This window comes from Nicotiana sylvestris, chromosome 9, assembly GCF_000393655.2.
Source record: "Nicotiana sylvestris chromosome 9, ASM39365v2, whole genome shotgun sequence".
In the NCBI taxonomy this organism is placed as follows: Eukaryota; Viridiplantae; Streptophyta; class Magnoliopsida; order Solanales; family Solanaceae; genus Nicotiana; species Nicotiana sylvestris.
The window spans coordinates 161968685-162040377 of record NC_091065.1 but is presented as its reverse complement, the minus strand read 5'-3'; the positions used below and the strand labels follow the sequence as shown (position 1 = coordinate 162040377).

The 71693-nt window shown below is 39.7% G+C and overlaps 3 protein-coding genes across 4 annotated transcripts; 1 reads left to right on the top strand and 2 right to left on the bottom strand.

Moving 5' to 3' along the window:
• Window positions 1–40068: 40068 nt before the first annotated feature.
• Window positions 40069–40383, bottom strand: LOC138878523 (secreted RxLR effector protein 78-like). The gene has a single exon (XM_070158210.1). It carries the CDS (start codon window positions 40381–40383, stop codon window positions 40069–40071), a length of 315 nt encoding a protein of 104 aa, XP_070014311.1.
• A 332-nt stretch (window positions 40384–40715) lies between these two features.
• Window positions 40716–41138, bottom strand: LOC138878522 (uncharacterized). The gene has a single exon (XM_070158209.1). It carries the CDS (start codon window positions 41136–41138, stop codon window positions 40716–40718), a length of 423 nt encoding a protein of 140 aa, XP_070014310.1.
• A 3876-nt stretch (window positions 41139–45014) lies between these two features.
• On the top strand, window positions 45015–49849 carry LOC104247610 (uncharacterized). Of its 2 annotated transcripts, none has more exons than XM_009803666.2 (3): window positions 45015–45451; window positions 46472–47028; window positions 48761–49849. In XM_009803666.2, exons 1-3 carry the CDS (start codon window positions 45409–45411, stop codon window positions 49598–49600), a joined length of 1440 nt encoding a protein of 479 aa, XP_009801968.1. In that variant the 5' UTR covers window positions 45015–45408; the 3' UTR covers window positions 49601–49849. The 2 variants fall into 2 exon arrangements, with proteins under 2 accessions (XP_009801968.1, XP_009801978.1); XM_009803676.2 differs by having other exon boundaries at window positions 45016–45451; window positions 46532–47028.
• The last annotated feature ends 21844 nt before the right edge of the window (window positions 49850–71693 follow it).

Here is a 71693-nt window from a genome sequence, read left to right as displayed (position 1 = left end):
GTAGCAATTAAGTTTGTTTTACCAGAACAAAAAAATCTTTAAAAAAATGTACGTTGCATTTTTAGCATTTAATGTCCAAATTGTGTGATTTTATCGTAATTGTTATTTAATTGTGTGTTAATTATTATTAAGAATTAATTTGCACTTTTATAAATTAATTTAGCTCTATAGGATAATTTAGGATTTTTAGAATTTAATTTTAGTTTAAGAAAAAATAAAAGAAGAAAAAAAGAAGCATTGGAAATAAGAAGAAAATCGGATTGGGCCACCTTTAATTTAAATCAACCAGGCCCAAACCAAATAACCCCCACCGGGTCGGCCCGACCCAGTCCGCCCCATAACCCAAACGAACCCTACCCCCCCTTTTCTATTTTTTATCTCCTAACCAAAAGAGAACCCTAAAACCACCCGCCCCCCTTTCCCTTCATCTTCTCCAAACCACCCCCCTGTCCTCTCACCTCCATGGCAGCTACTGCCCCTTCTCCTTCTTCTTCCAACTACCCTCCCATGGCTACCTTCATCTCCTTCTTCATCGTCCTCCAGCTGACCACCAACGGCCTCCTCACATCCACCATGTCCATGGCTGCCCTCCCCATCGTCCCCTTCACCCTTCGTCCCAAACGACCATGGCTGCCTTCTCCTTCGTCTGCATCGACGACCAACACCCCAGCCAGCCCCAACTCGCTTCTGAGCAACCACCAAGCCGGCGACAAAACGTTGTTGCTTCTTCTTCTTCTTCATCTTCGCTGCCTCGTCGACCTCCAGCAAACCTCACAGTCCGTCGAGCTCCAACCAGCCACCATAGTTGCTGCTTCGTCTTCAACTGCCTTCCCCCTCGCCACCAACAGCTCGTCCAAACAACCAACTTCATCTCCTTCGTCATTTCCTTCAGACGCCGGAAAAACCTTACGTCCAACTATGAGCGACCACCATCGCCTCTGCAACGTCCAGCTTCATCCGCGAATGTCGGCAACCAGTGACCCCATCGTTATGCTTCCAACTCTATCTCCAGGCAGTACGTCGAGGTCATGCATCCGAGGTCATGATCAGTCATACGTCGAGGCAGTACGTCGAGTTTCCGTTCAAACCCGGACTTCAAACTAGTAGGTTTTCGTTCTCTTTTCTTTTAGTTTTCGTTCAGCAAATTCATCTTCCGCTCCTTTTCTTCTTTCTATGATTGTGTTTGTGTTCTGATGGTTTGGTTTGAATTCGAACCCAGGTCTTTGTTTGTGTTAGAGATAATTCGTGTTTATTTTTGTTTGAAGTTCGTTAGTTTTTCATCAAGTGATTTAATGTCGAGTGTTTATGTGCTGGTCTTTAGTTTTGGATTTAGTTTGAATCATTCATCTTTGTTATGATGTTGTTTTATTTAGTTTGAGTTCAACTGATGTTGAGTTTAGTGATTTAAATCTACTTGTTTGTCCTGTTAAGTTTGTTGATATGAATCTGACTTTGTTAGTAATTCATGAATGTTGTTGATTAGGAGTTTATTATGCAGAGTTGGATTATTAGTTGGAAATTGATTAGATGAATTGGTTATAGCTGCTATAGTTTGGTTGATTGATTTAGGAGGATTAGATATAGCTGATAGGGTAGAATGGTAATTTCAGTAGTTTCAGGGGCATTTTCGGGATTTTAAGTTTTAAAAAATGATTAATTTGAGTGTTTTGTCCACTAAGTACTAATAATATTAAATTAATACATTATTTAATACATAGTGGGGGACAAGACATGTGGTAGTGGGAATTAATACATTGTTTAATATAGTGGGGGACAAAGCATGCGGTAGTGGGGCAGTAAGGGAATTAAATAAAGAAAAGATATGTGGTAGTGTGAACTAATATATTTGTTTAATATAGTGGGAGACAAAACATTAAGTAGTGGGATTCAAAAGGGGGATGGGGAGTAGATGGTGGGATTAATTTAAATGCTTCAAGTTTGGCTATAAATAAGAAGAGGTTGACACAAGTTAAAGGGGGGAGAGGAAGACATTCTGGAAATCTGGAGAGGGGTTGAACATTTTTCTGAAAATCTTAAGAGAGTGCTGGAGAGTTTAAAAAGAGCAAACAAAAACAAAGTAGTCTACGAGTTTGGTTTTTGGGTTTAATACACGCGTGGTTGAGTCTGTTTGTGGTGATGTTGGTTGTTGCAGTTTAGTCTTTTACAAACTTTTGGGGTTGTTCTATTGAGTTTGTTTGGTTTTCTTCAAATTTTCCCGGGCCTCGAATCTGGTTTGAATTGTTGTTGTTGGGTTGATGTTGTCTTGCCGTGTTATTACTGTTGCTGACTGCTCCTTCATCTTCTTGTATTGCCATTTCCAGGTACACAGCTGTAACCTTGGTCATTTGTAAGCCGAAAACATAAGCATGAATATACATGAAGATTTGAAGGTTTAAGTTTGATCTAACTTTTCTACTGATTTGTATATTAGGATATCTCATTCATTAATATCATGCAAATGCCTGCAGAATGCATAAACTGGATTGTTGAACCTATTTCTACAAACATGTGAATAATGTTAGTAACTAATATTCTCGAATGTTAGTGATTGATGTTAGCCTAATGTCGGTTGTTTAAGCATTGACGCATTTCTTCGACAAGTCATAAAAAGAGTAAAAAAAATGGCTTTGTATTACACATAGTCAATTCCAATAGTTCAAGTCATCTAATAATGTTAGTTTAAATTAATCAAAGAATAGTTGGTTTGTTTTGATATTACCGGGTGTCAATCTCGTGTTCTATTCATAATCTCAACTTTAGTGTTATTAACTAATAGAATGAGGAACGAAATAATCTCCTTTTGTATAAGCTCGATTACAATTTCCCATTTGCATTTGTCTTAGACTAATAACTAATAAGTCACGTCCTTTTTTTTAAGCATGTAATTAATTTGGAGATTTTCTTTTAGAGACAAACTTAATAAAAATGTAGTCACTTTAGGATTGTCCCTTTTAAAAATGAATGAGACGAGCCTCGACAAACAAGAATACACAAATTGCGGGGCCCTTAACGGATAGTTATTTCGAATGCTTAGATTTCGAGACAAGTCGCATAGCGAACTTTACGACTTTTCTCAAAATAACAACGCGTTAGTTTTTAGGTGCGTATTTAATAATGTTATTTTCCTAAACTCGGGTGCACATTTATGTGACTCAAATCCAAATCTCAACGAAGTCGGAACGTATCAAAAATTGCGGGTACATTTATGTGGCGCAATTCGAGATGCATTCTCACGACGTTGCAATTTCTTTGAATAAATAATAACAAAGCAGTAAATAGTTAAAATTTGCACGTAGGTTCATAATTGTATAAAATGAGATAATCAAGCCGAATATGACAGTTGAGCGACCGTGCTAGAACCACGGAACTCGGGAATGCCTAACACCTTCTCCCGGGTTAACAGAATTCCTTATCCGGATTTCTGGTGCGCAGACTGTTAAACAGAGTCATTCTTTTCCTCGATTCGGGATTAAAACCGGTGACTTGGGACACCATAAATCTCCCAAGTGGCGACTCTGAAATAAATAAATAAATCCCGTTTCGATTGTCCTTTAATTGGAAAAAACTCCCTTCCGCGCCCATTTGCGGCGGCGCGGGTGAAAAAGGAGGTGTGACAGCTCTGGCGACTCTGCTGGGGAACGAACCCAGAATCTCTGGTTCAGGGTTCAGAATTCGAGCTTAGATGAATTGTTATATTTGGCTTTATTTATTATTTGATCTTATTACATAATTTGGCCTTATGTGCAAAATGATGCTTTTGTTTTTTACCGCTTTGATATTATTTGAACTGTACATATAAATTGTGCTGAAACCTTCTCTTCTCACCTCCGGGGATGTGCTTACTGGTTGAGACTCCCTATTCTGTTAGTGTCATACCCTGAAATAAAAGAGGCTCGGAAAGTTTCTAAGCCGGCTGGCCTTTTGGTTCCCGGAAAGGAGCTCCTTCCTCAACTCGAGTTGTCCGCTCGGGTACACTGTCTAGAACATATACCCAGGTTGAACCTAGAATAACTTGACTTCATGCCGGATCCCTAGTAGGAACGTTTATTTGCATCATGTTGCATTTGACTTAGGGGACTCAACACAGGGGTTGTGTCCGTCTAGGACAAGCAACCTGAAATGAAAAAAGATCATCCTGCTGCATCCTGTTTGTTTTGCACATTTATTTGCTTCAGATCTGCATGCTGACCGGCTTCTGAAATCGGGAATTTTTGAAAAATTGTGAAAAAGAGAAAAAGAAAAATAGCAGTGTAGGGAGGTAACTACTTATTTTTAGAAAAATAAAACCAATGTCCAAGTAGTGTCAAAACCCTGCCGAAATTTTGAAAAATGAAAAAAATTGTCTTTTTTAGTTTGATTTATTTGAAAAACAAAAGAAAGGAGTCTTGTTTACAAGTTTAGTTTATGTTCGGCGAACTACGCGAGTCTGATTCTCATCGGATGTGAGATACGTAGGCAAACCTCATCGGTTCCGGCCTCCAATTTCCAAAAAAAAAAAATCTTTTACTTCCTTCTTTAGAAAAGTTTTTCTTTGCGACCCCAACTTTTAAAAATACAAAAAAAAAATATTTTCTTTTAGTGGCTTCTCACAATCAAAAAATACAAAAATATTTTCATTCTTCTTTCGAAAATTGAAAAGAAATTTCAAAATTCGGAAATATTTTTTAGAAGCATTTCTTTCATAAATTCAAAATAAAATTCCAAAAATATTTTCTTTCTTCTTTAAAAGTTTTTCTTTCAAAATTCCAGGAAAAGAAAATTCAAGAAAAAAAAATCTTTCTTCTTTAGAAGTCTTTCTTTGCAAAAATGCTGAAGAAAAATCAAAATCCAAAAAATATTTTCTTTCTTCTTTATATGTCTTTCTTTCGAAAAGTTCAAAATCCAAAAAAAAAGTTGGTTTATTTACTTTATTCCAGATCTTTCCGAACTACGCAAGATCTGATTCATGTTCCCACATGATACGTAGGCAACCCACATCAGGTTTGATCACCATTAAAAAGAAGTAAAAAAATGCAGAAATGAAAAATATTGATAATAATAGGACCGACTGAGTTCATTCTAACATGTTTTGAATTGTGAAGAAAGCTGAGGTGGTCGGTTTGTGGTAAGATGGAAACACCAGATCCAAGGAAAATGATAACTGACATCGAAGTTGTTGTAAGTGCTCAAGAGACTCAGGGTCAGAGGGTTCAACAAGAGTCTACTATGCTGGAGAAAAATAAAATACTGAAACAGCAAATGACCGAAATGTGTCGAGCATGGGCCAGTGGTCAAGGACAACCTCGTCATGAGTCACAATTTGCGACACAACAAGAGCAGTACCACTCTCATGAGTACCACTTGTACTCGTTTGATCTTCCTGCAAAGATTGAGAAGCCTGCCCGAAAGGCGGTACAGGAAGAAATGACCTAAAGAGTGAAAAGCTTAGAACAATGGTTGACAAATATGCAAGGGTCGGCAGGTCAAAAGAGTGTTGCCTTCAAAGATCTATGTATGTTCCATGATGTCCACTTGCCGCCTGGTTTCAAGACTCCCAAATTTGAAAAGTACGATGGACATGGAGATCCCATAGCCCACCTGAAAAGGTATTGCAATCAACTGAGAGGTGCGGGAAGAAATGAAGAATTGTTGATGGCTTATTTTGTGGAAAGCCTTACGGGAGTAGCCTCCGAATGGTTTATGGATCAAGACACGTCTCGCTGGTATGTCTGGGATGACATGGCACAGGCCTTTGTCAGACAGTTCCAATACAACATCGACATTCCCCCAGACCGCATTTCCCTTTCAAACCTGAAGAAGAAACCAAGTGAAAGTTTCAGGGAATATGCCATAAAATGGAGAGAGCAAACAACTCGAGTTAAGCCATACATGGATGACCACTGTAAGCACGTGATTTTTGCTTCGCGAAAGTTACTCCAAAAAGAAAAAGAAAATCAAAAATATATGTTAAAATGGTGTGTTAATTGTTATAGGTGTTAACCAATATGTGTGTAAGTTTATTTTAATTTTTACAATTTTTTTTAGGAATTGTTAGTTTAAAGGGAAAGGGAAAATCGGATTGGGCCCCAAAATGAGGCCCAAAGCCAAAGCAAAGACCCAGTCCAAACCAGGCCTGCCCAGGCACGTCCCCAAAACGACGCCGCATAGGGCGTTTGATCTGAGCCATCCGTCCAGGCCAATCCAACAGCTCAGGACCCCTTTCAGCAACCCGTTTTCAAACCCGACCCAATAACCGATTTAACCCAACCCCTCACTTAAACTAAACGACCCCGTTTCCATACCAAACGACCCCGTCCTGTCAATCACCAATGAATCCAAGCCGTTGAGATCATCTGATCTAACGGCCCAAATCAAATGCCCCATTACGTATATAAACCTCCCATCACACCCCACGCCCCCCCAAACCAAACCCCACCCTTCCCCACTGTACACCATCGTCCCAAACACAGCCCCTTCCCGTTCCAAACCCTAGCCGCCCCCATACACTCTCACCCTAAACCCGGCGGCCCCAACGCCGGTGACCACCAAAACAACACCCCTGATGCACCTCACCACCCTGAACACGAATCCACCAACCATATACCTCGAATCACACTCCGTCGTCTCGAATCTTGATTTGAAGATTCGAGACCAAACCCCGATCTACACCAAACCAACCCAAAAACACACTTGACAACCCCCTGACCTCCCTCGTGACCAAACCAAGCTTGGTTTGGTCCGAATCTACCCACGAGGCCTAAAATCCCAGATCTGAAGATTCAAACCCTAGAACATAAGAACCTGGGGAATCCGACCTGTTTCATAAAGGAGCTTGGGGTCTAATAGACTTCAATAAGGGTGTTCTCGGTTGAGAACACCCTGATTAAAGTTTGTTCGGCCTCAAAGGGCCAAATCTGATTCGGACCTGGGTCGACTTTTGTTAAAGTTTTCAGTAAGTTTTTCTTATCTTTTATGTTTTATTTGAATACTGCTTGAGGATTGCCAGCATGTGTCGTTGTGATTGCTTGTTATTTTTTGATATTTTCTTTCAATTTCTTCCATCCTCGTAAAGACCTTTTATTTGGTCGTTTGTTCTTTTGTGTATATGTGAATACGTCTTGTGATATACATGCTCGATTAGATTAGTCGTCGCATAGATAACTCATATAGCCTCCCAGTGTCGTGCAAAGTTGTCTGAAACCCTTTGGGACCCTATTCGTGTTGTTTATTTAATCTACTGATTATTCCTTGTTATAATTAGTATAGTCGACTCGATAAACGTCGTCGATTAGTTTCCTATGACTGAATGTTCAAATATTCTAATTCATACAATTTCACGTAAGTGAATGAACCTGTTCGTTGTTAATTGATTGCTTGACATTACTTGAAAGTGGTTTGTAACTGCATTATAAACAAATAAAAGATCCAGGCTAGGGCAGCTAGAAATTGAACTTTCAAAAGTTCGAATTCCCTGCTGCAGAAGCAGGGCAAGACAGTGATAACCAGGGATTAACAGGGGTAATTTGGGTGTTAAAAAGAACAGAAATAATTAGTTTAAGTGAGCTGACAAATAGGGTACTGAATTAGGATTAAATTAATGCCAATGGGGAACAAGACATAAGAGTATGAGAATTAAATGAATACTTAACTAAACCCATAACCCTTGATTAGAGTAATAAGACAGAGCATGGGGGTTGATTAAGGATTCCGAGAAAGATGCCTTTAGGCATGGGGAGTTAAGGGGTATGGGCAGACTGCGACTTGCAGGAATCCAGGCAGTTGGACTGACCTGGGGTTTAGCTTATAAATAAGCTGTTTTAGAACATAAAAGGGGCTGGACTTTTAGTCTTCAGAAATAGAAAGAAATATAAAGAAATTTTCAGAATATTGTAACCAAACACTGTCTGAAAACTGCTTAGGAGTTCAAGTTGGCCAAGCTGTCTTTGCTAATTGTTTGTGGGTTATTTGCCGAGCTGTTTGTGTTTTGTCGAACTGCTGGTGCCGTTACATTGAGTACTCTGGCTTTCTGTTTGTTTCATCATTCTGTGTCTGAGATTGTTTGATTGTTGCTTGACCAACTATTGGGTTTCCCTTGTTGTTGAGACAACTGCTGTTTATCTGTGGACTATTGGTGGCGTTTGTTGCTGCTTGTTTGCTGTTGATTGTTGATTGATGCTTACCTGCTGTTGCTGTGTTGTTGTATACTACTCAACTGATCATTCTCATTCTTCTTTTGCTTTGCTATACCAGGTACACGATTAATAGTGTCAATGTAACTTGAAAGCTGAGCATGAATACAAAAGAGAAGATCTGAAGATGTTTATTTCATACATAGACTGTTATATTGAACATCATGTAATGTATAATAATCTACATTCTTGCTTGGATCATGTAAGGTAGCCTGCATGCCCGATAGATAGCAATGTATGGTGATTGAATGTTAGTTTGTATAAGTAGGCTGATAGATAAAAGTATTCTCAATGCAGTAGGGTGTATCTTAGACTTTATTTAATTATGTTTAGCATGTCCTTAACTGCATCAAACTATCCATGTTAGTTGATTTCATTTCCTTTTGATAAATTGCCTCCTTATAATTGGCAAATCATTGCCTTTAAAATAAATAATACAAGCTTGCATTTCTCAACCTCACGAAGGTTGGGCCCAAGTCGAACGAACCAAGCAGGCTTCCGTCGGAAAAGCAGTGGCCCAGGCCCTGCCGATACTGTGTGGGCTGGGTTTGGGCCCATAATATTCGGGACGCGGCCTGTGTATGTGGCCGTGATTCTGATCGTGTAAAAGCATTCTGAATCCTGCTATAAATAACCTGCAAGCATGTAATTGAGTAGGATCGTTTTACTTTCAATTAGTAGAAACAAATGCGACAAGATAACATAGCCGCTATAGGATATCCTTTAAAAATAAAGACGAGATGAGCCTCGACAAATAAAAAATGCACAAGCTGCGGGGCCTTCCAAATGTATATCTTAAAATATTTAGAATTCGGGACATGCCGTTTAGCGAATTTCACGGCCTTTTCCAACATAACAATACGCTAGTTGCTTTAGGCGCGTATTTAATAATATTATCTCCTTAAACTCGGGTGCACATTTATGTGACCCAAGTCCAAATCTCAACGGAATCAAAATGTGTCTCTAATCACGGGTATATTGATTATGGCGTGGTCCGAGATGCATTTCCATGACGTTGCAAATTCTTTTAATAATAAATGAGACGAGCCTCGACAAACAAAAATGCACAAGCTACGGGGCCCTCCAAATGTATATATCAAAATACTTAGAATTCAGGACATGCCGTTTTAGCGAATTTCACGGCCTTTTCCCAACATAACAATACGCTAGTTGCTTTAGGCGCGTATTTAATAACGTTATCTTCCTAAACTCGGGTGCACATTTATGTGACCCAAATCCCAATCTCAACAGAGTTGAAACATAGCTCTAACCACGGGTACATTGATTGTAACGTGGTTCGAGGTGTGTTTTCCACGATATTGCAATTCTTGATAAAAATAACATTAAATGATAAAAGCGGTTAAAAGATAAAATTGGCATATAAGTTCACATTTGCATAAAAGCAGATAATCAAGCCGAATATAACAGTTGAGCGACCGTGCTAGAACCACGGAACTCGGGAATGCCTAACACCTTCTCCCGGGTTAACAGAATTCCTTATCCGGATTTCTGGCACGCAGACTGTAATATAGAGTCATCCTTTTCCTCGATTCGGGATTAAATTTGGTGACTTGGGACACCCTAAATCTCCCAAGTGGCGACTCTGAAATAAATAAATCAATCTCGTTTCGATTGTCCTTTAATTGGAAAAAAACTCCCTTGCACCCTCTCGGGTACGTAAAAAGGAGGTGTGACAGCTCTGGCGACTCTACTGGGGACAAAACCCAGAACCACTGGTTCAGGGTTAGAATTCGAGCTTAGATAAATTGTTATATTTGGTTTTATCTGATTTTCACATATTTGAGCCTAATGTGCTAAATGTTGCTTTTACCACTTCGATATTATTTGAACTGTATATAAATTGTGCCGAAACCTCTCTCTTTTTACCTCCGGGGAGAAGCTCGCTGGTCGAGGCTCCCTATTCTGTTAGTGTCAATACCCGAAATAAGAAAGATGATGGATAAGTTACGAAGCCGGACGGCCTTTTGGTTCCCGGTAAGTTGCCCCCTCCTCGACTCGAGTTGTCCGCTCGGGTACACAGTCTAGAACATATACCCAGGTTATAAACCTAGTATAACGAAACTCCATGCCGGATCCTAGTAGGAACGCTTATTTGCATCACGTTGCATTTGACCTAGGGGACTCAACAGAGGGGTTGGGTCCGTCTAGGACTAGCAACTTGATATGAAAGGACCATCCTAATGCATCCTATTTGTTTTCTGTGCATTTATTTGTCTCGCGCCCGCATGATGACCGGTGTTTGAATATTATGAATAATGTTAAATTGGAAACAAAAAAGAAGAAGAAATAGCGGTTAGGGAGTTAATTGTTTATTTTTGAAAAAAAAACAATGCCAAAATACTGTCAAAACTCTGCCGAAATTTTGAAAAAATGAAAAAAAAACGTCTTATTAGTTTGTTTTATTAAAAGCAAAGGAAAAATAGAAAAAGAAAAAAGGTCGTTGTTCTGTTTTGTTTTTCAAAAAATATAGAAAAAATATATAGTTTGTCTTATCATAAAAATGAAGATGAAAAAGAGTCTTATTTTTAAAAAATATTTTTTTATTATTTTTATGAAAATCCGAATAATAATAATAATAAAAAAAGTCTTTCATTATTTGTCACAAATATATATATGTATATATATATAAATCCAAAAGTTTTTATTTCCAAAATATATATGTCTTTATTTGTTGCAAAAATATTTGTCTTGCCAAAAAGTCTTGAAAAGTTTTTAGACCCCCAATTTTCAAAAAAAAAAAAAAATATCCAAAAATATTTTCCATTATTAACTTCTTTAGAAAGTCTTTTAATTATTTTTTTAAAAGACCTCCTTTCTCCTTTTAAAGTAGTCCTTTCACAAATTCAAAAAAAAAAAAAGTTAGTTCATCTACTTATTCTTGATTGCGAGAACTACGCCGGTTTGATTCTCGCAGGGTGTGAGATACGTAGGCAACTCTTATCGGGTCCAACCTCCCATTCAAAAAAAAGAGGAGTCTTTGAAAAAAAAAGAAGATCTAAATAAAGTTTTTTTTCTTCACTTGGCATAATCACCCTAATAAATGTGCAGGATGAGCACGATACAAAACGAACCTTTTTCAGTAATGACCAAGATCCCTTTTGAGTTGCGATTATGGTGGAACGACTTAGGCAAAGAAGGGCAAGACAAAGTAAGGAAATATCTGAAAGATCTCCCGGATCTACTAAACGTTCAGCCTCGGGGTGATATTATCAGATCATTGGTCACTTGTTGGGATTCCGCACACAACGTGTTCCATTTTTCGGACTTTGAGCTCACCCCGACATTGGAAGAAATAGCAGGGATACATCGGAAGTGATGAAGCCCCTTTAAGGTTCAAATACTTGATTGCACCTAGGGCTGTCACGGTACACCGGTTTCTGGATTTCCTAAAAATACCTCGAACGTTCCACCATCCAGATCTTGCCAAAGGATTCTGCAGTCTCCACCTCATATATGCTGGATACGGCCACGTGGGCGGATTCAATAAGCCGGATTTCAAACTATGCAGTAGAGGAAACCGTCAAAAGTGGGACGAACACAGGCTAGTGACTTTTATGACAGCCTTTCTGGGTCTTATAGTGTTCCCAAGGAAAGATGGAAACATTGACCTAAAGGTAACCGGGGTCGTCAATACTTTGCTTACCCAAGATAAAAGTACTCTGGCGCCTATGATTATGGCTGACATTTTCCGGGCTCTCACTGCTTGACGAGCCAGGGGCGACTTTTTTGAAGGATGTAACCTACTGTTGCAAATGTGAATGACCGATCATTTATGCCATCGCTCCTCACTCTTGGGTTATGGTTCGCCCGAGAAAACTTGTATTGGAGAATTCTACACGAGAATCAAAGGGCTCAATTTACCTGAGGGAGTCACATCATGGACCTCATTTCTCCAAACTCTCACTGCCAGCCAAATCCAGTGGACGCTCGGATGGTCACCTATTGAGGAAATCATATACATGCCGGCAACCAAGCCTCACTTTCTGTTGATGGGACTTAAAAGCATCCAACCCTATGCACCGTATCGGGTTTTGAGGCAACTTGGGAGGTATCAAGTGGTGCCGAAAGATGAAGATTTGAGTACCCAAGTGATTGAAATCAGTCCGAATGGTCATTTCCCTGAAGAAGAAGTTCGACAAATCTGGAGTGAGTGCCAACATCTGACAGCAAACACTTGTGTGATTGATACAGCAAAAGGGGAAGTCGCCCCGGGGTATCACGCTTGGTTTAGAGGTAGCCTGTCCTACGAAAGACCGGCTAAGAGACCGCATCTCAAAGATTTCGTAGAATCGTCCCAAGGGCAATGGAACTGGTTAGCAAAAGAGAAGGGTTATCGGGCAGAGATCGGTGATTTGAAGCTACAAATGGACAGTCTGAAATTCAATAACAGCGTACAAATCGCGGCGGATCGAAGCAAAAAGAATAGATTGATCCAAGAGAATGAAGAACTTAAGGCCCAAATCCAAAAATTGAGATTGTCTCTCGATGAACAGCCCAAAAGTCGATCAGACCAGCAGTTGATAAAGGGTTTGAAAAGAGAAATCACGGAATGGCGAGATGGTTTAGAAGAATCCGAAAAGGTCATGGCAGAGCTCAAGGCACAGTGGGGAACAAGAGTAGATAAGCATCGCCGATACTTGAACCAATTGAAACGTGACCACGAGAAAACTGTTGCCAAAATAAAGAGAGAGATGGCTACACTTGAGTTTAAAGCAGTTAAGCAGGCCAAGGATTTCCAATTGGAGAGTAGATACTGTTACGACTTGTTGGCCCAAATGAAGACAGAAGTGCGGCAGCTGAAGAATCAGCATATACAGGATTCCCAGGTATTCAAGACGTGCAATGATCAGATAAGACGCCTACTCATAGAGAAGAAACAAACCAGAGATAAGATCAGGGCCATTGCCCACGCCATCATCAGACGGTGTCTACGGTGTGAGAACATGACCAGCGTTGCCATTCTCTCAGCAGTGATGGGTTATGTCAAACAGACCATGCACGAGTTGGAGCAGCTCGAAAGGGATCTCGCACCTAGAACCGCGAAAAGGCCGAATGATGCCTCGCTGGCCCTTAAGTTGGAAAATTAATCTTTGGTCGAGTCTTGTTTATTTAGGCTTTGATGTTTTCCCATATGTTGTTTTCTTTTCTTTTAGTCAAATCGGGTTAAGAACTGAGGAGTCTGTACTATTGCTATTCTTTGTTTGAAGTAACTTGTAATAGCAAAATTTTGAGAATGAATTTAATGATTCCAAAAGAATTTTGCATTTCTTTACTTTATGGCAGAACTACGCCCGGTCTGATTCACGCGGGGACGTGATACGTAGGCAATCCCCATAAGATTCGATCGCTTTTAAAAAAGGAGAGAAGAAGAAATAGTAAAATAAAATACAGGGTTTCCCAAAGTACTTTAAAAAGGGATAAATGAGCAAGCCGGGATGACACATGTTGTTCGAAGCAAAGCATGTAGAAACGGTTAACTGCCTAGGAGCATTGCATCCTCTATGTGTTATGATCAAATCTGTTAAGCTCTAACGCTAACAAAGTTTGTTGTTGTCTGGTACCAGACAGTTAGTTGTTAAAGAATTCTGGCAACACACCCTTACCAAACCAGATCCAAAGGACCAGTAGCAACAAGCATGACTACTTTAGAGAATAGTAACGAGGAAGAAAGGCCGATGAGCCAGTTGTTAAAAGAAGCGATGGAAAAGATTGAAAGGATGAGACTAGAGATGAATGCAATGCAGCTGGCTCTAGCCAAAGCACAAAAGAGCCCTGGGCCACTGGGGCACATGCCGGAATACCCTCACTCCGGCCCTTCAACAAGCCTCCCGAATCCCCGTTATCATCAGGAAAGAAGCCCACATGATTCCCAAGCTCCACCACCCCATCAACCTCTCCCAACACCAAATATTCCCACTTTTGGGGGGACCCACATCAGCCACCTTGCAAAGAACGACCAGTGAGCCATTGTTTTAGGCTCACGATACGCAATACTATCCCCCTGAGCCTACATTCCATGCCCCCAAACCACAGGCCTACAATCCGCACTTGGAGGTACCGGTAGAGATTGAAAAGCCGGTTAAAGCCCCTAAATAGGATGAGGTATTGAGAAAGTTCAAAAGCTTGGAGCAGTCCTTCAGGAACCTGCACGGATTGGGAAACCAAGTCAGCGTGGCTTACAAAGATCTATGCCCATTCCCGGACGTCCAACTCCCGGCTGGGTTCAAGATGCCTAGGTTTGATTTATATGAAGGGCACGGTGATCCCATGGCACATTTGCGGGGATTCTGTAGCAAAATGAGAGGGGCAGGCGGCAAAAATGAGCTGCTGATAGCTTATTTCGGCCAAAGTCTGAGCGGATCTGCACTAGAATGGTATACCAGGCAGGATTCCAGTAGATGGTACACTTGGGATGATCTGGCGCAGGCTTTCGCGGGTCATTTCCAATACAATCTCGAGATAGTCCCTGACCGTCTCACATTATTGAGAACTGGGAAGAAATCCGGGCAAAGCTTTCGCGAGTTCGGGTTCTGCTGGAGAGAGCAAGCGGCCAGAGTCGATCCTCCCATGAGAGAGGGAGAGATGGTGAACTATTTCTTGCAAACATTGGATCCAACCTACTTTGGTCACTTGGTGACGACAGTTGGAAAATCCTTCAACGAGGTAGTGAAGATAGGGGTCATGATAGAAGAAGGTTTGAGGTCTGACAAAATCTTGAATTATTCGGCACTCAAGGCCACGACCCAGGCTATTCAGAGCGGAACGGGAGGTACGCTGGGAAGAAGAAAGAAAGAAGAAATTGCCACGATCGAGGCAGGCAGTTGGTCCAGGGCTGGCAAGACACACTACAACCAACCCAGACCTCACAGGCCAAACTACCCAAACAACCCACCAAACATTGCTATCCGCCTCGAGAACCACATTGTTCCATACACCAGGCCCAGACATACACTCAGCCTTCGGTCCGCCCGCAATGGCGCTCACCGACTCCCCAGAATACATATGCACCACAAAATACCTATCCTCCACCAAGGGCGTATAGAAACCCTCCAGGGGCAGGCTTTCGGGGAAATCCAGATGCTAGGAATGACAGGCTGCGGAAACACAGAACTTTCACGGAGTTGGGAGAAACCTACACCGCTTTATTCCACAAATTGAGGCAATTGGGTTTGGTTAGTCCTGTCCAGACTCGAGAACCAAATCCCCCACCCCAGAATTTGGATCGATCAATAAGTTGTGAATACTGCTCAGGGATGCTGGGGCATGATACCGAAAAGTGTTGGAAATTGAGGCATGCCATACAGGATCTGATTGACACCGATAAGATCAAGGTCCAGACACCGGAGGCTCCTAACATCAACCAGAACCCACTGCCAGCGCACCACGAGACTCACATGATTGAGTTGGTGTATGAGGGAGGAGAGCTGAGAAAACCCTCACAGACAGTGATGACGATCCAGGCCACCCCGAAAGAAGGATCAACCAGTGGGGGAACGAGGGTACAGTCGCAGGGGGAAGGCGGCAAGCCAGTAGTGATATTGGGAAAGAGCCCGTCCGCCATAACAAGCAAACCCAAGCCAAACAAGTTGGTAATATCAGGGACTCCGCCCACACCTGCAGTTGTGTTGAAGGGGGTATACAGGGAACTGGTCACCATAAAGCCTGTAGTCCAGCTGCCGATGATTGATAGTAAGGCTGTGCCTTGGATATATGAAAAGGAGGTAGTGATGTACAAAGGAAAACAAGTGGAAGAGGTTAGTTGTGAAGCGCAAGGGCTGACTCGATCAGGACGGTGTTTCGCTCCGGTAGAGCTGAGAAGAACCAACCCAGCTGCAACCAAGAAACATGTATCCGAAGAAGAGGCGGGGGAGTTCCTGAGAAAGATGAAAGTGCAGGACTACTCCGTGGTCGAACAGCTGAGGAAAACACTGGCCCAGATCTCGCTGCTGTCATTACTAATCCATTCTGAGGAGCATCGTCGGGCCTTGATGAAGATATTGAACGAAGCTCATGTGCCCAACGAGATTTCTGTAAACCACCTGGAAACCATTGCCAACAAGATTTTCGAAGTGAACAGGGTAACATTCTCAGACGATGACCTGCCGATGGAAGGTACGGAGCATAATAAAGCTCTCTACCTAACTGTCAAATGTGAAAACTCGGTAGTTACTCGGGTATTGGTGGATAACGGTTCAAGTGCCAATATCTGCCCATTATCCACTCTGAACCAGTTAAAGATCGACCACGGAATAATCCACAAGAATAGCATCTGTGTCCGAGGATTTGACGGAAATGGAACAGCCGCTGTAGGGGATGTTGTACTTGAATTGACCATCGGTCCAGTCCTGTTCACCATGGAGTTCCAGGTGTTAGATGCCACAGTATCCTATAACCTTCTGTTAGGATGACCATGGATTCATACAGCCAAAGCAGTGCCCTCCACCTTACATCAGATAGTGAAGTTCGAGTGGGAAAGTCAAGAGGTCGTGCTACACGGCGAGGACACGACGTGCACCATGGGTGGCGCCATTGTACCTTTCATAGAGACCGATGATGATAAAGGTCCTTGGGTCTACCAGATTTTCGATACAGTGTCGGCAAACAAAATTTTTGAAGGAGAAATCATCCCGCACCCTAGGGTAGCTGCCGCGACAGTCATGATGGTCTCGGAAATGCTGGGTAATGGATTCGTGCCGGGAAAGGGCCTGGGAGTCGAGCTTCAGGGGATTGTCCAACCTGTCTCCCTGCCTAAAAATCTGGAAACTTTCGGGTTGGGGTTCAAACAAACCGCAGCAGATGTAAAGCAATCGCGGAAAATGAAGAAGAAAGTCTGATATCTTCCCAAACCTGTGCCACGTCTCTCAAGGTCTTTTGTCAGAGCAAGTGCCAAGGGGTCGCCAGTCCCGAAGATTCTAGGACCATTGATTGGTATGGATGGGGACCTGAATCAGAGTTTCGAGAAGCTATTCGCTGATGTCAGTATGGTAGAAGCTGGAGAAGGTTCCAGCAGAGCAGAGATACAGTTTGTGGGGCCTGAGGCCGAAACCAACAATTGGACAGTTACTCCTCTTCCTGTCCGAGGGGAGTCTTGGTAGTAGGCTTTGATTTATGTTTTGTTTGTTTTGTTTTGTTCGGATTATTCCAGGGTGTAATCCAAATTTTACTTTTGTTTTGTAAAAGTGTGAACCCTTTTATCCCGCAAGTTTAATAAAGTTCTCTTCTTTTGTCTCATTTTAATTTTGTTTTGTTCTTTTTCTTTCTGAACAGTTCTCTTTTTACTGGTTCTAATGACATGGCATGCACAGCGGATCTTCAACCTAGTCTAATAAATCAATCTGAATCCGACTTAATGACACTAGAGGTCGTTTGCGACGATGAATCTGAATATGACGAAGATAAAGCCTTCGAAGAGATAAACCGAGAACTGTGCCAATTTGAAGAAAAACCCAAACCTAACCTAAATGACACTGAGGCTGTAAATCTAGGAGACGCTGATAATGTCCGAGAAACCAAGATCAGCATCCATATTGAGCCGAATGTCAGGGAAGAATTGATCAAAACCCTCGTGGAATTCAAAGATGTTTTTGCATGGTCATATGATGATATGCCGGGATTAAGCACCAATTTAGTGGTTCACAAATTGCCCACTGACCCGGCATACCCTCCGGTCAAGCAAAAGCTAAGGAAATTTAAAACAGAAATGAGTGTAAAGATCAAAGAAGAGGTGATTAAGCAGTTGCAGGCGAAGGTCATTCGGGTCACTCGATATCCCGAGTGGTTGGCCAATGTGGTACCAGTTCCAAAGAAGGACGGGAAAATCAGGGTGTGCGTCTACTACCGCAACCTCAATAAAGCAAGTCCCAAGGACAATTTTCCCTTGCCCAACATCCATATCTTGATCGATAATTGTGCTGGGCGCGAGATCGGATCATTTGTGGATTGCTATGCGGGTTATCATCAGATCCTAATGGACGAGGAAGATGCGGAAAAGACAGCTTTTATTACGCCATGGGGAACTTACTGCTATCGGGTAATGCCGTTCGGATTGAAGAACGTCGGGGCAACGTACATGCGAGCAATGACTACTGTGTTTCACGACATGATGCACAAAGAAATTGAGGTGTACGTAGATGATGTGATCATAAAGTCTTGGCGTCAAGAAGACCATGTAGCAGACCTAAGGAGATTTTTTCAAAGACTCCGAAGGTATGATATCAAGCTCAACCCGGCCAAATGCGCATTCGGGGTTCCTTCAGGAAAGCTGTTAGGATTCATCGTCAGTCGACGGGGGATTGAGTTAGACCCATCCAAAATCGAATCCATCCGAGATTTGCCACCGCCAAAGAACAAAACAGAGGTAATGAGTTTGCTGGGTAGACTCAATTACATCAGCAGGTTCATCGCTCAACTCACAGCAACTTGTGAGCCCATATTTCGGCTGCTGAAAAAGGATGCTGCGGTAAGTTGGACGGCAGAGTGTCAAGAGGCTTTCGACCAAATCAAAGGGTATCTGTCTAATCCACCCGTGTTGGTCCCGCCTAAGCCAGGGAAGCCCTTAATTCTTTATCTGACGGTCCTGGAAAATTCGTTTGGTTGTGTACTGCGGCAACACGATGACACAGGAAGGAAGGAGCAGGCCATCTACTATCTTAGCAAGAAATTCACAGTATATGAGGTCAAGTACACTCAACTCGAGAAAACATGTTGCGCCCTAACTTGGGTAGCTCAAAAGTTGAAACACTACCTGTCCTCGTATACTACTTATCTCATATCCCGTTTGGACCCATTGAAGTATATCTTTCAGAAACCTATGCCCACAGGGAGATTGGCAAAATGGCAAATTGTGCTCACAGAGTTCGATATCATCTATGTGACAAGGACAGCCATGAAAGCCCAAGCGTTGGCCGACCATTTGGCAGAGAATCCCGTTGATGAAAAATACGAGCCTTTAAGAACGTATTTTCCCGACGAAGAAGTGATGCATACAAGTGAGCTGGAGTTACCCGAGGAACCAGGTTGGAAGCTTTTCTTCAATGGAGCCGCAAACGCGAAAGGGGTTTGAATAGGAGCAGTACTCATTTCTGAAGCAGGACGCCATTATCCTGTTACGGCTCAACTACATTTCTATTGCACCAATAATATGGCCGAGTATGAAGCTTGCATTTTGGGTCTGCGATTGGCTGCGGACATGGATGTCCAAGACGTTTTGGTCTTAGGAGACTCGGACCTCTTGGTACATCAGATTCAGGGTGAATGGGAAACACGGGATTTGAAACTCATACCATATCGACAATGCTTGCACGATCTGAGCAAGCGATTTCGATCGGTGAAATTCAAACATATCCCGAGAGTTCATAACGAGGTTGCGGATGCATTGGCCACCTTAGCATCAATGTTGCACCACCCTGAACAAAATGTATGTTGATCCTCTGCACATCCAGGTCCGTGATCAGCACGCTTATTGCAACGCCGTAGAAGAGGAAGCAGATGGCGAGCCCTGGTTTCATGATATCAAGGAATACCTCAGAATGGGGATATATCCGGAACAGGACACTGGAGACCAAAAAAGAGCCCTTCGGCATTTGTCGAATGGTTTTTTCCTCAGCGGAGGAGTTTTGTACAAAAGAACCCCGGATTTGGGATTGTTAAGATGTATAGACGCCGGTCAAGCTACGACGGTTATGGCAGAGGTACATGCTGGAGTTTGCGGGCCACATATGAGCGGATATGTGTTGGCAAGGAAGATCCTTCGAGCCGGGCATTACTGGCTCACCATGGAGCATGACTGTATCACTTTCGTGAGGAAATGCCATCAGTGTCAGATACATGGACATCTGATTCATTCTCCGCCAACAGAGTTACATACAATGTCAGCACCCTGGCCGTTTGTTGCATGGGGCATGGATGTCATTGGGCCTATTGAGTCGACAACGTCCAACGGTCATAGGTTCATTCTGGTAACCATTGACTGCTTCACCAAATAGGTTGAGGCCAAAACCTTCAAGTCGGTAACTAAAAATGCAGTGGTGGATTTTGTTCACTCCCACATCATCTGCCGATTTGGGATCCCAAAAATGATCATTACGGATAATGGTGCGAATCTTAACAGCAGCTTGATGAAAGAGGTATGCCAACATTTCAAGATTACACACCGCAACTCTACCCCATATCGCCCCAAGGCGAATGGAGCGGTCGAAGCAACCAATAAGAATATCAAGAAGATACTGCGAAAGATGGTGGAGGGATCCAGACAATGGCACGAGAGATTACTCTTTGCTTTGTTGGGTTATCGCACTACCGTCCGGACTTCCATAGGTGCAACTCCTTATTTGTTGGTGTACGGAACTGAGGCCGTAATACCCGCGGAGGTTGAAATCCCGTCCCTCCGGATTGTCGCTGAAGCCGAGATTGATGATGATGAATGGGTCAAAGCTCGATTGGAACAGTTAAGCTTGATAGACGAGAAAAGATTGGCAGCAGTGTGCCATGGTCAGCTATATCAGAAGAGAATGGCAAAGGCATACAATAAGAAGGTACGCTCCAGGAAGTTTGAAGTAGGGCAGCAGGTATTGAAGAGGATCCTCCCGCATCAGGTCGAAGCAAAAGGCAAGTTCGCCCCAAATTGGCAAGGGCCTTATATCGTGACCAGAGTGTTGTCCAACGGTGCTTTGTGTTTGACGGATATCGAGGGGAGATGTGTTGACATGGTTATCAATTCAGATGCAGTCAAGAGATATTATGCGTAATTTCTTTGATTATGGCAATTATGGGTTCATTTGTTTGTACTTGGTACTTATTGAATAATGAAATGACGGAGACAGTTCTTTCTTCTATCCAAACACTTTTTACCCTTGTTTCCCCCTTTTGAGCCTTAAGTTATTCTTTCATACCCCTCTTTTGGAATCACTAACGTAAAAGATATGAAAAAGAGAAAGAAGAAGAAAAGAAATTTTTAAGAGAAAATGAAAAAAAAAGAAAAAAAAAGAAAGAAGAAAAAAGAGAGAGATAAAAATCACAAGAAATACAAAACCGTGGGAACTACGTTTGACCTGATTCCTCAAAGAGGATACGTAGGCGCCTCACGGCTCGGTCATAGTGTGCATCATAGCATGCATAGTGTACATAATAGGCACAGTGTGCGTAACACACATAGCTCAACATAGAGTAAAAATAAAATCCCCCAAGCAAGAAACTGGGGCGGAGGTTATGTTTTAAAATTCCAACAAAGTTTGATTCCAAAAGTTGTAGCAGATCACCCATCAAAGTTATTTCATTTCTTGATAGCCTTTCTTTTAGCCCCCATACCAAAACCAACATCGACGTCCAAAAGACCTCCCGATCAATATCCAAGAGGTGCCAAGTCAGGCAAATGAAGCCGAGAATAATACACTGATCCCCGGCGAAGAAGAGGATCATAAAACTGGAAATGAATTAATAGTCCAAAAAGAGAAGGTCATATCAACAACACTCCAATTCCCCGCTGAAGAAATAAAATGAGAGTCTTTAAAACGAGAGAGTCTTATCGGTGAAAACCTTCACAGGCACCATAAGGCGCCGGGAGCTGAGAGAAAAGAGAGAGTCTCATTAGTGAAAACCCCTCGAAGGGCACTATGAGGCGACAAGGCAGATCAGCAAAAGGGTCCGCGTTCGCAAAGAAATGGACACTCATTTATCCCCAGCAAGTAAGACCATCAGGCAAGATGATTGATACAAATAGACTGGGTCAAGAATCTATGGTGCACGTCATGATCATTAGGACCAGTCATATCATCCAGATAAATTTTTTGGTTTAGAAAGATTTTTCTCCTTTTCTACCTTTTTCATTTTTCTTTCTAAAAAAATTGGTTTTGAAAAGGATCTTTCAAAGTTTACTACCAGAGACTGAAGGGGTCCAAAAGCAAAATACGAAAGGGATAGGCCAAAAACCGAGAATAAGACAAAAGGCGTCGAATTGCATCGAAGGAAGGGTGACGTAAAGAAAGCGGAAAATGACGAGTGAAGGACTCGTAGACCAAGTTCCGAGAAGGTTTCCCCGTAGAATGTCGATAAATCACGGACCCAAGTCCGAAGTGGTCAAACTCCACAGGAAAGGGAAATTGATCCGATGCAAGATAACAGTCCCAAAGGTTATCCCCAGGCAATAAAGTTCTATGCCTTGCAATTCTGGGAGGAAGTAAACTCTTAAGGGAGTGGTTTCGAGAGGGAAGCAGACTCCCACAGTTGGTTCTATAAAGAGAAAAGCAAAAAGGGGGATAAATGGAAGACCATCCCCATCAGACGGGTCACCCCCAGCAAGCAACTTTGTCCGCCAACCAGTTGTGGGGGCACAAAGCCAGAAAAGAGAAAGAGAGAAAAAATCATCTCCCAGCGGAAAGACACCATTGCCCACCATGATTAAAACTAACTAAATCCTTTTGTCTGCTGCAGGAAAATAAAGGTTGATGATGGCAGCAAGACGCGATGCCAGGGAAGTCGCCAAAACTGGGGCAGAAAATTTTCTGCCGTTGTCAAAAATTTTCTCGGAAAAACGAGGAAACAAATTCAATACTTTCTGTTTTAGGTCGTCCACCAGTAAAATGCGGGAATACATTCGTGTTCTAGGTCGCCCACCAGTAAAATGCGGGAATACTTTCTGTTTTAGGTCGTCCACCAGTAAAATGCGGGAATACATTCGTGTTCTAGGTCGCCCACCAGTAAAATGCGGGAATACTTTCTGTTCTAGGTCGCCCACCAGTAAAATGTGGGAATACTTTCTGTTCTAGGTCGCCCACCAGTAAAATGCGGGAATACTTTCTGTTCTAGGTCGCCCACCAGTAAAATGCGGGAATACTTTCTGTTCTAGGTCGCCCACCAGTAAAATGCGGGAATACATTCTGTTCTAGGTCGCCCACCAGTAAAATGCGGGAATACATTCATGTTCTAGGTTGCCCACCAGTAAAATGCGGGAATACTTTCTGTTCTAGGTCGCCCACCAGTAAAATGCGGGAATACTTTTTGTTCTAGGTTGCCCACCAGTAAAATGCGGGAATACATTCATGTTCTAGGTCGCCCACCAGTGAAATGCGGGAATACTTTCTGTTCTAGGTCGCCCACCAGTAAAATGCGGGAATACTTTCTGTTCTAGGTCGCCCACCAGTAAAATGCGGGAATACTTTCTGTTCTAGGTCTCCCACCAGTAAAATGCGGGAATGCTTTATGTTCTAGGTCGCCCACCAGTATAATGCGGGAATACGTTTAGTCTTATATTGCAGATTTTGAAATCAGTAACCCCATCGGAAGGCGGAAGGTTACAACAGGAATCCCCAGCAAGAAACAATAAAACCCCCCAGCACAGGGAAGCATAAGGTTGCAAACTCAAGTGCACGCGTCAGAAGGAAGAAAGGACGTGTTTTGAAATAAGCGGCTTGCGAACATTAGACCATGCCCAACATAACAAGTCTGATGAAGAGGGCCGTACCACCCAAGGAACCATTGAAAAGCTTAATGAAGAAGGACATGTCCCCAGCGGACCGAGCAAAATGATGAAAACTGGTACTCAGAGGAGCAAAGGGCCAGTACCATCCCTCAAGCTCACAAAATAAAAGCATCGGAGGAAAACGCAAGCCGACAAGAAAGCAAGGCGACAAGAACAAGTTGAAGATAGATGAGATCTTATGATCCACAGTCTAGCCTAGCTTCTTGTTTTTCCTTTTAGAACAATGTAACAAGGAGATCGGTAAGCGGTAACATCCTACAGCAGCATGTAAGCAGCACACAACAGCAGCGAACACTACAGTCACACGGTAGTCCCAACTACCAAAATTTCCTGAACTACATTGACCTGATTCCTGTTCAGCCCAGGATATGTAGGAAACCTCTGAAGCAAAGGTTCGGTCAAATCTTTTTCGAAAACTGCTTCACACGGAGTACTCGGACGAGCAAAAATCGCCCGCTTTATCTTTGCGCGAAAACCCTTTGTGTCTTCGGGCAAAGAAGGGCAGCTGTAAGCACGTGATTTTTGCTTCGCGAAAGTTACTCCAAAAAGAAAAAGAAAAAGAAAATCAAAAATATATGTTAAAATGGTGTGTTAATTGTTATAGGTGTTAACCAATATGTGTGTAAGTTTATTTTAATTTTTACAATTCTTTTTAGGAATTGTTAGTTTAAAGGGAAAGGGAAAATCGGATTGGGCCCCAAAATGAGGCCCAAAGCCAAAGTAAAGACCCAGTCCAAACCAGGCCTGCCCAGGCACGTCCCCAAAACGACGCCGCATAGGGCGTTTGATCTGAGCCATCCGTCCAGGACAATCCAACGGCTCAGGACCCCTTTCAGCAACCCGTTTTCAAACCCGACCCAATAACCGGTTTAACCCAACCCCTCACTTAAACCAAACGACCCCGTTTCCATACCAAACGACCCCGTCCTGTCAATCACCAATGAATCCAAGCCGTTGAGATCATCTGATCTAACGGCCCAAATCAAATGCCCCATTACGTATATAAACCTCCCATCACACCCCACGCCCCCCAAACCAAACCCCACCCTTCCCCACTATACACCATCGTCCCATACACAGCCCCTTCCCATTCCAAACCCTAGCCTCCCCCATACACTCTCACCCTAAACCCGGCGGCCCCAACGCCGGTGACCACCAAAACAACACCCCTGATGCACCTCACCACCCTGAACACGAATCCACCAACCATATACCTCAAATCACACTCCGTCGTCTCGAATCTTGATTTGAAGATTCGAGACCAAACCCCGATCTACACCAAACCAACCCAAAAACACACTGGACAACCCCCTGACCTCCCTCGTGACCAAACCAAGCTTGGTTTGGTCCGAATCTACCCACGAGGCCTAAAATCCCAGATCTGAAGATTCAAACCCTAGAACATAAGAACCTGGGGAATCCGACCTGTTTCATAAAGGAGCTTGGGGTCTAATAGACTTCAATCAGGGTGTTCTCGGTTGAGAATACCCCGATTAAAGTTTGTTCGGCCTCAAAGGGCCAAATCTGATTCGGACCTGGGTCGACTTTTGTTAAAGTTTTCAGTAAGTTTTTCTTTTCTTTTTTGTTTTATTTGAATACTGCTTGAGGATTGCCAGCATGTGTCGTTGTGATTGTTTGTTATTTTTTGATATTTTCTTTCAATTTCTTCCATCCTCGTAAAGACCTTTTATTTGGTCGTTTGTTCTTCTGTGTATATGTGAATACGTCTTGTGATATACATGCTCGATTAGATTAGTCGTCGCATAGATAACTCATATAGCCTCCCAGTGTCGTGCAAAGTTGTCTGAAACCCTTTGGGACCCTATTCATGTTGTTTATTTAATCGACTGATTATTCCTTGTTATAATTAGTATAGTCGACTCGATAAACGTCGTCGATTAGTTTCCTATGACTGAATGTTCAAATATTCTAATTCATACAATTTCACGTAAGTGAATGAACCTGTTCGTTGTTAATTGATTGCTTGACATTACTTGAAAGTGGTTTGTAACTGCATTATAAACAACTAAAAGATCCAGGCTAGGGCAGCTGGAAATTGAACTTTCAAAAGTTCGAATTCCCTGCTGCAGAAGCAGGGCAAGACAGTGATAACCAGGGATTAACAAGGGTAATTTGGGTGTTAAAAAGAACAGAAATAATTAGTTTAAGTGAGCTGACAAATAGGGTACTGAATTAGGATTAAATTAATGCCAATGGGGAACAAGACATAAGAGTATGGGAATTAAATGAATACTTAACTAAACCCATAACCCTTGATTAGAGTAATAAGACAGAGCATGGGGGCTGATTAAGGATTCCGAGAAAGATGCCTTTAGGCATGGGGAGTTAAGGGGTATGGGCAGACTGCGACTTGCAGGAATCCAGGCAGTTGGACTGACCTGGGGTTTGGCTTATAAATAAGCTGTTTTAGAACATAAAAGGGGCTGGACTTTTAGTCTTCAGAAAAAGAAAGAAATATAAAGAAATTTTCAGAATATTGTAACCAAACACTGTCTGAAAACTGCTTAGGAGTTCAAGTTGGCCAAGCTGTCTTTGCTAATTGTTTGTGGGTTATTTGCCGAGCTGTTTGTGTTTTGTCGAACTGCTGGTGCCGTTACATTGAGTACTCTGGCTTTTTGTTTGTTTCATCATTCTGTGTCTGGTATTGTTTTATTGTTGCTCGACCAACTATTGGGTTTCCCTTGTTGTTGAGACAGCTGTTGTTTATCTGTGGACTATTGGTGGCGTTTGTTGCTGCTTGTTTGCTGTTGATTGTTGATTGCTGCTTACCTGCTGTTGCTGTGTTGTTGTATACTACTCTGCTGATCATTCTCATTCTTTTTTTGCTTTGCTATACCAGGTACACGATTAATAGTGTCAATGTAACTTGAAAGCTGAGCATGAATACAAAAGAGAAGATCTGAAGATGTTTATTTCATACATAGACTGTTATATTGAACATCATGTAATGTATAATAGTCTACATTCTTGCTTGGATCATGTAAGGTAGCCTGCATGCCCGATAAAAAGCAATGTATGGTGATTGAATGTTAGTTTGTATAAGTAGGCTGATAGATAAAAGTATTCTCAATGCAGTAGGGTGTATCTTAGACTTTATTTAATTATGTTTAGCATGTCCTTAACTGCATCAAACTATCCATGTTAGTTGATTTCATTTCCTTTTGATAAATTGCCTCCTTATAATTGGCAAATCATTGCCTTTAAAATAAATAATACAAGCCTGCATTTCTCAACCTCACGAAGGTTGGGCCCAAGTCGAACGAACCAAGCAGGCTTCCGTCGGAAAAGCAGTAGCCCAGGCCCTGCCGATACTGTGTGGGTTGGGTTTGGGCCCATAATATTCGGGATGCGGCCTGTGTATGTGGCCGTGATTCTGATCGTGTAAAAGCATTCTGAATCCTGCTATAAATAACCTGCAAGCATGTAATTGAGTAGGATCGTTTTACTTTCAATTAGTAGAAACAAATGCGACAAGATAACATAGCCGCTATAGGATATCCTTTAAAAATAAAGACGAGATGAGCCTCGACAAATAAAAAATGCACAAGTTGCGGGGCCCTCCAAATGTATATCTTAAAATATTTAGAATTCGGGACATGCCGTTTAGCGAATTTCACGGCCTTTTCCAACATAACAATACGCTAGTTGCTTTAGGCGCGTATTTAATAATATTATCTCCTTAAACTCGGGTGCACATTTATGTGACCCAAGTCCAAATCTCAACGGAATCGAAATGTGTCTCTAATCACGGGTATATTGATTATGGCGTGGTCCGAGATGCATTTCCATGACGTTGCAAATTCTTTTAATAATAAATGAGACGAGCCTCGACAAACAAAAATGCACAAGCTGCGGGGCCCTCCAAATGTATATATCAAAATACTTAGAATTCGGGACAGGCCGTTTTAGCGAATTTCACGGCCTTTTCCCAACATAACAATACGCTAGTTGCTTTAGGCGCGTATTTAATAACGTTATCTTCCTAAACTCGGGTGCACATTTATGTGACCCAAATCCCAATCTCAACAGAGCTGAAACATAGCTCTAATCACGGGTACATTGATTGTAACGTGGTTCGAGGTGTGTTTTCCACGATATTGCAATTCTTGATAAAAATAACATTAAATGATAAAAGTGGTTAAAAGATAAAATTGGCATATAAGTTCACATTTGCATAAAAGCAGATAATCAAGCCGAATATAACAGTTGAGCGACCGTGCTAGAACCACGGAACTCGGGAATGCCTAACACCTTCTCCCGGGTTAACAGAATTCCTTATCCGGATTTCTGGCACGCAGACTGTAATATAGAGTCATCCTTTTCCTCGATTCGGGATTAAATTTGGTGACTTGGGACACCCTAAATCTCCCAAGTGGCGACTCTGAAATAAATAAACCAATCCCGTTTCGATTGTCCTTTAATTGGAAAAACTCCCTTGCACCCTCTCGGGTACGTAAAAAGGAGGTGTGACAACCACGAGCTAATAACTGTCTTCCTTCAAGCGCAAGAGCCAGATTACTTTCAAAACATGATGTCCGCAGTTGGCAAATCCTTCTCGGAAGCAATCAAAATGGGAGAAATGATAGAGAATGGTCTTAAGACAGGCAAAATTATAAGTCAAGAAGTTTTTAAAGCCGCAACTCAAGCTATCCGGGTTAAGTCTGATAATTTTAGCGACACAAATGAGAAGATTGAAGAAATCATGATGACATCAGGGTCAAGAAGAGGCCCCAAGAGAACATCTCGAAGGTATGAGCAGCCTCCTCAAGTTTTCCATGAATCCCCTGAGCAGTATTATCCCCCTCAGAACCCACAACACTCTGTTGTTCCACCTCAGTATGTTGCCCAGCCACCAAAACACCCCAGAAGGCGAGCACGAGCATCACAAAATCTCCAGAAGCCTCCACAAAATTTTCAGGTGCCCTATAACCCACATCCAAGCCAGAGGTATAAAGGGGAACAAAGGTTGAAAGATAATTTTACACCAATAAGAGAGTCCTATGAAAGCTTATTTGAGAAGTTAAAGCATTATGACATGATTGCATCTATTCCTCCAAATCATGTGGACCCACGTGCAAGAAGCTTTGACCCTTCTAAAAGGTGTGAATACCATTCCAATGCCCAGGGGCACAATGTTGAAAGCTGTCGGGATTTGAAAAGAGAAATAGAAAGGATGATCCAGGAAAATCTGATTGTGATCCAAGATAGCGACACCCAGAATATCGCGCAGAATCCTTTACCTGCACATCATGATGCACACTTTGTAGGGAAGATGCCTGGTGACATGGAGTTTGAGAATCATCCCGGGAGCTTGCTAACTGAAGCTAAGGATGTTGAAATTGGAGAAGGCCCTACTGATTTTGATGAACAAATTTGTGGCTAAATGTCAAGCCTAATAATTGAAAAGTCATTCCCTCCTCCGAGGAAGGAATCTTGATAGCCTGTTTTGATTTTTTTTTATCTGGGTTATTTCAGGGTTGTGATCCAGATTTTATTTGTTTTATTGAGTCAAACCCTTCTATCCCTCCATTCTGTTTGTATGAGTCTTGTCTGTCTGTTCTGTTTCTATTAGCCGGGTTATTTTAGGGTTGTACTCGGATTTTAGGTTGCTTGTTTAGTTGTCAAACCCTTCCATCCTTATTCAATAAAATATAGTTTGTCCTTTTGTGTCATTCTATTTCTAGTTCTTTTCTCGCTAGTTCTAATGACATGACATGCATGCGGAAATTTTGGCCAGATCTTAGAAACTGATTTAATCTGGAATTCGAGTAAAATTCACCTTCAAATCATTGTGAAGATCGGGCTTGAGGAAGAATCAATTGAAGTTTGTTGGAAAGTTTGACATTAAGGGATGAGAAGTGTCTTGTGACCACGACACACCAAGAAGACAGACATGTTCGTAAATGCTGGGATCGCGAAAAGATAGCACGATTGGCATTCTCGAGGCTATGAGGCCCTTTTTCCGCTACCCAAACACTTTATATCCTTTGCCACCCCTTTGAGCATGTGTTATTTTCTTTGGCCACCCTCTTTTGGAATCAAGTTTAGAGTCGGAAAAAGATGAAAAATGAAAAAAAAGGGAAAAAGATAAAAAAGAGTCCATGTCCCAAGAGTACAAACTGGGGCAATTCTTAGAAAGTTCAAAAAAAAAGGTTGTCTGGCTCCAAAAAATAGAAGCTGGGGCAATTTGTTTTGAAAGAAAAAGGGAAAGAAAAAGAAAAAGAAGAAAAAAAAATGCATAAAGAATGATGAAAATTATAGTTAGGTCAGATGTTTGAACTACGTTCGACCTGATTCCTTAAAAAATAAGGATACGTAGGCAGTCTCACGGTTCGGTCCAACCAAATAAGAATTTAGAAGAAAAAAAATTAAAAAAATAGAAATATCCAAAAATCCCCAGCATCTGAAACTGGGGCAAAAAATTTATTTCACTTTTGAAAGAATCGATTCCAAGAGTTGTAAGTCTACAACTCCTCATTTTGAGTCTACTTTGAGCCTTCATATCGACCCTTCTTTCCAACCCTATCCAAAACTTTCCAAATAAAGACCTTCCGATATGCCTTCAAGAATGCCAAGAGAAGCATGCAATGAGCAATGGTTGTCACGCAACATATAACACTGTCAGGATGTTTGCGCAAGAAACAAAAGAAAAAGAAAAATAGAGAAGAAAAATGAGAGAGTCTTACTAGTGAAAACCCTCACGGGCACTGTAAGGCGACGATAAGCAGAGATGAATAGATGAGAGAGACTTGTTGGTGAAAACTCCTCGGGGCACCATTAGTCGAAAGTGAGTCGTGAAGCTAATGCAAAGGATTGGCACGGATAGGCCCGACTCTAAAGATCATAAGAATGGTAAAAGGGAAGATTTGGTCAGTTTGACAGATTGGCTGTTAAGTCCAAATGCATGTCATGATTATTAAGGCTAGTTATTGAAAAAAAAAATCTTCCTTCTGTCCTTCCGACAGGGGCATTTCTTGTTAATATTTTGTTTCTTTGCGTCATTGTGTCCTTCACCCAGAGTCAGTCCTTCTCAAAACAAGCAAGAAAAGATGTCAAAATCTGCTACTAGCTTTTCAGTTGTACAAAGTAAATTTCGCCAGCAAACTCAGTTGTTAATGTCAACATGCCTTGAGGATTCATACAAAGGCTCCCCCAAAAGACTCTTGTCAGCCTGGTTGACGCAAACAAAGATAACTTGTGATTCCCTCTGACAGACAAAGTGCTCAGATATCAGAAAGGATCATTTAAGAAAAGATCTTCAGTTGGGATAATGCTGATTGAGCCAGAAATACAAATGATACCGGGTGTGAAACAGTCAGAGTTGGTGCAGAAGAAAAGTTTCTTGAGACTGATCGAGCAAAAGCCAAGCTGCTCAAGACTCAAGGCCACAAACCGACCACCATTTTCAAAACTGACAAATTTTTCTTTGTGTGAAACAGGAACAAAGCAGAGCAAGGAAAATGGTTTAAAAAAAAAGAGAAAAAGAAAAGACGAGAAGAGCCGACAAAGGGAAGTTTCTCAAATCTTTGCCTTTATTTGTCTTGCTACTATGCATAAAATCTTGCCATTGATCTTCACATTTTCCTCCTAGGATAAAAAGTCCTAGTCTGATGGATTTTCCTCCCAATATAAATCTTAGTTTGATGAATTTTTCTCCTAAGATAGAAAATCTAGTCTGACGAACTTTCTCCTAGGATCACAATCTTAGTCTGATGAATCTTTCTCCTAAGATAACAAAAAGAGGACCTAGTTTGATGAACTTTCTCCTAGGATCAAAATCTTAGCCTGATGAATTTTTCTCCTAAGATAGAAAACCTAGTCTGATGAATCTTCTCCTAGGATCAAAATCTTAGTCTGATGAATCCTTCTCCTAAGATAACAAAACCTAGTCTGATGAATTTTCTCCTAGGATAAATGTCTTAGTCTGATGAATTTTTCTCCTAAGATAGAAAACCTAGTCTGATGAATTTTCTCCTAGGATAAACGTCTTAGTCTGATGAAGTTTTCTCCTAAGATAGAAAACTTAGTCTGATGAATTTTTCTCCTAAGATAGAAAACCTAGTCTGATGAATTTTCTCCTACGATAAACGTCTTAGTCTGATGAATTTTTCTCCTAAGATAGAAAACCTAGTCTGATGAATTTTCTCCTAGGATAAACGTCTTAGTCTGATGAATTTTTCTCCTAAGATAGAAGACCTAGTCTGACGAATTTTCTCCTAGGATAATTTGAAAAAAAGGCAGTTTGAATTTGAAAAAAAGGAGTCATTTTTTAGTCTTCTTAAGATTATCAATGTTTAGTTTTCCTAAAATCAAGGAACGCCCGCCTGAAGAACAGAATGACGATTTATTTTTCGAAGTTGTTGAAATCTCGCCCGCCTGAAGAAAGGAATGGCGATTTATTTTCGAAGTTGTTGTTGAGGTCAGGAGCCCCCCCTGAAGAATAGAATGGCGATTTATTTTTCGAAGGTGTTGATTGAGGTCAGGAGCCCCCCTGAATAACGGAATGTCGATTTATTTTTCGAAGATGTTGTTGAAGTCAGGAGCCTCCCCTGAAGAACAGAATGACGATTTATTTTTCGAAGTTGTTGTTGAGGTCAGGAGCCCCCCCTGAAGAACAGAATGGCGATTTATTTTTCGAATTTGTTGTTAAGGTCAGGAGCCCCCCCTGAAGAACAGAATGTCGATTTATTTTTTGAAGTTGTTGGTTGAGGTTGGGAGCCCGCCCATATAACAGAGGAATACATTTCAGTCTTTACATTTTAAGTCTGGAAGTTGGGAGCCCGCCCATATAACAGAGGAATACCTTTCAGTTTGTTAAATTTCAAATTTTGAAGTTGGGAGCCCGCCCATATAACATAGGAATACATGGAAGTTTGAAGTCAGTAAAGCAGAGGAATACAATCGAAATCCCCTGCGGGAAAAACAAAAATTCCCAGCAGAGGAAGGAAGTTCAAGATTCGATGGAAAATAATGCGAAGCTCCCGAGAAGGACATAAGCAGTTTGAGATCGGCGGTCAAGGGAGAATACAAGACAAATCAGCAGTAAAGAAATACCCGAGGAGTCACCGAGACATCAAAGCAACAAGAGACACAAGAGCACGACTGAAGATCTAGATAAGATTTTGTAATTCATAGACTATAGTTTAGTCTAGCTTCTTGTTTTCTTTCAGCATGGTGTAATAAGGAGGTCGGCAAGCAGTAATAACAGCATGCAACAGCAGTAACATTGCAGTCCCATGGTAGTCCCAGCTACCAAAACTTCCCGAACAACATTAACCTGATTCCCTTCTAGCCAGGGATATGTAGGAAACCTTTGAAGCAAAGGCTCGGTTAAATCTTTTCAAAAATTGCTTCACAAGGAGTACTCGGATGAGCAAAATCGCTCGTATCTGCTCACTTTATCTTTGCACGAAAACTCTTCGTGTTTTCGGACAAAGAGGGGCAGCTGTAAGCACGTGATTTTTGACCTATATGAGAATTACTCCCAAAAAATTCAAAATAAAACAATTTTCCTTAGTGTGCAATTTTGAGAATTTTCGTGGCATTTTTGGATAATTATTTGTATTTGTCCGTGCATGTTTATTTGTTAAATTAATAAAAAATACAAAAATATGTCGCATTTGCATTTAGGATTTGATTCTACAATTAGGAGCAATTAAGTTTGTTTTACCAGAACAAAAAAATCTTTAAAAAAATGTATGTTGCATTTTTAGCATTTAATGTCCAAATTGTGTGATTTTATCGTAATTATTATTTAATTATGTATTAATTGTTATTAAGAATTAATTTGCACTTTTATAAATTAATTTAGCTCTATAGGATAATTTAGGATTTTTAGAATTTAATTTTAGTTTAAGAAAAAATAAAAGAAGAAGAAAAAAAGCATTGGAAATAAGAAGAAAATCGGATTGGGCCACCTTTTAATTTAAATCAACCAGGCCCAAACCAAATAACCCCCACCGGGTCGGCCCGACCCAGTCCGCCCCATAACCCAAACGAACCCTACCCCCCCTTTTCTATTTTTTATCTCCTAACCAAAAGAGAACCCTAAAACCACCCGCCCCCCTTTCCCTTCATCTTCTCCAAACCACCCCCGTTTGTCCTCTCACCTCCATGACAGCTGCTGCCCCTTCTCCTTCTTCTTCCAACTACCCTCCTATGGCTACCTTCATCTCCTTCTTCATCGTCCTCCAGCTGACCACCAACGGCCTCCTCACGTCCACCATGTCCATGGCTGCCCTCCCCGTCGTCCCATTCACCCTTCGTCCCAAACGACCATGGCTGCCTTATCCTTCGTCTGCATCGACGACCAATACCCCAGCTAGCCCCAACTCGCTTCTGAGCAACCACCAAGCCGGCAACAAAACGTTGCTGCTTCTTCTTCTTCTTTATCTCCGCTGCCTCGTCGACCTCCAGCAAACCTCACAGTCCGTCGAGCTCCAGCCAGCCACCATGGCTGCTGCTTCGTCTTCAACTGCCTTCCCCCTCGCCACCAGCAGCTCGTCGACCAGCAGCTCGTCCAAACAACCAACTTCATCTCCTTCGTCATTTCCTCCAGTCGCCAGAAAAACCTTACGTCCAGCCATGATAGACCACCATCGCCTATGCAATGTCCAACTTCATCCACGAATGTCGGCAACCAGTGACCCCATCGTTCTGCTTCCAACTCCATCTCCAGGCAGTACGTCGAGGTCATGCATCCGAGGTCATGCTCAGTCATACGTCGAGGCAGTACGTTGATTAGGAGTTTATTATGCAGAGTTAGATTATTAGTTGGAAATTGATTAAATGAATTGGTTATAGTTGCTACAGTTTGGTTGATTGATTTAGGAGAATTGGATATACCTGATGGGGTAGAATGGTAATTTCAGTAGTTTCAGGGGCATTTTCGGGATTTTAAGTTTTAAAAAATGATTAATTTGAGTGTTCTGTCCACTAAGTACTAATAATATTAAATTAATACATTATTTAATACATAGTGGGGGATAAGATATGTGGTAGTGGGAATTAATACATTGTTTAATATAGTGGGGGACAAAACATGCGGTAGTGGGGCAATAAGGAAATTAAATAAAGAAAAGATATGTGGTAGTGTGAACTAATATATTTGTTTAATATAGTGGGGGACAAAACATTAAGTAGTGGGATTCAAAAGGGGGATAGGGAGTAGATGGTGGGATTAATTTAAATGCTTCAAGTTTGGCTATAAATAAGAAGAGGTTGACACAAGTTAAAGGGGGGAGAGGAAGACATTCTGGAAATCTGGAGAGGGGTTGAACATTTTTCTGAAAATCTTAAGAGAGTGTTGGAGAGTTTAAAAATAGCAAACAAAAACAAAGTAGTCTACGAGTTTAGTTTTTGGGTTTAAACACGCGTGGTTGAGTCTGTTTGTGGTGATGTTGGTTGTTGCAGTTTAGTCTTTTACAAACTTTTGGGGTTGTTCTATTGAGTTTGTTTGGTTTTCTTCAAATTTTTCCGGGCCTCGAATCTGGTTTGAATTGCTGCTATTGGGTTGATATTGTCTTGCCGTGTTATTACTGTTGCTGACTGCTCCTTCATCTTCTTGTATTGCCATTTCCAGGTACACAGCTGTAACCTTGGTCATTTGTAAGCCGAAAACATAAGCATGAATATACATGAAGATTTGAAGTTTTAAGTTTGATCTAGCTTTTCTACTGATTTGTATATTAGGATATCTCATTCATTAATATCATGCAAATGCCTGCGAAATGCATAAACTGGACTGTTGAACCTATTTCTACAAACATGTGAATAATGTTAGTAACTAATATTCTCGAATGTTAGTGATTGATGTTAGCCTAATGTCGGTTTTTTAAGCATTGACGCATTTCTTCGACAAGTCGTAAAAAGAGTAAAAAAAAATGGCTTTGTATTACACATAGTCAATTCCAATAGTTCAAGTCATCTAATAATGTTAGTTTAAATTAATCAAAGAATAGTTGGTTTGTTTTGATATTACCGGGTGTCAATCTCGTATTCTATTCATAATCTCAACTTTAGTGTTATTAACTAATAGAATGAGGAACGAAATAATCTCCCTTTGTACAAGCTCGATTACAATTTCCCATTTGCATTTGTCTTAGACTAATAACTAATAAGTCACGTCCTTTTTTTAAGCATGTAATTAATTTGGAGATTTTCTTCTAGAGACAAACTTAATAAAAATGTAGTCACTTTAGGATTGTCCCTTTTAAAAATGAATGAGATGAGTCTCGACAAACAAGAATACACAAATTGCGGGGCCCTCAACGGATAGTTATTTCGAATGCTTAGATTTCGAGACAGGCCGCATAGCGAACTTTACGACTTTTCTCAAAATAACAACGCGTTAGTTTTTAGGCGCGTATTTAATAATGTTATTTTCCTAAATTCGGGTCCACATTTATGTGACCCAAATCCAAATCTCAACGAAGTCGGAACGTATCAAAAATTGCGGGTACATTTATGTGGCGCAATTCGAGATGCATTCTCACGACGTTGCAATTTCTTTGAATAAATAATAACAAAGCAGTAAATAGTTAAAATTTGCACGTAGGTTCATAATTGTATAAAATGAGATAATCAAGCCGAATATGACAGTTGAGCGACCGTGCTAGAACCACGGAACTCGGGAATGCCTAACACCTTCTCCCGGGTTAACAGAATTCCTTATCCGGATTTCTGGTGCGCAGACTATTAAACAGAGTCATTCTTTTCCTCGATTCGGGATTAAAACCGGTGTTTTGGGACACCATAAATCTCCCAAGTGGCGACTCTGAAATAAATAAATAAATCCTGTTTCGATTGTCCTTTAATTGGAAAAACTCCCTTCTGCGCCCCTTTGCGGCGGCGCGGGTGAAAAAGGAGGTGTGACAAAAGGAAAAAACTATTTGAATGTGAGATTAGAGTTCTTAAAACTATGATGAGAATGCTCAAACTATGGATAATACCACAAAGTTGAAGTCTTATTTATGAAAAATAAAATAAAAAATAAAAAATAAAAAATTTAAAATAAAAAATAAATTTCTATATAGCCAATTTTACTAATAAAAATTAAAAATTAAATTTGTATCTTAAAACTAAAAGAGAAAGAAAATTTACATAAGTAAATAATATGACAGTGAAAATATTACTACAACATTCAGATATAATGTGTTCAAAATAATTATAAAATATTTTTTTATGATTAAAATAAAATTTTAATATAGGTAATTTTACAAATAAAAATTAAAAAATAAATTTGCATCTTAAAGCTAAAAAGAAAGAAAATTTAACTGCATCTAATACAAAAATAATTATAAGAGAACTCAATACATTTGGAACATAACAATCAAATAGATTAATTCAAAGTTACAATTTAAAATAAAATATGATATTATTTTGGTTATAGGTGAAATAGTAATATAAAAACTAATTAAAATATTGTAGTAGAGAAGAGAGTGTATAAAAAATAGAGGTAGTGTGAGGATACTTATACTTTAAATTAAATAAAAATAAATAAATTAAATAATTAAAATAAATTTTAAATATTACTTATAAATTTAAATGATTAAAAAATTTCGAATAAGAGGTTACAAGCATATAAATATACCAAATTTCAAGAATAAAATATTTATATTTGTTAAGGACTATTAAAGGATAATAAGCAAGACATTAATTTAATTATTAAGCTAATAAAAATTATATGATAGTATAATAATATTAATTAATAAATAATACAATAACTATAAGAAAAGAACAACAAAAAAAAGAATTTGCATAAAAATGATGTGATAAATAAGACATATTTGACTTTCAGATAAAAACAAAGTGATAGTAAGAATTTTATTAAAATAAATTATCTAATGTGCTCAAACAAGACAGATCACAACATGACATATTTAGTATTCTTTAATATTGACAGCAAAATGAAATGCAAGTACTACAATTAAGGATTATGCTAATACAAATATATATATATGAAAAATAGGTTGTCCACTACGAGATTTGAACAATAATTTCATATCGAGAGTTGAACAATAATTTCATATTCTTCTTCATAATTAATATCTAATGTTATATAATTTTTATCTCAGAGGTTTATATTTTAAGATTATTCGCACATGATTCAAACAACCTACATCACAATTTGATATGATTTTTGTCCGCGCATCGCGCGGATACTAATACTAGTATATATTAAAGTAAGAAAGTTTGCCTTCTCATTTAGCCAAGTGACAAGTTATTAGAAAGCCAAGTGGCAACATATTAAAAAAAAACACATGACAACTTAGTTTATTAAAAATGCAAGTTGTAACAACCAGATTTTTCGGCCTAGCAACTATAATGAGACATGCTAAGAAAAGATTATTCATTATAATGAGACATCTTCTATTTGGTCGGAATGGTTACAGAAGAGAACAAAACATTTGAAGCTGAAACGAATAAGTACAGAGCTAGGAATTATTAAATTACTTAATTATATTGTATCTCTATATGCCAATACCGAAATAATTAATGGAATTCTTTTTTTGATAACTTATTTTGGTGTTTAATTGCAAGGTTTACTAATGAATTGTATACCTTTTCTGGAATTCCATTTCAGCTAAAACAAATGGATCAACAATTGAATATGTATAAATCTAATTTTTTGGACCTATGCTTTAGAACATGTTATATTGATCTAGCTTTTGATTAAAATAATTTCGATTTTATTTGTTCATGAAACAAAGAAAGATGAAGATGAACCATAAAGTCTTGATGATAGCCTATGCACCTACAATTAATGGGTATACTGGGAATGCTCTAGCAGTTAAGACCTTAGAACTACTTTGCTCATAGTCAGCCATTAAGGTCACTTCGTTCATCTCTACATCCATTGAAGTAGAGATGAAAGAAACCTCAGTCATATACAATCTTGAGAGTATTAGCTCCATCTTTGGATACAATTAGAATAGTTCAACAGTTATGTAATAATACAAGAAAGATTTGAGTTTTCAGTTAGCTGAATAAACCATAATGAGAATGAAGCATACAAATTAGTACTAACATTACTGTTTACTTTCTGTTCATTTTGCATTCTTGCATTTGTAGTGCATATTTTCACAGGCCAGAGTACACTTATGAATGTCTTTAATTATCTCTTTAACTCTTGGAATATTTCACAATGTATCTCTCATTTCAAGAAAGCTACTACTATCATATCATACTTTCAATAGAATTCAAATGAGCAAATAATTAAGAGCAATATTATCATGCTAATATATTTTTTTTACAATCCGCGCATCGTGCGGGTACGTATACTAGTACTAATAAAACAACAACAACAACCCAGTAGAATCCCACAAGTGGGGTATGGGAGGGTAGTGTGTACGCAGACCTTACCCCTACCCCGAAGGGGTAGAAAGGCTGTTTCCGAAAGACCCTCGGCTCAAGATAATAAAAAGACAAAAGGAGAGAATATTAGATTCATCACGGAGATCATAGAAAAAATAGGAACATAAAATGCAGAAGAAAAATGTAAAGCAAAAACGATGGCTAGTAAGTGGAACCTGCGTCGAAAATAGAAAATAGTAAGAAACGACATTACCCCTGGGCCCTGGCTATCTTAGACAAAACCCTACCAGACTAGGCTCACAAAGACACAAAGTAACGCAAGACTCAACTACCTCCTAGCCTACAACCGTAATACTCGACCTCCACAACTTCCTATCAAGTATGATGTCCTCGGAAACTTGAAGCCTCACCATATTCTGCCCGATCACTTCTCCCCAATACTTCTTAGGCTGCCCTCTACCTCTTCTTGTGCCTTCCACAACCAGCCGCTCACACCTCCTTACTGGAGTATCTGGGCTTCTCCTCTGCACATGCTCGAACCATCTGAGCCTCGTTTCTCGCATCTTCTCATCAATGGGAGCCACGTGCACCTTCTCCCGAATATCATCATTCCTAATCTTATCCATCCTAGTGTACCCGCACATCTACCTCAACATCCTCATTTATGCTACTTTCATCTTTTAGATATGTGAGTTCTTAACAGGCCAACACTCAGCCCCATACATCATGGCCGGTCTAACCACCGCTTTATAGAGCTTACCTTTGAGTATCGTTGGCACTCTCTTGTCGCACAAGACTCCAGATGCTAACCTCCACTTCTCCATCCTACCCCAATACGGCGTGTGATATCCTCATCGATCTCTCCCATCCCTCGTAAATAACCGAACCAAGGTACTTGAAGCTGCCTCTACTTAGGATAACCTGTGACTCAAGCCTCACATCCACGTCCACTTCCCCCGGCTCGGCACTGAACTTACACTCGAGGTATTCCATCTTTGTTATGCTTAGCTTGAAGCCCTTAGACTCAAGCGTCAGTCTCCAAACTTCCAATATCTCATTAACACCGGTTCATGACTCATCAATCAAAACTATGTCATCGGCAAATAGCATACACCACGGCACCTCCCTTTGAATATGGTTTGTTATCGCATCCATCACCAGGGTGAATAAGAACGGACTGAGTGCAGAGCCTTGGTGTAACTCCATATCAACCGGAAAATGCTTAGAGTCGCCTCCTACTGTCCTAACCCGAGTATTAGCCCCATTATACATGTCCTTAATTGGCGTAATATAAGGAACCGACACACCTTTTGCCTCCAAGCATCTCCAGAGAACTTCTCTAGGAACCTTGTCATACGCTTTCTCCAGGTCAATAAACACCATGTGCAGATCCTTCTTTCTCTCTCTATACAGTTCCACCAATCTCATAACAAGGTGTATACTTCTGTGGTGGAATGACCCGGCATGAACCCGAACTAATTATCGGATACAGACACTATCATCCTCACCCTCGCTTCAACCACCCTCTCCCATACTTTCATGGCATAACTCAGTAGTTTGATACCCCTATAATTGTTGCAACTCTGGATATCACCTTTGTTCTTATACAGTGGAACCACCGTACTCCACCTACACTCATATGACATCCTTTTTGCTATAAAAATAACATTAAACAACTCAGTCAACCACTCCACACCTGCTCTCCCTACACACTTTCAAAACTCCACTGGAATCTCGTCTGGCCCGGTTGCTCTGCCCCTACTCATCTTACACATAGCCCCCATGACCTCCTCGACCTCGATATGCTTGTAGTGCCCGAAGTCACGTTGACTCTCAGAATGCTCCAATTCACCTAGAACAATATCACGATCCCCTTTTCCATTCAGAAGTTTATGAAAGTAAGTCTGCCATCTCCTCTTAATTTGGGCATCTTCCGCCAGTACTCTACCATCTTCGTCCTTAATGCATCTCAATTGGTCCAAATCTCGAGCCTTCCTCTCTCTCAATTTGGCCAGCCAGAATAACTTCTTCTCCCCGTCTTTTTCCCCCATTTCCTCATACATACGACCATAATCCGCAGTCTTAGCCTCTGTGACCGACAATTTAGCTTCCTTCCTAGCTACCTTATATCTCTCCATGCACGCCCGCCTCTCCGCCTCACCTATGCTCCCCACTAACTTCAGGTATGTCGCTTTCTTCGCTTCCACTTTACCTTAGACCACTTCATTCCACCACCAGTCTCCTTTGTGCCCACCAAAGACACCGGTCGAGACCCCTAACACCTCTCTCGCAGACTCCCTTATACAGTTTGTTGTCGCTGACCACTTAGTGTTTGCGTCCCCACTGCTCCTCCAAGCTCCCATAGCCGACAACCAACACTCCAACTCTTGGGCTTTATCCTTAGTCAAGGCTCCCCACCTGATTCTTGGTTTTCCCCGAGCAGACCTTTTCCTTCTCTTTAACCTAATACCAACATCTAGCACCAAGAGTCTATGCTGCGTCGTGAGTGTCTCACTCGGAATCACCTTGCAGTCCTTGCACAACCCGCTATCACACCTCATGAGGAGGAGATAGTCAATCTGAGTCTTCGGTACCGCATTTTGAAAAGTAATCAAATGCTCTTTCCTCTTCGGAAAGCTAGAGTTTGCAATCACCAACCCAAAAACCTTAGCGAAGTCCAACATCGAGGTACCTTCCCCGTTCATCTCCCCAAAACCAAAGCCTCCATGCACCTCGCCATAACCACTTTCGGTCACCCCAATATGACCATTGAAATCCCCTCATATGAATAGCTTCTCAGCAGGAGGAACCTGGCGCACAATCTCATCTAACCCCTCCCAAAAGCGTTGTTTTACCTCCTCATCTAGGCCCGCATGCAGCGCATAGGCGCTAACGACGTTCAGGGTGTACTCTCCAATCACCAACTTAATAAACTAAGTCATACTAATAAAAATAATCATAAAAAGTTAGCAATGATATACAACATTCAAAAAATCTAAGCAAAAGAAAAAAATTAATGTGTATGATTGAAAATCGTTGAAAATACATAAATAACGCAATATACAAAATTTCAAAGAGAGTGGAGGTGATTTTGACTAATGAGTCAAAATTTGTTATTAACGATATACAACAACAACAACAACAAAAAATTTAGTAAAATCCCACAAGTGGGGTTTGGGGAGGGTAGTGTATACGCAAATCTTACCCCTAACTTATGAAGGTAGGGAGGTTGTTTCCGAAAGACTCTCGGATCAAGAACAATAAAAATGAAGTAATAAAGAAACAATAGCAACAACAAGGTAATAAGACAATGGAAGCAAATAATACAACGAGTAATAATAAAGATCCAGGGATACGAAACTACAACAATAGTGTCAATCCTACTAATAATGATGACGCACCGTATAAAAACAAGGGAGTAGGAATAGGAAAATACCTGACTAGTACTACTACTTGCGGTAAGACAAGGCGAAATTCTAGACTGTCTATCAACCCACCACCCTAATTCTCGACCTCCACGCCTTTCTATCGAGGGTCATGTCCTCGATAAGCTGGAGCAGAGTCATGTCATGCCTAATCACCTCACCCCAGTTCTTCTAAGGCCTTCTTATACCCCTCCTCTGACTCGCATGAGAAACCTCTCACGCCTCCTAATCAGGACATCAGAGTCTCTCCTCTTCACATGATCGAACCATCTCAGCCTCGATTTCTGCAACTTATCTTCCATAGGAGCCACACTCACTTTGTCCATAATATATTTTCCTATTATTAATGATATACAATATTCAAAAAATTAGGAAAAAATATTTTTTCAATAGTTATGGTTGAAATTCTTTGAAAACACGTAGATGAGACAATATATAATATTTCAGAAAGATTGGAGGTGACTTGGATTAGTTTAAAGAAAAAAATTCTTAGCCAAGCTTGAGTTTATAAATTTCTTTACGACGTGTGTATCTAACATGTATCTCACACATATGTATCCATAGATATATATATATATATAGGTACACAAAAGATATACATTTAATACATATGGAATATACAAAAAATACACCGGAGATGCATAGTAAGATACACATATCATCTTTTTTCATGTTCATCTTCAACTTCGAATTTGGCTCAAATTTCAATTTAAACCACCTCAAAACTCCACTAGATCATCCTAGAATGAGATATAAACTCTTGAAATGTACCCAATATATTCCAACAGTACTCACTCAAAACAAATTCAAAATTTTAAAACTCAAATATTCAAATTCAATAAGTGAGCTTCAATAGCTTTCAATGGAGTCCAAGGCCAACTAAAAACGGTTGTGATGATGAGCATCAAAGAGTAGACAAATAAGACACATAAGGAACATTTTCTTTGTATAAACCATGAAGTTAGACAATATCTTGACAAAATGCATACAATTTCTCGAAATTCGCTATTGAATTAGATAATTAATAATACTAATAATCTTTAAATCAATTTAAGATAATACTAAGGTAATTGTACTTTTTTTCTTTCTTTTTTCTTCCCTAAGAATCATACATAATCAATTCCGCTAAGATTGGTAGCATTTTACGACAATTAGCTAATATTAATAGTATTTTATGAATTAGATAATATTTATACTATTAAAGGCCAAACGGGATAGTTTGCTCTTTTTAGGGCATCTCCAACCTTTACCCCCATTTTGATCTCCAAAACGGGACAATTTACTCCAATCATTCCCCAATTTTTTTCCCCAAAAGAGAATATTCTTTTTTATATTTTTCTCTCTCTCTTCTATATTATATTATTATCTTCCATTTCATTTTTATTTTTTAATTTCTATTAAACAAATTCAATCTTTTATTTTCATTAATTTATAATTCTCATTAAAAAAATTCCATAAAATTTTAAATAATATAATTTTTAAGCATTTATTATAGATTAACTAATAATTCAAATAAAAGTGAAATCATTGCGGTACAAGATTAATTAAATACATATTACATAACGATAAAATTCATTCGAAATACTACATAAATATTCAACTTCAACCTCTATATTCTCTCATAAATAATCTATTAATGCATAACCTCTAGCAACATCTAATATTTTATATTGGAAACTTTCAATTTTAGCATCATCTAATATTTTATATTTGTACCATTCATTTTTGAGATGATTATATATTTTTTGTACAAGTATAAATTATAATAAAATTAACTTATAATTTTACATAAAAATAATAAATGCACGAAAATTAATTTATCAAAATTATACGCCAAAGTTAAGATGTAAAATTAATATCATAAAGATATTACATAAACATAATTAGGTATATATAAAGAGATAAATTAAAAGAGTTAAATAATAAAATATGCATGAATAGTAATGGAGGAGATGAATAGTATTCGAACACTATTCATCCTCGGGGCAACAATGAGAGAGGGTTGGAGCTCCATTATGGCAAAAGTTGGCCCCCGTTATGGAGAAATGGGGGAGGGACGGAGATGGCCTTAAACTTTCTTTCCTAGTGATGTGATGGTAAACAAAAGACACTACGATAGTTTATTATAAAATATTTTATTTTATTATTTTATAAATATTTAAATTCAAAAATAATAATCAACAACTAATTATTAACTAAATAACTAATTATTAACTACTTATATCATGTGGCTTTTTTCTAAGCTGCCAATTGGCTTAAGGAGAGGGTTTATTTCTCTCCTTTTAATAATATATATAGATAGCTAATAATATATATTTTTGGTATATTAATGTATAATATACATATACTAAATATTTTTTATATATTTGAATAACAAAGAGTATAATTATTTTTGGGCTGATCAATCATATATGTAACTTGCCCAAATTCTTGGCTTAATTTAACATTATATCATAATAAATTAATATGAATTGGGGTAAACACCCGTTGTATGTTTTTTGACTTTTTCCCACGCATCCCAATTACGGGAATGTAGTAATTTGGGAAACTTTTTCTTTTTTTAGTGTAAAAAGTTTAGAGAAAGTGCTGACGAGAGAGAGAGGAAAGTAGGGGGCCGACAGAGGAACTTTGGTCTGAAGTTTCCCTTATCGTCATCATTATTATCCTCAAAGATCCAACAAAAACACTTGTACTCAACCTCCCTTTCTTCTCTTTGTTTATTGGTACAAGAATTCACCGGAATAAGTAACCAAGATGGGTGCTTTTGGAATCTTGTAGCTTATTTTGTGAAAACTCTATACAGAAATGAAATACTCCAAAATGGGTTCTTAACAACTTATATCACTAGATGTTTTTGTGAAATTCATATACAGAAATAAAATACCCAAAAGGGATTCTTGAGGACTTGATGATTAGTTTAACTTTTGCTCAGCAGAGTAAAGATTGCTGTTTGAGCTGACACGAGCATTTACCAAAGAAACATATGTCGAGAGATTTTGTTCAATCCACGACTAGGCTGTTTTCTGGTAAGCTCCTTTTTTCAGTTGTATAAACAACTCTTAGCTATTATAATTTCCTGGCACTCCCTTTTTTCCCTTTCATTGTTTGTTTGTTTCATCCTTTTTTTTTCCGAGAACAAATAATTTGCTTTATCTGCCTTTATTATTTTCTCGGAGTTTGTTTGGCTCTTATTTTAAGTGGATTTATGTTATAATCATTTGGCCGGGTTAGTTTGTGTGCACCTCGAAAAATACCTGGTATCTTCAACCAGTGGACTTTGCATATAAGGGTTTAGGCAGATGAGAGGAAATCACCGAACCTTTTTTTTTTGTCCATTAGGATTTAAACCTGGTCTGCTGTGGTGTTTATTGTGGTTCTTCAGCTGAACAATGTTGCTTTTCTATGGTCTCTGCTGAAACTTTTGTTTTTAGATTAAAGATAGTTCTTATAGTTATTCCTATAGAGGTCTAAAAACTGCATAATTTAGATGATATTCTTGGTTAGTGTCATATTTATCTAAAAAAATTGGTTAGTGTAATGCTTGAGATGAATTTATTCCAATCCGTTAAGATAGGGTTGATTTTGGTAATTTTCTCATCTGGTTATCGTTTGCTCCAAAGATGCCGTTGGCTGTTGAGACAAAACTGGATCAAAAAATATAAACCTGGAGGCTGTTTATGTTCAGTGTCAGATAGAACAACTCTCGAACTTGAGGGACCATTTAGGTCAAGAACTCATTGATTACACTTGTATATAGTGTTTTAAATGTCTCATCAATTAACTTCTTATGGACTTCAGGACACTCGATTCACCTTCTCATTTTTCTAGCTGTTCTCTTTTCTGTTTATACAAGTTTTGCACTTTCATATATGATAAACTAGTAATGTTTACCGAGAGAGATATATTGTATAGAGATGTGTCCTTACATTCATGAGCATATGCCTGTTGTCTCAATTATGCGCCACATATATCTTTTGTGGTTGTGACTTTAGCTTGGATTTCCGTAGCTCTCATTTTCTTAACTGCAGAATTTTGTTGATAAAAAGGGTACATCGCGAGGGTCAAGACCAAATCCAGGAAATCAACCTTTTTACGTTGCAATGCAGGGGGCAGATTGTTTCCAATTGTCATATGGAGCCTAGTAGGGTGCCTTCTTTTACTTCAGCTGTGCTCCTTTACTTATCAAAGAAATGTGCAAAGCGGCGGGACTCACTTAAGTATAAGCCAGCAGACACAGTTTCGGGAGCTTGAAGAGGTCGAGAAGGAGAATATACAGCTTCCACCACCCAGGAAGAGATCCCCACGTGCTGCCAAACGGAAGCCTAAAAGGCCAACGACCTTGATTTATGAATTCCTAGACGAGTCTTCCCAGCTAAGGCATGTGTTTTTCCCTGGTCAAAGAACTGTTGTGGATCCTAGGAAGAATTATGGGAATGATACCTATTACTACCGGCCAGGAAGAATGTGGTTGGATACTGAGGGGAACCCTATACAAGCTCATGGGGGAGGCATTCTTTATGATTCAAGGACAAAAATGTATTATTGGTATGGAGAGTATAAAGACGGCCCCACTTACCATGCTCACAAAAAAGGAGCAGCAAGGGTAAGTTTCAGAATGGTGCATGGTTATAGGTTAATCAGTTTATATTAGTTAATGCCAATATACTCCGTGTTTTCCGTCAATTCTACATCTTGTTCCCTAGGCCCTTCTCCTCTCTCTTCTCTTATATTGTATGTGCTTGAATAAACGGTACTGAAAATGAGAACAAAAGAAAACCTTAAGCCATTCCAAGAGCACTCTTTAAACAGAAATCATCATGGCTTTGTCTTGCTCATGTTCTTCCTTAGACAGTAATGAAATATTCAGTTACGTTGCAGCATTCTGTCCTAGAGCTCATATGGTCCTTTCCTCCATTCTGTTGGTTAATGATTCATCGGCATATTTATGACTTCCTTTTCTCCATTTTCTATAAGTTTATGATCCATTAGTGTGCTTTATGAAATAATATGACAATTATGCAGTAAATAGTATTTTATGGGATAAGATTATCATCTATTGGTTCTCCCTATTCTATTATCAGTCTGAACGCTCTTTTAATTGATTCCTTCTGTTGATGAACTTACACTCATGAAAGCTGTGCAATTGATTCACCGAGCCACCTTTTAGGTTGTCAAGCATGTTTCTTATCTTTTAGATGTCAGCAGCTCAATGACAGTGCTCTGTGAAAAGAAAAACCTATTTGCTTCTCCAAAATTGACAGGGTAAACTGAATAGCAAAGAAGAAGATGATATAGACTGAATGAGAATGAAAAGACATGGGGGCAGTTTAATATCCCTGTTAAATAGGATGATAGATGGAATATGAAGAGATGAAAAGAAAAGGAGAAATGGCAGAACAAAGTGAATATGAGGAGAGATTTATGTGTTTAGGATCCCATGGTCTATGATATCGGTATCCTGATCAAATAAAATCATCGTAGAAGAAGAGATTATTTGCTGTTTGTCCCTGAAAACCTTAAATCGAACATTATTCCAGTCCTTTTTAACTGCTGAAACTTAAGAGATTTAACAATTGAATTTGGAAGATAAGTTCTATTGCCTCTTTGCCTCATCGATTTACCCTATGAATTTGTGAGTTGTAACTTGATTATGGTAGTAGATGGATTTTCTCTCAAAAATTCGCCCTTATTGCAGCTGTATCTGCAATTATAGTCTAGTAATACCGAGGAAAAGCATTACAGAAGTGCCTGCCTATGAAGATAAAAGGTACAGCACCTTATAGTCAGAAATAAAGGAATTTGTGCTTAGGTTGTAAAGTCTCTCATTTTTCATGCTAAAATGAGATAACTTGCTAATCCAAATGTATGCATTCTTGTTGTGCCAGTTAGGACTTTAGGAATCATTGGCAGGTAGGATATGAGCATTGGAAAATGTGTTCGGGAATCTCAGACATTCTAGAGATATAGTTCTCAGGCAACTGTGACATATATGAAATGTGACTTAGTTGTTGTTAATGTTGATCATGATTAGACTAGATTTTTCTGATGTCGACCAAAATTTTCCACAGCCCATGAAGTGCTTTAGTGAAACCATGACAATATAATCTTATGTGCATAGGCCATTATAAAAACTTTCTGATCTTCTTTTCCTCAAATACTGTTGAATCAGGTAGGTACTGGGAATTCATTAGTTCCTTAAAAATGATGTCTTATCCATTATCTGATATTGGTGGTCATATCAGTTTTTTTGACTAAGGCCAAATATCTTTTCTTTGTCGATAATCAGTCGTGCCTTATGGTTAGAAGATTTTCATCTCCGTAATTTTGTCTTGCAGGTTGATGTCATTGGTGTCGGTTGCTATTCGTCAAAAGATTTGTGGACATGGAAAAATGAAGGCATTGTTTTAGCAGCTGAAGAAAAAAACGAGACACATGATTTATACAAATCGAATGTGCTAGAGAGGCCAAAAGTAATATACAATGAGAAGACAGGTAAATACATAATGTGGATGCATATTGATGATGCAAACTACACTAAAGCTTCTGTAGGTGTTGCCATTAGTGACTCTCCTACTGGCCCCTTCAATTATTTGTATAGCAAACGACCTCATGGATATGATAGTAGGGACATGACACTCTTCAAAGATGATGATGGCGTTGCATATCTTGTCTACTCATCGGACAAAAACAGTGAGCTTCATATTGGTCCACTTAACAAAGATTATGTAGATGTAACTGAAACCGTGAGAAGGATTCTTGTCGGACAACACAGGGAAGCACCAGCTCTATTTAAGCACCAGGGAACATATTACATGATCACATCCGGCTGCACCAGTTGGTCTCCAAATGAGGCCCTAGCTCACGCATCCGAATCGATTATGGGGCCGTGGGAGACCATTGGAAACCCATGCATTGGCGGGAACAAAAATTTTCGGCTAACTACTTTCTTTGCTCAGAGTACATTTGTGCTTCCATTGCCCGGAATACCTGGTCTCTTTATTTTTATGGCTGATAGGTGGAATCCGGCTGACTTAAGGGATTCGAGGTATGTGTGGTTACCATTAACAGTGGGCAGACCGTTAGACCGTCCTATAGAGTACAACTTTGGGTTCCCTTTGTGGTCTAGAGTGTCAATATATTGGCATAAGAAATGGAGACTTCCTTATAGGAGGTGAAAAATGTAAATAGGGGTTTTACACTCTGATTTCTTTGTAAAATATGTTTTCTTTTCTTTTTGTGTTGTTTAGTATTCTTCCACATCATGTGTTATAGTTAATATTGTTGATTTTTGAAAAGATAATCATAGGTGTAAATATGCAGAGGCTGGACCCAACATTCATTATATGTAAATGTAATGTACAGTGTAATTTCTTCAGCTGTAATCATTTTTTTCTGTGAGTGAAACCAGGATCGGCATTTGTTCACATTGTAGTTTCTGTAAAATTGTCAATGTAGAGACTTATATGTAAATAGAAAATGTAGAGATCTTCTAATGTTAGAGAAACTAAAATTATATAGTATCAGACTGAGACAGGTCAATTGGTTTTTTGACTCTTTATAAACTTGTTTTTAGTTTTTTGAATCTATCTCTTTTTTTTTACACATGGGAGATTTATTTTTACACTTAAGAGATCTCTCTTTTATACATAAGAGATCTATAAAGGTCATTTTCTTAAATTCAAAATTGTAAAGAGGCATGACGCACAAATAGTACCTATTTATTAATTGGAGTGACCTGAATTGTAAAAATACGAATAGCCGACCTAAACTGATTAGATTGAAGCGTAATTGGTTTTGGTTTTGTGCATCGTTAATACAGCTTCAATTGACTATATAATAGAAATAGAATGTGATGTTCAGAAATCTATCCAACACTACCTTTGGTTGCACCATGCATGAGAGTGAAGTTAAGGCTAAATGAGTAAGAGCATAGGGAAAACAATGTCAACTCAACCAATCAAATCATTTCTAATACATAATTTCAACAATCTCACTTCTCCGTTATTTCACATCATTAATCATAACTTCAAATCCTTTAACATTCATGGCACCTTGTGCCCACATTTTCCATCTCACTTCGCAGCAAAATTCATGTGCTAACCGGTACATAATATCCCTGACCAATGCTATTTAGGGTGTTCATGGATTTTATTTATATATCATAAAGTAAAATTACAGTTTCCGAACCAAGTAGGAAATCAATGAGAAAAATGAGTTTATTCTAGAAATCATTTGGGTGAAGAAAATACAATTTTCAAATAAAATACAACATCAGATAAGCTACTGAATTTAATATAGAATTTATTATATTAAAACATAATAGCAATTCCTTTTTAAGTGAAGTAAAAACATCAAACACGGTAAGGAGATTGAGCTGAGAAATCAATTAAAGTAATATGACAACGATTATAAATGGTAAGGTACCGAATAAAACAATGAGTTTTAAATTAAAAATCACATAAGGTAAGCATATTATTAATTTCTTTATTTAAAATCGTTATATTACCAACAACTCAGCGCATTAAATTCATCTTGAAAATCAATTCACCAAAATAATAGTATTAGGAAAAGAATGCAGGAAATGACGACAAGGCAATTAATCAATGACAACAACTCAATCCTCGAAAACCGGTGAAAAATCGAAAATAAAAATTCTCAGAGTCTCATACGAAAGAACCGAAACCAATACAATACAACAGGGAATACAAGCACATAAGCTTGTTGCGGCGCACAACCCGATTCTACCGTACAACACTATCCACCCATATTTCACCATATAAATATCAATTTTAATAAATAAATATATGTTGCGGCGCACAACCCAATCCCACCATATAAGCAGAGTCAACATCATAATTCACTTTTATTTCACCATATCAATTCACCCTTATTTCACCTGTTGCGGCGAGCAACCTGATCCCAACATATCAATATCATAATAATAAATAAAATGTGTGTGGCGCACTACCCGATCCTACCGCACAACACTATCCACCCTTATTCCACCATGTAAATATCAATTTTAATAAATAAATATATGTTGCGTCGTGCAACCCGATCCCACCATGTAATCAGAGTCAATGCCATAATTCACCCTTATTTCACCATAACAATTCACCCTTATTTCACTTGTTGAGGCATGCAACCCGATCCCACCGTACAATACTTTAAGTCAACATCAATAATTCAATAACTCAATTTACAAGAATTTCTACAATCAAGGATATGAGTACACAACAACAAAGGAGCCACGTAAGAATCAGAGGAATACAACAAACTTTATAAAATGACAGGACAAGTAAGGCACACGATAACTAAGAATGCAATCACAACAATTAGGACATATAGCAAATAAGCAATAGTCATAGAAGAAATCCAACAATTTAGAGGTAACAAGACAACAAGGAAGGCAATAATTTCAACTAAGGTATATAAGGGTGACGAGCGCAAAACCGGTGTATAAAATGTAGGCTCGCTAGTCAAAGATAGTATAGTGTTTAATCGTCTCCACTTGGATTGGTTTCAATAATGTCCTATTAAATTTTCAGCTCAACACTATCCACGATAATAAATCTTTTGATTGATGTTATTGTCTACTGCAAATAAAACTAATATTATCGACTGTAGAAAACTAATGATACCCTAATGATTAGTAACAACGATTGATTATCAGTGCTAGAAATAAGGGTGATGACAAAATGTGTGATCAACTAGTGTTTCGGGCAACTCTGTGTTAAATTCACTCTTAACTTTTGTTAACTCTTTCGATTTCATCAGATGATTAGGCCACTTCAGGGGTTCAAATTCTTCTTCCGAATAAATTTGATTCCTTTAATTAGCCTAACAATAGGTCTTATGAACATATGCACTAAAATATTGAATGAACGATCTTTCAAAGAATACCTCTCGGTTATTCTTTTGAACTGGGTTAATCGATAACTCTTAAAGCTCTTTCGATTACTTATAAGAGATGTGAAAGCAACCCAAATAAGATGGTACAATGCAAATAGCAGCAAAACTTCTCTTTCGATTGAAGTAAAACTACAATACGCCTTGAATTCAATTAGTAACTCATTCAATAAATTCGAGCAATTAACAAAAAGTAACACCCATAACAATAGTCCATTCACAACTTCCGTCAATAACCCTACAGAGAATTACTCCATAACGGAGAAAATATTCATAACAAGAGTATTAGAAGAACAAGAAGACATTATAATTCCCAAATTCAAACAAACTTTCTTATTGAGTGAATTGGATCAAATCTTGCTTTCATGTTGCTTCCATCCTTCTTCTCCTCCAAAGTTGCTCTCAAAATCTCGAATACCCTCTTTTTAGACGAGTTGGGCTCAATATAGGTCAAAGGAAGTTGCCTTCAAAATTACAAAATTAGCCTTGGAAAAATTTTCCTGACAAAAGTGCGCAGCCGCGCACTTGGGCAGGTGACCACGCATGTGGCCGCGCACTTTGGCCAGTTTCTGCTGGTCGTGCGCGACCAGTGTGCGGCCGCGCACCTGGGAAACTTTCTGCTCTCTTCTTCGTTCTTCTTTTTTAGTGAGCTTACGTCCTTTGATCCTCGAACATAATCCCAAATTACTCCATAAGCTTTTACTTAGCCTTCAAAGCTCCATACTAGCTCAAAAGTGCTCCCTAACCTCATCGTAGCCTGGGATCGTTCCTGCGAAGCATAAAATACACAGTTAGTGCAAATTAATACTATTTAAAGCTCAAACATTAGTAAAGTACAGTGAATTAGAGTGCAATTAGTGACCAAAATACACTATTATAGCCTCACATCACCACCCCACACTTAAACCATTGCTCATCCTCGAGCAATCCAACTATACTTCACCTAAATACACCCCTTCTCAACAACACTCAAGACTCTTTAAAACAGATTAAGTACAATATTGTGACATCTTAACCTCAAAATTTGACTCCACAACACCACGCATTATCTATAACCAACTTACTTTCTCTAACATAGAGGTCAATAACATTGCATTTCCTTCATGAATCAAGTACCCTCACACAACAAAAGAGAGTAGTTCCACATACAATAAAAGTTAAGAACAAGTAGGAACTCATGAATGAAAGAATTCGCTCACTCTCAGAACCAACATTCATATGCCACAAAAGATGAACCATAGGCTTGCCCGTAGTGTACTACTCTACTAATTGAACTCATTCAGTCAAGGATCAAGCAGGACTTTAACTAGTTGTAATGTAGGCTGCCGGACGGGTATGATATATTTAGATATAAGAGTGACTACACCTCCCTAAGCACTTTAATATATACATTTTAAAATTTAAAACCCCACACTTATGTCAAACAAAAACTCTACCTTCACACCAATATACATCAACTCCCAAATTATTTAAGCACAATTGCATCAAGAGTCACTACTATCAAGGAATATTCTTCACACACATAGAATTATTATTATTTTTCCTTTTCTTATTCAATTCAAGTGGCTCACACTTTTTCAAAACCTTGCACTTTTCTCATTATTTCATTAGTTCCACTCAAAAGCCAAACCAACCACCCCACACTTCAACTTTTACACAGTTTATAATAAATTCAAGTGCTCACGAGAGGTACAAGGTTCAAATAGATTGTCAATTTAAATAATTGGGTAAGGTTTGTAATGTTGTTGTCAAAGAAATAGGATTATAGGCTCAAAGGGGTTAACTTAGATACATAACAATTAGGTGGGCAAAGGCTTATAACTGACTCAACAAAGAAATGCCTATATCACTTCCAAGACTGAATAAAACTACTATTTTGCTTTGCAAATACACAGGGCAAGTTCTAGAAATCAAATGCATTGCACAAAATAACACAAACCTCGCACCCATATGGCACATAATTCACTCAAGATTGGACTCATCAAGACACCCTAGTCAAAGTAGTTAAGCAAAGTTAAGATCATACAAGTTAAGGTACTTGTACAAGAGTCAAAACTTGAGCCTAAGCGTCACAACCAAAGCACTCACTATTCTCAAGGCATGATCAAGTCAAGATATATTTCCTTTTATTCAATTCATAGCGCAAGGTTTCCTTACTCCTAAAGAAAACAAAAACTAACTACACCCGATTCAAATAAAACTCTTGGAAAAGAATCGCGGCACAAAGAAAAATCAAGGGCGAATTAATACACTACCTAACAAAAGAATATCTTTTTGTCTTTTTTCTTTCGACTTTAATCCCTCAAGAAACCCGTCGAATTGATATCCATCGTCAGGAAAAGACAAAAATTTTAATTTTTTTTTTCTTTCAATTAATTGCTACCTAATGCACTAGCAAAGATAAGGCAAACTACAACTTACCAAGAGGAAACTACAACTACATGTACATACAACACACATAGCCCCCACCCCACACTTTAAATGGTGACATGTTCCCATATCACACAAAAAAATGCAAGGTAAAGAAGACTTCCCTAATAGAGTCAGTCGGTGTCGGAGACAATTCCGGGGTCTAAATGGAAAGCCCGACCAAGTTAACGCAACCGTGCCATGATCTTCCTCTCAGATTTGGCATTTTGTGTAGCAAGGGCATCCAATCGAGCTCCCAAGTCTGTGATAGAGGTACGCATTCCCGCCATCTCCTGATCTAAGGCGCTCATTCTTGTCTCCCATCTGCCCCTGAGGTTCCCCCAATATCCTGCTCGTGCGGCGGGAAGGCAGCAACATCTTCAGCTTGCACCTCATTGCCATCGTCAGGCGCATCAGACTCATCGCTAGCTGCCTCGACAGGCCTAGCAGGGTCCTTATTACCATTTTATCAGCCCAGAATTTTTGTTCCTTTTTGACTTTCCCATCCATGTCCCTATTTTTTGGTACATGTGCCTCACGGCATAACCGAGTGATTAAGGATGGAAAAAAGAAACCATACCTCTGCAAAGGATAGCGAATGAACATCTCGCCATGAATAACCTTAGCCACATCAAAATCATGGCCATTGATAAAGCACCAAATCAGTGCAGTCAAGGGACCATTCACCTCAATGGTGTTTGAGGAAGGCATCAAGCGGTTATTTATGATGTGGAGCCAGCACTTCCCTTCAAAGGTAAGCGATGATGAATGAAACTTTTGCCCCAGTGTAAGTCACACTACCTCCTTATTGGGCACATAAATAGTTCTAAAGAACAATTTCCACATGAGTGGTTCTCTGCTATACGTGTCATAGTAGTCTTATGTTTCAGGATTTCCCCCAAACACTAGCAAACGGTAGGCCCTTCGAATGGCCTCTGTGGATACGTCCACACTCTTCTTTCAAACTGTGTAGACATGGTTGACATGTTCCGAGAAGTTCGCATAAAACTCCCAAACAACCATTAAGTTGGCCTCGTCAGGTTCTTCAAAAAATATCCCCAAACCTCGCCTGACCAATTCATGATACATAGTGGGACAATCATTTTGGTGGGATCCTATATCAATCCCCCTCTACGGTATGGGCTTTATTCTTGCCTTATTACAGAATCGTTCCTGGGCAGCACTGAAGATGAACTTGGTAGTATCATACAAGCGAGCAATAGCAGAAGCTCGCGACCGGGACGAGCCAGCGTGACCACTTGAGGAAGCACTTGCGATTTTTTGTTTCTTAGACGGCGTCATAATACATGTAACAAATACCCAATATTAGTGAAAAGAACAAGTGGTGAACCAAGAGAGGTTATTTAGACTTAACCATCACACTTGGTCACAAAATTACAGTCCCAAACTCTTTGTGGCATTTATACGAACACCTGATATGCACAGTTCTGCCAAACCCCCATACAAAACTATTTTAATCCCCAATTAGACGAATGATACACCAATGTCACACCTACCCATCCATGGTGAAATTCAACTCCCACCCTATAAGAAAGCGAGTATAACTAGAAAGAAAGTACTAACAAAAATCTATTACAACACAAGAAAAAAAAAGAGAATAAACTAAACTAAGAGGGAGAAAATATCTCACTTACCTGAGGGGAAACATGTGAGGATGTGGGGAGAGGAAGGAGGGCATTGTCTAATGATGGTAGGATTGGAGGCTTAAGAGAAGAGATGAGAGAAAGGGGCAAGGTTAGGGTTGTTTAGAAGAAGGGGGGGGGATTTTGAAATTGGGTGTGTTTAGAAAGGGGGGTACGAAATTGGGGTAGTTTAGAACAAGGGTGGGGTTTGAAATTAAAAACAAAAAACAAAAAATAGCTCACTTGTGCATGGTCAGTGAGCAGTGAGTGCGCGGCCGCGCACGTGAGGTAGTGGGGGTCTGAAAATGCACGGCCATATGCGCAGTCAGTGTGCGGCCGCGCATGTGAGGCAGTGAGGGTCTGAAAATGCGTGGTCATATGCACGGTCAGTGTGTGGTTGTGCACGTTTTTTTGTAATTTTAGCGTTATGTGCCTTCTTGTACCTACTACACCGTAGTATACACTAATTTCTATCTATTCTATGTTGTAAACAAAAGTGAATTGGAAAAAAGAAAATCTAATTAGAGGAAGGGTTAGAGGTAGTTCTAAGTTATAGTCGTGAGCTTGACTCAACCGGGCATCCTCAATTGATTTTGATGCTCGAGGATTGTTGTGCAAATCCCCCAACGAGATACAATTTTAATCTGTGCCCATTTACTTTGAAACTTTCTATTTCGTCTTGGTTCTGGATCTCAATTGCCCCATATGGTGATATATGTTTCACCACATATGGTCTCTCCCATCTAGACTTGAATTTTCCGGGAAGTAATTGGAGTCTACTATTGTACATTACGACTCTATCCACTTTATGAAACTCCTTTAGCTTAATCAGACGATCATGCCACCTTTTAGTCTTTTCCTTGAAGATCTGCACTTTCATACGTATCCAGCCTGATCTTCCAATTCATTTATTTGCGCCAACCTGTGATAACCTACAAGACTAAGATCAAGATTAAGCATCTTAATTGCCCAATAAGCCTTATGTTCTATCTCAACAGGTAGGTGACATGACTTTCCATACACTAGTTTGAATGGCAAAGTCCCTATGATTGTTTTGAAAGCAGTTCTATACACCCATAGAGCTTCATCCACCTTGACAGACCAATTTTTACGAGAAACACTAACCGTCTTTTCAAGAATTCATTTAAGTTCCCGGTTGGCTACTTTGACTTGCCCACTAGTTTGGGCATGGTACGAGGTTCCTATTTTGTATGTGACACCATACTTGGACAGTAGTGCGGCAAACTATTTATTCACAAAGTGTGATCCATTGTCATTGATAATCACTCGAGGTGTCCCAAAACAGGTAAAGATATTTTTCCGCAAAAACTCACATACCACCTGAGCATCATTGGTCCTAGTAGGAATTGACTCGACCCATTTAGAGACATAATCAATGGCTACTAGGATATATTCATGAGAATGAGACATTAGGAACAGACCCATGAATTCAATGCCCCAAACATAAAAAATTGCACATACCATAATGGAGTTGAGAGGTATTTCGTCCCTCTTGCTAATATTACATGCTCTATGACACTTGTCACATACAGCTATATACGCCCTTGCATCTTTGTACAGAGTAGGCCAAAAGAAACCAGCTTTCATGACCTTTGCTGCATTGTGATTTCCACCATAGTGTCCTCCAGCTGCTCCATCATGGAAATGAGATAGAATGCTTGTCATTTCTCCTTCAGGCACACATCTTCGAATCACACTATCTGCACACAGTTTAAAAAAGAAAGGGTCATCCCAAAAATAACTTTTTACCTCACCTTGAAGCTTCCGTATTTGATCATGAGTGAGGTCATGGGGCAAAATAGTTGGATATATCCACATACCAAGGCTGTCGTTCGGAGATCGCAGCTATGGAGAAAATCTACTCATTAGGGAACTCTTCCCTTATTTTGACTATTTCAACTGGAGGTTTCTCAAGTCGAGATAGATGATTTGCGACTTGATTTTCCGTGCCCTTCCTGTCTTTATCTCCAAGTCAAACTCTTGGAGCAATAACACCCACCGCATCGGACGTGGCTTGGATATCTTCTTACTTAATAGGTATTTCAATGCTGAATGATCAGTGTGTACAGTCACCTTACTTCCCGCAAGGTATGATCTAAACTTGTCAAAAGCAAAGACCACAACAAAAAACTCCTTCTCAGTAGTGGCATAATTTACTTGGGCATCATTTAATGTCCTTCTTGCATATTAGATGGGCCTAAACATTTTATCTCTTCGTTGCCCCAAAATTGCTCCTACAACTACATCACTAGCATCACACATTATCTCAAATGGATGGCTCCAATCAGGTGTCACCATAATAGAAGCACCAACAAGCTTTTCCTTTATCAATTCGAATGCTCTTAAGCACTCCACATTGAAAATAAACTTGGCATCTTTTGCTAGCAATGCTGTTAATGGCTTGGTAATGCTGGAAAAGTTTTTGATGAACCTCCTATAGAACCCAACATATCCCAAGAAGCTTCTTATGCTCTTCACCGAAGCCGGGGTAGGGAGCCTAGCGATAATATCAACCTTAGCTTTGTCGACTTCAATTCCATGAGCAGTTACTTTGTGGCCCAGGATAATTCCCTCCTTCACCATGAAGTGACACTTCTCCCAATTAAGAACCAAGTGAGTGGCTTCACAACGTTCAAGCACGAGCTTCAAATTCATCAAGCAATCCTCAAAGTCATTATCAAAAAGGGTGAAATCATCCATGAACACCTCAAGACACTTCCCGTTTAAATCGGAGAATATAGACATCATGCACCTTTGAAAAGTGGCAGGTGCATTATATAGCCCAAACGACAGCCTCCTGTAAGCAAAAGTACCTGATGGGCAAGTGAATGTGGTCTTATCAACATCTTCTATGGTAATGAATATCTGATTGCAGCCTGAATACCTATCCAAGAAGCAGTAGCATCCATGTCCAGCCACTTTCTCGAGCATTTGATCAATAAAGGAAAGTGGGAAATTATCTTTCCTTGTTGCATTATTCAGCTTCTATAACCAATACACATTCTCCACCCAATGACTATTCTTGTGGGGATCAATTCATTATCTTCTTTTTCACCACGGTCATGTCCCCCTTTTTAGGTACAACTTGCACTGGACTCGTCCACTGGCAATCAGAGATGGGAAAAATCACTCTCGCATCTAGAAATTTGATGATCTCCTAATGCACTACCTTCTCCAAATTTTTGTTCAACTTGCATTGAGGCTGCACCACTAGCTTGCTATTTTCTTCCAATAGAATTTAATGCATGCAAATGGCTGGACCGATTCCCCGAATATCAGTTATGCTCCAACCAATGGCCTTCTTGTGCTTTGTCATCAACTCCACCAGCTTTTGCTCCTGTGTACCTGTCAAGTCAGCAGAAATAATCACAAGAAAATTATTAGTTTCGAGAAAAACATATTTCAAGTGAGTGGGGAGGACTTTCAATTTCACATTGGGCTTTGAAGCCTCCTCTTTTAGTTCCTCCTCATCAACCACTTGATCCTCAGTTTCAAGAGCTTCAACCTCTTTCTTTATTCCAGGATCTTCATCCTCCACTGTGATAGACTGAGTAATACACCTCTCTAAAGTATCCCCCACAAGCTTGTCAAACTTTTACTTTTCGGCCAACTCCCCAATGACATCTAGCTTGAAACACGAGTAGTCAAATGCCTCATCATTGGGATATTTCATCATTCTCTTCATCTGGAACACCACTTTCTCATTGCCCACTCTGAGCATAAGTTGTCCCTCATAGATATAAAGGATGGCTCTACCTGTACATAAAAATGGCCTCCCTAGAATTAAAGGCAACTCCTTATTCACCTCCATATCCGCCATAATAAAGTCTATGGGGAACACAAACTTGTCCACCCGTACTAGAATATCTTCAATGATTCCCTCAGGTAGAATGGTGGTCTGGTTGGCCAATTGTAGGGACACTAGTATTGAATTGATCACTCCAAGTTCACCTTCCAATTTCCTGAATACAGACAGAGGCATTAGATTTATAGAGGCACCAGAATCACAAAGGACCTTGTCAAATTTTTCACTCTCCAACGAGCATGGTATGGTGAAGCTTCCTGGGTCCCCACACTTTTGGGGAATTTTGTTTTGCAATATGGCACTACAGTGGGCATTCAACTTGACCACTATTGTCTACTCTAATTTTCTCTTGCTGGATAGGATTTCCTTCAAGAACTTTGCATAAGTAGGCATCTGAGTGCGTACCTCTGTGAAGGGAATGTTCACATAAAGTTATTTGAGCATCTCCAAGAATCGCCCAAAACATTTTTCAAGTTTCTCCCGCTTCATCTTTTGAGGGAACAGTAGAGCTGGCATATGTCTACTTTCTTTAATCTCCTTTTGTACCCCGCTATCCTGACTCTTTTGCTCTTCACTCTTTTTCTCCGCTGGTGTCTCAATATGCTTGTTAACTACCTCAGGTTTAGCCTTCACTATTGGGTCAGTCAATGTTTTTCCATTTCTCAGAGACACAACTTTGATTGTTTCCTTTGGGTTCTTTTCTGTGTCAAGGGAGAGTCCTAGGAGCCCTCTCAGACAGAAAATTTGCAATCTATCCCATTTGTCTTTCTAAATTCTGGATAGTCGTGCCCTGAGTCTTGAATTTTTCATCTGTTTTATAAATGAATGCCTTCATGAGATCTTCCATATTTGACTGATTTGGCTATGGTGGCTGGTATTGTTGCCTTTGCTAGTTCTGAAAACCTGGTGGTCCTTGACCCTGGGGTCTAAGATTGTTTTGCTGCCATGAGTTCAAGCTCCCATTAGGTGAACTCCACAAAAAACCTGGATGTCTTTGACCCATAACATTAAAGTTGTTCCCACCTTGGTAGTTTCTTCTATTAAAGTTTCCCACAGCGTTGACCTCCTCAGTTGTAGCTTGACACTCATGTGTAGGGTGTCCCAGCCCACAGATGTCACAACCCACCTGTAGTTGATTTTGCACCTGAGCCATAGTCAATTGCTTGATGTCCTTAGCTATAGATACAATTTGGGCTTGCATAGCTATAGACGATTCTACTTGGTGCACCCCTGTTGATTTTCTCTGATCCTCTTGGTCTGTGGACCATTGATCTGCATCTTCAGATAGTTCATTCAAAAGAGTGACAATCTCTTCCAGAGTTTTCTTCATCAGAGGACCTGCAACTGCACTATTAAGCAATCTCCTTGATGACAGATTTAGCTCGCCCCAAAAGTTCGGAAGTTGTATCCATTGCTCCATTCCGTTGTGAGGTCACCTCCGTAATAGCTCCTTAAATCTTTCCCATACCTCAAACACTGTCTCTCTTTCACCTTGGCTGAAATTGTGAATCTCCTTCCTCATCTTTCCAGTTTTAGTAGCCGAGAAGTATTTTTAAAATTTGGTAGTCATCTCCTCCCAAGTATGAATTCACCTTGTGGGTAGACTTCTCAACCACTGCTTTGCATCATCCTTCAGTGAGAACGGGAATGCTTATATAGCATTATGTGATGCTCCATTGTAGCGTAATATGTTCATAATTTCATCAAATTCCATCAAATGTTTGTTGGGATCTTCATTGGGTTTGCCCCTGAAAATGCAATTGTTCTAAATGGTCTAGATGACTCCCTGTTTGAGTTCAAAATTGTTGGCATCGATGGGTGGGGGCCTCGCACTAGACTGTTGTTGGTTGTACACCGATCTAGCATAATCTCCCAGTGATCTTCCAGGCCTAGGAACTGCATTTTCAAATGCATCCTCGATAATTCAGTTGGGATTGAGTCTTCGATCCCCATCAACCGTTTCATTTGCAATTCTACGGGCTGCTTCAGCCGCTAACCGTGCTTCATGTTTCTAAGCCGCCTCTCTAGCGGCTAGGTCTACTATCTCGTCATTGTTCGCCATTGTATCTTGAGTTGAAGGCTGACCCAAGTCCTTTGAAGAGGATTGACTCATACATCGCTGAGTTGCCTGCACACAGATGAGAAGAGCGGCAAAAACAAAAATAAAATAAAGTTGTTCCTGAATTAGCGCTGAAAATTAATTTAAACACAATTGATTGCCAATCCCCGGCAACGGCGCCAAAATTTGACGAGCGCAAAATCCATGTATAAAACGTAAACTCGCTAGTCAAAGATAGTACAATATTTAATCATCTCCACAGCGATTGGTTTCAATAATGTCCTATTAAGTTTTTAGCTCAACACTATCCACGATAATAAACCTTTTGATTGATGTTATTATCTACTGCAAATAAAACTAATATTATCGACTGTAAGAAACTAATTATACCCTAATAATTAGTAACAACGATGGATTATCATTGCTAGAAATAACGACAATGACAAGATGTGTGATCAACTAGTGTTCCGGGCAACTCTGTGTTAAATTCACTCTTAACTTCTGTTAACTCTTTCGATTTCAACAGATGATTAGGCCACTTCAGGGGTTTAAATTCTTCTTCCGAGTAAATTTGATTCCTTAAATTAGATTAACAATAGGTCCTATGAATATATGCACTAAAATATTGAATGAACGATCTTTCAAAGAGCACCTCTCGGTTATTCTTTTGAACTGGGTTAATCAATAACTCTTAAAGCTCATTCGATTACCTATAAGATATATGAAATCAACCCAAATAAGATGGTACAATGCAAATAGCAGCAAAACTTCTTTTTCGATTAAAGTAAAACTACAGTAAGCCTTGAAATTCAATTAGTAACTCATTCAATAAATTGGGGCAATTAACAAAGAGTAACACCCAAAACAATAGTCAATTCACAACATCCATCAATAACACTATGGAGAATTACTCCATAATGGAGAAAATATCCATAGCAAGAGTATTAGAAGAACAAGAAGACATTACAATTCCCAAATTCAAACAAATATTCGTATTGAGTGAATTGGATCAAGTATCTTACTTTCTCGTTGCTTCCGTCCTTCTTCTCCCTCCAAAGTTGCTCTCAAAATCTCGAATACCCTCTTTTTAGACGAGCTGGGCTCAATATAGGTCAAGGGAATTCACCTCCAAAATTACAAAATTAGTCTTGGGAAAATTTTTCGGACAAACGTGTGCGGCCGTGCACCTGGGCAGGTGACCACGCATGTGACCGCGCACTTTGGCCAATTTTTGCTTGTCATGTGCGACCAGTGCATGTCAGCATACCTGGGCAACTTTCTACTCTCTTTTTCGTTCTTCTTTTTAAGTGCGCTAACGTCCTTTGATCCTCGAACATAATCCCAAATTACTCCATAAGCTTTTACTTAGCCTTCAAAGCTCCATACTAGCTCAAAAATGCTCCCTAACCTCATCGTAGCCCGGAATCTCTCCTGCAAAGCATAAAATACATAGTCAGTGCAAATTAATACCATTTAAAGCTCAAACATTAGTAAAGTGCAGCGAATTAGAGTGCAATTAGTGGCCAAAATACACCATTATAGCCTCTCATCAAAGGGTCAAATAACGATTAAGAGGTACTATCGGTGCTAACAACATCAAATAGAGCATGTGAGAGTAGACTAATAACGAGATATCACATGTTATGACAATTCAATTAAAGGCATGGAAAGATAGTAGACACCCTGCACTGGTCAATTACCACATATAGACCGCATGACTTTCACATAACAAGATAGTAAAATTAACTTAATTCCTAAGGGGTAGTTTTCCCCACATAAAGTTAGACAAGACACTTACCTCGAAGAAGCTAGACCGATACTCTAAAATGACCTGCTCGAGTAAAATAACCTCTGGACGACTCAAATCTAGCCAAAATAACTTCAATTCATAAATAAAACTCATAGAAAATATTTGTGGATAATAAAGCTTCAATCTTTAACAAGAACTAAAAAGTCAACCCCCCAGGCCTGCACCTCGGAACCCGATAAAATTTACAAAACCCGAACACCCATTCGGATACGAGTTCAACCATACCAAAATTATTAAATTTTGATACCGATTTGTCCTTCAAATCATCATTTTATATTTTGAAAGGTTTCTTCAAAAATTCCCATTTTTTCTCAACTCACATCACTAATTATAAGATAAAAATAAAGATAGAATCATGGAATATAATAAATTTCGGGTGAAGAACACTTACCCCCAATGATTTGCTTGAAGAACCCACAATGAATCGCTCAAAACCGAGCTCTACAACTCCAAAAATGATAAAAATGGATAACCCTTGAAATAAAGTACTTTTATATTCTGCCCAGGTATTTTTACATCGCGATCGCGAAATTTCAATTGCAGTCGCGAAGAGGAAATAGCTATTGTCCATAATTAATGCTACGCAATCGCGAACAGATGAGTGTGATCGTGAAGGAGGGAAAATTCTTATGCCCAAGGAATACACTATGCGACCGCGAAAGATAGAATGCAGTCGCAAAAGGGAACCAGATAGGGCTGTGCTACTCGAATACGGACGGTTAAACGCGCACGCGTTGAAGGAAAATGCACACCTACGCGATCGTGGAATGTAGTGTGTGAATGCGAAGAACAATTATTCTTGCCTCCATAATTACGCTATGCGAACGCAGAGGAATTGATGCGAACACGATTAAGGAAACCACCAGCAAAATAGTTGTCCAACATCATGGAGAAATGGCTCATAACCCATCCAAAACACGTCCGAGGCCCCCGGGACCATCGAAACATGCCAACAAGTTCCATAACATAAGACGAACTCACTCGAGGTCTCAAATCACATCAAACATCATCAAAACTACGAATCACACCACAGATCAAACTTATAAACTTTCAAATCTTCCAACCTCTAAAACTCGTGCCGAAATATACCAAATCAATCCAGAATAACGTCAAATTTTGCATGCAAGTCCCAAATGACATAACAAAGATAATCCAACTCTCAGAATTGCATTCCGACCCCGATATCACCAAAGTCAACTCTCGGTCAGACCTCTCAATCTTCTAAAACTTCAACTTTCCAATTTTTGCCGAAACACTTCAATTGCCCTACGGACCTCCAATTCCAAATACGGACGCACGCCTAAGTCAAAATCACCATCCTAGCCTATCAGAACCATCAAAACTCCAATCCGAGGTCAAATACTTAAAAGTCAAATCAGGTCAATTCTTTCAACTTTGAGCTTCTCAAATAAGAGTCACTCCTTAAAATCATTTCCGAACCTCTCAAAAACCCGAGCCGATGATGCACGCAAGTCATAATACACTGTGTGAAGCTACTCGTAACCTCAAACTGCTGAACCAGATGCAATTGCTCAAAATAACCAGTCGAATCGTTACATCTAACCTCGAAGAAGTAGTGATGAGGGATCGACATCGACACTAAATATGGGCCAATAAATAAAGTACAAAAATTCTAAATAGGCATGGAATACATCAATAATAATAATGCAACAATGAACAATAAATAAATGACTCTTTAACTAGATGTCAATTAAGAGCTCCCAATTAGCACCTACTAACTTCAACAAATACGAGCCATCAGGTAAATTATAATTTCTCAAGTCATAAAAGTAATATCAAGTGTAATCGGACTCTGAGCACTATTACGCACTATTTATGTCGAGGTCGTACGGCCTGAGCCAGAATAATGTATACACTACCGAGGGTCGACCGGCACGAACCATAGATACATCTATTATACTGCTGAGGCGTTCGACCTGCTCCATAAGAAGAGCGAGTACTCTACAAACTCCAATTTAATGGCTAACTACAAGACTAATACACAAGGAGGCACAATTTTTACCAACGTTCAACTAACCTGCCAAAAACTCAAAGTAAATGAAGTTTGATCTTTATAAATCCTTTATCAAGTTTCAATATAATTTAAGCACTTAAATTAACAAGTAGAGTGCAAATAATACAAGTATTACATGATAGAGTCCTAAAACTACCCGGACATAAGCATGATTTATAGCTACCCATAGACTCTCATGACTTCGTGCATACATAGCACCCACAATTAACAACAAATAGTAATTAAAATCTATGGGGTAAATTTCATTTTACAAGGTTAAGCAAGAGACTTACCTCATCCCCAAGCTCACTTTTTGGTCCATAAATTCGCTCTAAAAGCCCCAAGTCGATGCCGAACAATTCGAAATTAGTCAAATATTATTAAATTAATACAAGTATTACACGATAGACTCCTAAAACTACCCGGACACAAGCATGATTTGTAGCTACACGGACTCTCGTCACTTCGTGCGTAAGTAGCACCCATAGTTAGCAGCAAATAGTAATTAAAACATATATGTTCCCTCTTACAAGGTTAGGCAAGAGACTTACCTCGTTCCCAAGCTCACTTTCCAGTCCATAAATTCGCTGTAAAATCCCCAACTCGATGCCGAACAATCCAAAACTAGTCAAATATTATTAAATTAATCCATATATACCCAAAAGTTCATAATTTAGCTTGTAGAGTCATAACCCAACCCAAATTGGAAGATTCCTAAAATTCGCCCTCGGGCCCACATGCACGGATTCGGGAAATTTTCGAGGATAAATATTACTCATAGCCTCACGAACCCAAATATATAATTTCTACTCAATTCCATAACCATTTTCATGGTCAAATCCCATTTTTATCAAAGACTTAGGTTTTTCCACTAAACTTATAATTTCCACAATTTCAACATTAAAATCTACCCATAATGCATGATTTACACTGAAATTATATAGAAATTACTTACCTCAAAGTGCTAGGTGAAAATCCCTCCTCAAAGAGCTCTAAATTCGACCAACAAGTGAGAGAAATGAAGAAATGAACCTAAGTCTTGACTTAAATTCACCCCTTCTGCCCGACGGTTTTCTGCACCTGCGGAAGAATCTCTGCTTCTGCGGGATAGCTCCTACGCTCGATTGTCCGCATCTGCGAAACACGCATGACCTACGACCAGCTGCACCTACGTCCAAGTCCAGCATCTGCGAGACCGCTTCTGCTACTCGCCTCGCGCACATGCGACCATGGCCAGGCTACCTCTTTCCACATATGCGGAAATGTTTTGCTTCTGCGGACCTCGCTGACTTCCCTCCATTTTTGCTTCTGTGAACAAGGCACCGCACCTGCGGTGCCGCTCCATGCGATCGTTCCCACCGTAGGTGCGAACGCACCAGATGCCAACCACCTTCAGCTCTTCTCCAAAGAGCAATCAAGCTCTGTCGACCCTCCAAATCCTACACGGGGGCCTCACGGCCTCACCAAACATACCAACAACTTCGTAAACATAAAACGGACTCGCTCGAACCCTCAAAACGCGTAAAACAACATCAAAACTAAGAATCGCACCCCAAAACCAAATCGAATCAACTTATGAACTTCAAGTTTTCCAACTTACTCCGTATGCGCCGAATCATAGTTAGACTACTCAGAATGACACCAAATTTTGTGTACAAGTCATAAATCACCATACATAACTATTTTTATGCTTAAAATCCCAAACGGACCTTTATAACACCAAAAGCCTACTCCAAACCAAACTTAAAGAACTTGAAAACTTTCAATGCGCCAACTTTCAACATTAAGTGCCGAAACACTCCCGGTTCATCCGAAACCTGATCCGAACACACACCCAAGTCCAAAATTATCATACAAACCTATTGGGACTGTCAAATCCTGGTTTCAAGGTTGTTTACTCAAAACATTGACTCAAGTCAAACTTGGACATTATGAGTCACTATTAAGGAACTAAGTGTTTCAATTTTAACCCGAACCCTTCCAAACCCAAACCAACCATCCTCGCAAGTCATAAATAGTAAATACACGTACGTGGAGTCTTAATTAGGGGAACAGGGATCCAAAAAACCAAAATGACCGGTTGGGTTGTTACATCCTCCACATCTTAAACAAACGTTCATCCTCGAATGAGCCTAGAATCATACCTAGAGTGCTAAATAGGTGTGGATATCTACTCTGGATGTCTTCCTTAGTCTCCCAAGTCGCCTCCTCGACCGATTGACCCCTCCACTGGACCTTTACCGTAGAGATCATCTTAGACCTTAACTGGCAAACCTACATGTCAACAATGGCAACTCGCTCCTTCTCACAACCTAGGCTCTTATCTAGTTGAACTCTGCTGTAGTCTAACACATGCGACCTGTCAGCATGATACTTCTGGAGCATAGACACGTGGAAGATCGGATGAATTCCCGATAGATTGGGGGCAAAGCATGCTCATAAGCAACCTCCCCAACTCGTCTCAAGACCTAAAATAGACCAATAAACCTTGGGCTCAACTTGCCCTTCTTACCAAATCTCATGATTCCCTTCATCGGCGAGACTTTCAAGAGAACCTTCTCGCCTACCATAAATGATAAATCACGTGCCTTCTGATCCGCGTAACCCTTCTGTCTGGACTGTGCTATGCGAAGTCACTCCTGAATTAACTTCACCTTCTCCAAGGCATCATTCACTAAATAGTTGCGGTATAACCTAGCCTCGTCGGGCTCAAACCATCTGATGGGAGAACGACATCGTCGACCATACAAACCTCCAATAGAGCCATCTCAATGTTGGACTGATAAGTATTGTTATAAGCAAACTCGGCCGAAGGCAAGAATCGATCCCACTGCCCTTCGAAATCAATCACACATGCTCTTATCATATCTTCCAATATCTGAACCATTCGCTCTGACTGCCCATCGGTCTCTAGATGAAAGGATGTACTGAGCTCTACCCCTGTACCCAACTGGCTCTATATTGCTCTCTAGAAGTGCAAAGTGAAATGAGGGCCTCTATTTGAAATGATGGAAACAGGCACACCATGCAACCGAACAATCTCATGGATGTAAATCTGGGCCAATATCTCTAAAATGTACGTAGTCATGACCGGAATAAAGTGTGCCAAATTGGTCAGCCTGTCGACAATGACCCAAACGACATCAAACTTCCTCAGCGTCCGCGGGAACCCAACTACGAAGTCTATGGTGATGCGCTCCCATTTCCTCTAGGTATAGCCATCTGCTGAAGTAGGCTACCTGGCCTCTAGTGCTCATACTTAACCTGCTGGCACTTTTGGCATCTCGCTACATACTCAACTATGTACTTCTTCATCCACCGCCACCAATAATGCTGCCTTAGGTTGCGATACATCTTCATAGCACCTAGATGAATAGAATACCAAGAACTGTGTGCCTCCTCTAGAATCTTCTCCCTCAATCCATCAATATTAGGAATACATAGACGACCCTGGAGTCGTAGAACACCATCCTCACCAATAGTAGCCTCTTTGGTACCACCTTGTAGTACCATCTCTCTAAGAACCGGAAAGTGCGGATCATCGTACTAACGAGCTTTGATCTGCTCAAATTATGAAGATTGAGCGACGATGCATACAATAACTCGACTGGGCCTCTGGAATATCTAACCTCACAAGTCTGTTAGCCAAGGACCAAATGTCCAAAGCCAATGGCCTCTCCTCTACTGAAATAAAGGCCAAACTACCCATACTCTCGACCTTTATGCTCAAGGCATCCACAATCACATTCGCCTTGCCCGGATGATAAAGGATGGTAATATCATAGTCTTTTAGTAACTCAAGCCACCTGCGCTGCCTCAAATTGAGATCCCTCTGCTTGCATAAATGCTGCAAGCTACGATGATCGGTGTGAACCTCACATGACTGTCACACCTCCTTTTCGCGCGCCCCGCCCCGAGGGGTAAGATGCGCGGGTGGAGTTTTTCCAATTTAAGTGACAATATTCGAAATGAGATTATTTATTTAATTCAGAGTCGCCACTTGGGAAAGGTTTGGCTTTTGGTGTCCCAAGTCACCGGTTTATCTTGAATCCCAAATCGAGGAAATTTTCGACTTTTCCAAATGAAGTCTACGAACCAGAAATTCTAAGTAAGGAATTCTGTTGACCCGAGGGAAGGTGTTAGGCACCCTCGAATCCCGTGGTTCTAGCACGGTCGCTTAAATTGTTATAATGGCTAAATATCTGATTTAAATACATGTTATGACTTACGTGCTTTTATTAAGTTTAAACCGCTTTTATTATTATCATTTATTTTTATAGAATTGCAACGTCGTGAAAATGCATCTCGAACCACGTCACAATCAATGCACCCGTAGTTGACACATTCGGACTTCGTTGAGATTCGGATTTGGGTCACATCAATGTGCACCCGAATTTAAGAATATGATTTAATTAAGCCGCGCCTACAGAGTCTAACGCGTTATTATCTTTACAGAAGGCCATGAAATTTATTAAATGGCCTATCTTGAATTCTAAATAATTATCATGGTTATTTATTGAGGGCCCCGCAATTTGCATTTTTTATTTGGCGAGACTCATCTCTATTTTAGAAAAAGGATATCCTAAAGTGGCTACATTTCTAACTATGTTCAATCTAAAATAGAAGAAAGAAGATACATATCAATTCAAGTATATGCTTTGGGCCTAAATCTTATCAATTTCTGATTAGTTATTTGTAAAGTAAAAGACGTCCTACTTTATGAGAAATGTTCTACTTTGATAAAGAAATTACGTGACAAATGCTAGGCTCCTATCCAAAACATCTCTTGACTTGAATTCAAACTAGACTCATTTAGGCTAGGTTAAGGGAATTAACCCACTGAGCATAGTTATCATTGGGGGTTCGAACGCGCTCCTATATGCTGCCTAGCGGGTTTTGACGAAAGGAACTAAAATAAAATGGAATATCGTTGTGTAAGGTGGAAGTATCCTATCATTATAGCTAAAACAAGAATCTGATCAGTCACTGTGTCAAATATTTGTACATCCTACGTACCACACCATTACTTAACCCATATCAACAAACAACTACAAACTAAGATACAAGAGGCTAAAACTCAGCTTAAGCATTAACTAACTGGCATTTTTACTATTGAATTATACACTGATCAATTCATACGAAAAGGGCAATAGACCACGAGCATTACAGACAGACATTTAAACTTCTTGGAATTCCCTTCATTTCATGCTTTCGAACGGTTACAGTTTACACCCACATAGGATTTGAAATGTGTACCTGGAATGCTGAAATGCCAAGAGGAAGAAGAGAATGACAGGGGAAGGTCAGCAGCAGCAGGAATCAAATAGCAGCAGCAAACAAGCAGGTAACCAAATAGAAACAGAACCCCAGTACGAGATGCAGTTATAGCCAATGGGCAAAAGTGACAGCAACAAGCAGAGAAGTGGGCTCAGGATTCAAACGGTCCAATTCCAAAAGAAGGCAAACCAATAAGAACCAGAACAGCAGAAACCTAGCTGATACTTGGGGGAAATCAGCACTTATTTGAAACAGGTTAAGCAAACTGGGAATCGAACAATTAGCAAGAAGAAGAAGACAGTTTCTGCTTTCTGTCTATCC

Coding starts and splice junctions, on each gene's coding strand:
- LOC138878523 (XM_070158210.1), bottom strand. CDS start 40,383: ATGGTGTTTATTGACCTGGAGAAAGCGTATGACAAGGTTCCTAGAGAA.
- LOC138878522 (XM_070158209.1), bottom strand. CDS start 41,138: ATGGAGAGATATAAGGTAGCTAGGAAGGAAGCTAAATTGTCGGTCACA.
- LOC104247610 (XM_009803666.2), top strand. CDS start 45,409: ATGTCGAGAGATTTTGTTCAATCCACGACTAGGCTGTTTTCTG. Junction 45,452..46,471: donor CACGACTAGGCTGTTTTCTG/GTAAGCTCCTTT, acceptor GTTGATAAAAAG/GGTACATCGCGAGGGTCAAG. Junction 47,029..48,760: donor ACAAAAAAGGAGCAGCAAGG/GTAAGTTTCAGA, acceptor TTTGTCTTGCAG/GTTGATGTCATTGGTGTCGG.